Source organism: Glycine soja, chromosome 4, assembly GCF_004193775.1.
Source record: "Glycine soja cultivar W05 chromosome 4, ASM419377v2, whole genome shotgun sequence".
NCBI classification, from domain to species: Eukaryota; Viridiplantae; Streptophyta; class Magnoliopsida; order Fabales; family Fabaceae; genus Glycine; species Glycine soja.
The window spans coordinates 10,853,679-10,925,767 of NC_041005.1; the positions used below are offsets into that span (position 1 = coordinate 10,853,679).

Sequence of the window (72,089 nt, forward strand, 5' to 3'; positions counted from 1 at the left end):
CACAGTTACAAAGGCACAAGGAAAGGAAGTTTTCTTTGGAGGTTAGAGTTTATTTATAAACAAACTGCTTTTGGTATACATAAATTTTAACATCTGCGTTCCTTTTCTCCTATAATGCTACAGTATGTACTCTTTACCTTTAGGTACCTCTGGTACCATTTATTTTATAATATTTGATTGGCTAATTAAAAAAAAAAAAGAATATTCAAATTTGGATTTGATGGTATCATTAAAATTGTTTTTTTTTCTACCAAAAAAAGATGTAGAATTTTTTTTTACTATGATTTGAATATAATAATAAAAAAGTTAAATAGTCTTTTAAGTGTTACGGAAGGGCTCTCGGCCATGCCAAAAGACAAGGACAAACTTTTCTTACAAAAATCAATACTAAATGTAGAAAAAAGGGGAGGGGGGGGGGATTGGATCACACTTCCAACTTATTGATATTATTTATGTGGGTGTCTGTTTGCTTTATCTCATAATTGTCCCTTGGACAAAAACATAAGATTATCATACTTTTATTGTGTTATTAGGGTGAAAAAAATAACAATGGAATTATGATCGTTATACACTTGCATTGCAATGAATTTCTCTCTTTCTGTCTGCTCTTCTTCTTTTCACTTCATCATCATTACAAACATGAATCCTGACCAGTAAGACACTATAATAACCATGGTATGGCCCCTCTGTCAATGTTTAACACATATGTTCAGAAGCATATTGATCTGTTGCATGTTTCTTTGTTTCTACATTCAATTAATGCTTAGCTACTTAATTTACTAGCATTATCAAAGTTAATGTTGTTAACAATGTTATTACTATTTTATAAGAATATGAGGATATAACATAATGTGAGAATGTTATATATCATGGGAACTGATGGACCCTTATCCTCTCAAATAGAGGACCCATTTTAACTTTGTTGATGCTGAAGCAGTTCAATTGAAAGGAATGAAATGATTTTCACTTAAGGATTGAGGATCAACCCAAGAAAGATAAACCACAAGTTCAACATCACTCCCGCTCTTTGGTCGACTCCTACTTCCAATACCTTCATTTGTTCTACTTAAAAATGGGTTCAGCATATGACTTACAAGCTTGTCAAATAATGTTTGACACTATTTATCAAAAAGGATTGCCACTCAAACGCTCCCACAGCCTTACATCTTATATTTTTGCGTGGTGTCAAAGTTAACATCTAATTAGTTTATCTTTTGTTATTTATTGTATCGCTGCTGAGAACAATTTGAATTAGAATAGAATAATTCTATTTCCTCCACATATGTATTGTCTCTCTTCTCTCCTCTGTTTTTTATAATTTCCTCCTCAAAACCAACAATTGGTATCAAGAGCTTTATTCTTACGGGACCTGTACCATGGAAGGTGATGGAGAGAATTATGATCTTTGGGAAGTGAAAATGCAATCCTACATGGATTCTTTGGATTAATGGGATGCTGTAGAAGAGGATTATGAAATATATCCGCTGCCTGAAAATCCCACCATGGCCCAAATTAAAAATCACAAGGAAAGAAAGATGAAGAAGGCAAAGGCGAGGTCATGTTTGTTCACTGGTGTTTCACAAATGATATTCATCAGAATCATGACTTTTAAATCACCCAAAGCAATTTGGGATTATCTGAAAGAGGAATACGCTGGAGATGATAAAATACGAAGCATGCAAGTGCTGAATTTAAGGAGGGAATTTGAGCTTCAAAGGATGGAAGAGTCAGAGACAATCAAAGAATGCTCAAACAAATTGTTGGGTATTGCCAACAAGATAAAGTTGTTGGGAAGTGATTTTGCTGATTCGAGAATTGTAGAGAAAATTTTGGTAATAGTGCCAGAGAGGTATGAAGCATTTATAGCTTCATTGGAGAACACTAAGGATCTGTCGAAAATCACATTGGCAGAAGTGCTACATGCCCTACAAGCTCAAGAGCGGCGAAGGTTGATGAGGCAAGATCGTGTCTTCGAAGGTGCTTTGCCCACCAAACATCATGGATTTGATGAAAGCAAAAAGAAGTTTTTCAAGAAGAATCAGCCAGCAAGCAGTGAAAATAGTGCAAACAACCAAAACAAAGACAAGGATAAAAAGGAAAATTATCCACCTTGTCAGCATTGCGGAAAATTGGGTCACCCACCATACAAATGTTGGAAACGGCCAGACGCAAAGTGCAGCAAGTGCAATTAGCTTGGACATGAATCTATAATTTGTAAAAGCAAATTTCTGCAGCAAGAAGTTGATGCCCAAGTTGTTGAGCAGGAGGAAGATTATATTTTTGTTGCAACATGCTATTCGATGAGGAGTGGTTCTAAGTGTTGGTTGATTGATAGTGGTTGTACGAACCACATGACATATGATAAGATTCTATTCAAGGATTTGAAGCCAACTAATGTCTCAAAGGTCATAATTGGGAATAGTGGCTATATTCCAGTAAAAGGAAAAAGAACTGTTGCAATTTCAACGTGTTCAGGTATCAAATTAATATTAGATGTTCTTTATGTACCTAACATTGACCAAAACTTTCTAAGTGTAGGTCAGTTGATTAAAAAGGGATTTAAAGTGTCCTTTGAACATCAACATTGCTTTATCTATGACATTTTTGGCCAGGAAGTTCTAAGGGTTAAAATGAAAGGTAAAAGCTTTTCATTTGATCCAGCAGAGGAGGAGCATACAACCTATTTCACTCAAGTCACACCCACGGAATTCAAGCACAAGAGACTTGGTCATTGCCATCTTGAAAGAATGCTAAACATGAAAAAAGGAAATATGCAAAAGATAATTTGAAGAAGTTTCAAATGAAGGAATGCAAATCTGTTAGCACACCAATGAATCAAAAGGAGAAGTTCAACAAGGAAGAAGGTGTTGATAACATTGATGAAGGATATTATGGGAGCTTGATTGGATGTCTAATGCATCTCACTACAACAAGGCCAAATATTCTATTTGCTCAAAAGAATAAAACTGAAATTTTTGTTGACAATCAAGTAGCCATTGCTATTGCAAATAATTCCGTGTGTCATGGGAAGACTAAACATTTCAACATCAAAGTCTATTATTTGATAAAGATGCAACAAAGTGGAGAAGTGAACTTAATTTACTGCAAGTCTAAAGATCAATTGGCTGACATGTTTACAAAGTCACTACCTATCAACAAACTTGAACTCAAAGAATTGGAGTTTGCAGTTCCAAAAGCAAGGAGGAGTGTTGAAGATATACTTTTGTAACTGCATAGTATTTTATTTTTCAATTTTTAAAATAGGATTTAGTAAATAAGTTGGTTTCCTATATTTTAGGAGTAAGTCAGTTTTAATGGATTAGCCTAGTCAATAAGTGGTTCCTATCTTTAAGGAGCAAGTTAGTTTTAATATTCTATTTTGCTAATATCTTGTTATCTAATTATTTTATCTTTTGCTATTTATTGTATTGCTGCTGAGAACAATTTGAATTAGAATAGAATAATTCTATTTCCTCCACATACGTATTATCTCTCTTCTCTCCTCTGTTTTTTATAATTTCCTCCACAAAACCAACATGTATAACTAATCTTTGTGGACCTTTGGGATTACTCCTAAAGATATCCAGGTACAATGGGTCCTAGTAAAATTGGCAAGATGAAATTTCAGTCAAAAAGAGGCATAGTTACACCAATCAGATGGACGTCACTTGTGATGAAACTAGGGACATGTTATTTCTAGTGTTGGGGTTTTGTTGTGTTGTTGGTCAGAAATTTCAGAAAAGAAAGTTCGAGGCTGGTGGGGAGACTGTTGTGTTTTTGGTTAGAAATGTCAGAAAAGAAAGTTCCAGGCTGGTGGGGAGACCTACTGTGACTACTATCTGTTGTTTCTGAAGTTAAAGAACAGTGATGGACAAACTGTGTAGTTCAGGATGTGACTAATTGAGACTACACACAACCAGTGTGGCAATAGTCCCTTTAGGGAAACACTGAATTATGTGTTCAAACTATGTGTGTGTCAGTGGTGGAAGATATATTAGAGACAGAGTGAAATGCTCTGGTGATTACTATTAACAAATATGAGGTCCATTTCAAAATGGAACAACTAGAAGATGACAATTCACAACAGAATAATTCATCATGAAATAAATACGAGACCTATAACTTGTCGTATTGGCTAGGGCTTGAGAAAAAGCAACAATAGCTTTTAAACTCCACCATAAAGGTGAACAATTCCTTTTTCTAAGGGAATATTACTAAAAAGGGGGAAGAATTGGATATTAATTGTATTGTATGTACTTGTAGCTCATGTGATTAAGCAACTGGATTTTGAAATTTTGTATTTCTTTCTTTTGGTTTTCTCCCAATCAAATTGGGAAAAAAATATATCAGGAATTATATTATATATTTCAAATTTGACAAATTTCACTAACTGTTTCAGCGGGATTATATTATATATTTCTTTCTTTTGGTTTTGTCCCAGATATATTGTCATTAGGGCTAAGGCGATGAGCTTGGAATGATTTAATCATTTTCAACACTACTTTTTGAAGGTTTCAAATTTTGGGGGGCACAAGTTCTCACTTTAGTACTTGATTACTTTCCATCCATGTAGCCACATGCGCACTTTCTTTTTTTGATGAATTTTTTTGAATAATAATTGAAGTGCAAAAGCAAGGGAAGGGAAGCTTGTTGTGTGTCACTGCAGTTGCATTGTAGGTGTGCTAAACTATGACTACTTACTTTCTCTTTTATTAATAATTAGAACCAAGATGAGGTGGCTATAAAAGGGATGCGGAAGCAAAACAGTGCTTTCCATTTGCTAAATTTGATAAAAGTTGTTAACAAGCCCATAATATAGCAGTCTAACAAATATTCATTCATTTCACCTACTTCAGGTAGCGCTATTGTCAACACCAGTATACACCACAGAGTGTTCTTAATTTCATGCATGTACAAACTCATATACTTTTTTCACTTTTAAAGGACTCAAGAGGAACTAAGGAAGTACAATATTACAGTGTATTCCACTTCTACAAAATTCGGTAAAGTAGCAGGGTTGTAATATGTATGATTATAGTAGTCAAATACCTGTTGGAGGACAACAGAGATGTTGAGAAATTGATGATGTCTATCCCTTGGTGATTCAACTCGTAATAGAGATGGTAATTGTCTACACATGTGAAAAAGAGTGAAAGTCATGCTATAGAGATAAGTAAATCTTTGTTATCAGTGCCTACTTTTCACCCAAATTAAAAGAACAAAGTAAACAATAAACATATAACACAGAAAAAATTGGGTTATAAATATAATTGTACTCAGGATGACAGAATAGAATGAGACCTTGAACAATCATTGTTTAGGTTAAAGTGAAAAGATAAACAATAGTAATTCAGGTTAGTTTTAAATAGATACAAAGCAAACTTTGGATTTCATAGCTGGCAAACTCATGCCTGAGTCTTCAAATAAATATTGTTATCCATAAGATGCTATAAGGGAAGTGATAGAAATTATGCCATAAAATTCACATAAAAGGGAAGCAAGAGTTTGGCCAAAGATTTGAGAGTCAATTCGCTGAATCCATTTTGGAAGGCAATGCTCAGCTTGCTTATCAAAAACTTGCAACTGCTACTATGGAAAAATTGATGCCACGAATAGAAGGGAAGGGAGAGTTTGGCCAGCCTAGGTGGAGGCTACTGTATGCACCTAAAAAATAATAGTTTAGTTTCTATGGATCCTACAGCAGATCCTCTGAAGTCACTTCCCAGTGATATATGTTTTAGTTTCTTCTTGCTAACTTCATTTAATTTTTAAAAATTAAATGGATATAAATTGAATAATATAATTCAATAGCTTCATTTCTCAGTTTCAACTTACAAGTGGGACTCTTTTGTTTTTTTTAATATAATTACTGTTTTAATTTTTTGGGTCAACCATTGCATTAACAAATGTGTGGAAAATGATGACATGTGCCTGGTTTATGACTTCTTGGCTCTTGGCACAATGACAGAGCATCTTTACAAGGGCAACAACCTATGGATACTCTATCATGGAAGCAAAGGTTGGAGATTTGCATTGGAGCTGCAAAAGGGCTTCACTACCTTCACATTGGGGCTTAGTACATCAGCATTCATATAGATGTGAAAACAACAAACATTCTCTTCGATCAAAACTCGAATGGCAAGGTTTCAGATTTAGGCTTGTCTACAACGGGTGCAACCATGAACACTGTTCATGTTAGTACGGTGGTGAAGGGAAGTTTTGCCTACTTCAATCTTGAATACTTCAGGAGGCAACAGTTGACTGAAAAATCTCGTGTACTTTAGGAGGCAACAGTTGACTTCAGGAAGTTTTTGCCTACTTTTAAAACAGACAATGCCTTAATATATAAATATAATTGATGTGAGCCAAACAATTTATCTTTGTTACCTAGGTTGTACTTGTTCCATTGAATCTCTCATTCTATTTGTCAGTGTGCTTGGTCTTTGGATTCTCTAACATTACATCATTACTTACCTACATTTTTACCAATCATAAATTTTCCTACATCATTATTTACCTGCATATTCATTAATCAAGCACGACGTTGTAGCTTACAGAACCTAACATGATTTTGGGATACTTCCTTCTGGAATTTGAGTTTGTCCTTTGCGTGTTAACCACAATTATATACACAGAGAACAACAAAATAACAACATGGCATCTACTAAGTAGTTTAATAAGAAAAGAAATCCAATTTGAGGAGATTTTGGAAGTCAAGTCATCAATAAATATATTTTCTAGTTGCATTATTCTCAAAGTAGGTGTATATTTAAATTGTAATGGGTTATGACTTTGTGTGCATAATTCATGTTACTTATATGTGGCGTTTTCCCTACATTGTGAAAGATGCATAGTGTGCATAATTGCATATATTAGCCCTTATCATTAAACCAAGACATTAGCCATCTAGCTCTTGTTGACATTCCAATAACTTTGGTGCTATCATCATGGAGATCAATGCATCCCCCGACAACATTAATTCAGTCAAGTACAATGTACATGAAAAACAGCCTTACCAAACTTGGTATCACTTTCAGCCCCTGCAAAATTGGATGAATGGTATTATCCTTGCTCTTTAGCACTCTCTTATACTGTCCTTTCAATTATAGCACATACGCTTATGTTCATATGTTCTAAATCACTACCATCTATGTCTAATTATTTTCTCTGCCATTTGACATGCTTTGCTGATGAAAATTGAACATGGTTGCCTTCATCATGCAGATCCAAATGGTATGCTAGTGAACTTCTCTGACTTTCAGTTAAATTAGTATTTATCTCTGGCCCATGTCACCCCCCTCCGCCAAATCCCAATGAGAAATTATTTGGAGAAATAAACAATCACTCCTTGTTCATGTTAACCCCCCATTAGATTACTATATGATGTGTAACCATCATGTTTCTATTGTTCTGGCTAATCTTTATCTGAGACATGTAGTTGAATTTTTCAATTTACTATCAAAGAGTTTATAAAGTTTAGTTACATGTTACCCAAAGATTGATCCGGACCCATGATAATCCCGAACTTTACAAAGGCACCATTTTTTAGTTCATGACCATTAGGTATCATGACTTGGGAATGATGACGTTGATCCTGATTTTCATACAACGGGGGATGCCAATAAGAGAATATCGTTAACATAATGAAAATGTCATACTTGATAAATGGATATACCTGTCGGTTTTAAATTGTTCATACAACAAATTAATTAAAAAAAATCAAGTTACTCTATTAATAACTCTTTTTTAAAAGTTATTCCCTTAAAAAACTATATGTATATATTAAATTTTATCAATTCAATAGCTGAATATTTTAATATTAACTCAACAATCGTATACATTACATTTTAAATAAATTTAACATTTGCATTTATGTAGTTCTATAATCAACTTTTACTTTTATTTTTAAGAAATACATTATACATTAAATTTAATCATTTAACGGAGTAATTATAAACCTCATTTATTTAATAAAAACTTTTATTTCAGCTATTGGATTAATAAAATTAACACACGGAGAGATTGATAGATAGATAGTTATTGGAAAGAGTATTTTGACCCTCCTCAATTGAAAAAGACACTAATTATTATTAGTTGTCTACTTTTAATTTATTAAGTTTTTTGACATCTCTATAAAGTAAAACAAGAGATGATATCAATCAAATAAGAAAAAGATAAATTAATCAAATGTAATTATATTTTTCTAAACTTGTGGCTATTTAATAATTTTTTAATTTATATATAAAGCTTTAAATAGAATTTCTTTTAAAACAAGTAAACAAAGTGGAAATTTGAGGCCAAACATATATAGAAATACAGCAACAGCTTTCTACATCGGTTAAATGGGGTTTTCTATATCAATTTACGATTGTCGTCATAGACTACATCATAAAAAGGGGTAGCTATTCTATGATGGTCGCACAGATCGTCTTAGAATGTGTATATTTCTAAGATGGTCACGTCAGAAGGACTGATGTACAAAACATTTTATTCTACGACGATCACATGCAATGATCGATGTAGAATCCTTTTAATTATACGACAGTCACTTGTCAAGGATCGATGTCGAAAGTTTTTAATTCTACAACGGTCTTACCAGAACCGATGTAGAATGCATTTTTTTTTTTTTTTTTTTGTTGGATTTTTTTTTTTTTTTGCTATTCACAGACTTCAAACGTCAAAATTGAAGGAATAAACACACAATGTACATAAATAATCATAATTTTAAAATATAATTAAATGTTAATTTTTTATATTTTTTTATAGAAAATAATGATAATAAAATTTATACACAAATATTTATTTTGTACAATGCTAACTACTAACTTATTCTACAAAAAGAAGTACCAAAATTAATATATTTGCGTCTACAAATTTGTTCACGCGAGCTCATGGTATGAATACAAATGGATAAGATGATTGGAATGTATAAATTATATATATATATATATATATATATATATATATATATATATATATAAAAGACTTGAGATGCAGATATAATAATAAATATATAAATATGATTAAACAAGATTTGCAGAATTGAACAAAGCCGTAAATGATTAAATGATATCAGTGCAAATTTTGGGTCCCATTACTTGATGGAAAAGATTTGGCTTTCCTTTTGTGATCCTTGAGACTCACCATGCCCATTATGGACATGATAGTTGTTCAGACCAAAAACAGCCTCAACAAAACTATTGTATGCTAAAAGAGGAGACTTGACTGGTGAGGAAAACACAATAGTTAAAATCAAATGACAAACATTTTTCAATTTATATATAATGGCAAGTATAAATATCAAGATAATGCTTCAGACCTTTCAAAATATTTCCAAAGAGAAAATCCGCTAACTGCCTTATCTTTTCTGATTCATCACCAAGTGACAAAAGGAACAGAAGAAATAGCACTCCTTTCCATTTCACATAGTCCCTCTAGATAAAAGAAAATCATATTTTAGCAAACAATACAATTTTTCCCTCTTCACCTTTTAGAAGAGATAATGAAAACAAGCTGTGAAATAGAAGCAATTGATTCATAAAAAGTACCTGCAGCAATCTGGAAAGCAATATGAACGTTTGCCTTCTCACAAGTTCACAGGGATCTAAGAGACATCTTGTGATCTTTGTTATGTAACTGATAACTTCCATGAAAAAGAAGTTAGAATAGCAAGGCAAATATTTGCTTACATTCAATTTAAGCATTTTGCATAATGTAAATATTGGATTTCTGCCACAGCACAAAACATAAATTACTCCTATTTATATTATTATTATTATTATTATTATTATTATTATTATTATTATTATTATACAATCTGCTATGTGTTTATCAATATGTTCAAGAACACTACATGATTGTATATGCAATAGAGGAACTACATTGCTCATATCAGCAGATGGGCAAACAATAACTACAGACCCAACTGTATAAATCGCTATTACTGCTTTAGACAATGACTTGGACTTTGCTACTGATTTCCTGCCTTTGCTAGTCTCACTTCTAGGTGGAGTGAAGAAGCTACCTTCTGCATTTTGTTCTGAATTCTCTGAAATGAATTTTTCTATAATTCCAGAAGCCCTGGAGAGAACTTGGTGGACCCATTTCAAGACTAATGCTTCTGCCTCTTCGAGATTTGAAGCTTTCCTCTTGAATAATGTTTTTAGTGCTTTTAAAAGAGCATCAACCTATCAAGCAAAAGTAACAAGTCAACAAAGTGTACTATTTAACTCTATAATTATAATGTTCTCAGCCATTATCATTTTGTTCTACCTCTATACCTCTCAGTTTAACTTGTCCACCTTTCTGTATAGATTTATCAACTAAAATACCAGCTAACATTATTTCTATGAAAATAGTTGTTCCATTAACAATTAATAACAAATTTATTATCACAGCACTATTTAATATATAAGTCTAGATAGCTTGGCTAATTGCTTAAGAAACTAAGATGATCGTGGAACTAATATTTGTTTATTAAATGACGTTGTATAAAGAGTGTCCAGTTTTCTTCATTGTGTGAAGCAGTAGAGTAAACAAGATAAATGCTTAAGGTTCAGATGGAATGAAATTCCCATGACCTGGCATAAGACAAAAAATAGAACTGAGAGGAAGACATTTACACATCTTAAAACTTAAAAGACCATGCAGAAGTGTTAATTTCAAGGCAACCTTCAGTCCAGTCCACTCCACAAGATATTGGCATCATTAATAGACAGATTTGTTACCATATATTTTTAAGTGTTAAGAAATTATAATATATGATGCAACAAGATGATAATCAGGACAAATAAGCATCCCATGAAAAGCATTATGAAATTCTAAATCTGGTGGATAAATAAAGTCGTGTTTAACAATGGTAGAATATCACACATTCACACCATCCAGATAGACATTGAAGAATAATACAAGAAGCAAGTGTTAGAAGCCCCTAATGAATTCGATCAATAATACTACTTAATGATTACCTCTATTGAATGCATGTTGAATTGTTCAACCCATTTGAGCAAGTTATGATCCAAATCAGTTGCGGGTTCAGGGGCAGCTCCACATAAACATTAGAAATTGTTTGTAAGAGGAAAAATCGGTCAGTGGCCTAGGCAACATGATTGCATTCTATGCTTTCTTCCTCTGCAGATGCATATCTTTGTACAAATAGGCTTTTGAACTCACCTAAATACTATAAAATAGTCCAGAAGGAGCAATTAAAGCATTTTTTAACTTTTCTTGATTAATATGAACCCAAATCAACGCAACAAATCATGATAATATGAATAAATTACAAGGTCAAGAACATGAACGAGGGCCGTAATCCGAATTTCATCCAAGGAGTGAATGTTGTCCGGCCTCAACCCATTTTCCGAGGACCAAATCCAGTTCCAGGAACCCTCGTTGTTTGCTTCTATATAATAGCCTGTTGAGAAATTAGAACAAACTAAAGAACGTTAAAAAAAATAAAAAATTTTCCATAGAAATCAAAAAGGGTAAAGCTAAAAAAAAAAGGAAGAAGAAGAAAGAAAGAAACGAACTGGTTAAACAAATGTCTTTTGCTTTCTTCATTAGATAAATCGATTTCCAGGGCTTGATTTTGAGTGTGGGACAAGAAAGGGGTAAACCTGGAATAACAAAAAAAGAAAACCTTTGTTAAAAGGGAAAAAAGGTGAATGAAGAAGAAGTGAAGGTGTGACCGAAGGGCACCTTACCTGAGAGTGTGAAGGGGGTTTGTGGAAGCAATGTTGGTGGCTTTTTTTGGAATTGATCACTCTGAAAACGTTGATTGCAGCATTTCTGAAACTCGCCAATACCATTAGACAAGACTGTAGTGCACCGTTCGGGTTGCGGTTAACTAGGGAGTTTCATTATAAGTGAGGAACATAGCAAAACAAAAAGCACAATGCCCAGAGGCAGCTTAAACAAAAGATTTTGATTTTAGGTTATTGGTACTTACTGCACAATGCCCAGAGGCAGCTTGAAGCAATAGAGGGAATGTCCATGACAAGCTTACGACAAGTATTGAAGGTCACAACGGAGGTCATGGCAGATTGCGAAGGTCACGACAGGGTGAAGGGCGAGAGTGAGATGTGTGGAGGTCACGACAGGGTGAAGGGCGAGTGTTAACTCGTTGACAAGTGCACCAAATTTGTCACAAGTAGTAAAGTACTCGGAAGTCAGAGTGTCGAATCCACAGAAATTTTATTTGTACTTAGATTAATGCACGTCCAATTTACAAGCAAGAGATAAGAATAAAAGATAAAGAAAGATACGGGAGAAAAGATTAAATATTTAAAGATAAAAAATAGAAGATAAAAAAAGATAGGATAAGAAAAGTAAAAGATAAAAAAAAGATAACATCAATAAAAGATAAGTTAGCAGAATTTGATAATGTTTGGACCTAGTGTACCTTATCTACCTATGATGTATGATTTTATAATTTTTCTTTATCAATTCAGGTAATTTTATCTTACCCACATCTATTTGTTTACTTGCCCCTAATTCCTCATGATGACAAGTCTATTTTATTTATCTATCTCCCAAATGCCTTTGAAAAGATTCAACAAATAAAATACATGAAATCTGAATTTTAGATGTTTACAAGAATGAAGAGGAGGCATAAAATTATCATTCTATGTCTAGTGTGACAACCTCTACCCCTCACATATATATTAATAAAAGAATAAAAATTCGAATGGGTAAAAGGCTCACATTCACTTTCTTCTACATCATATTCAAACTTGTCCAAATAAATAATAAAGTCATCTCGGCTCAAAGAAGACCATCTAAGTTTCATAGATATTTTATTAAATCAGTGAAATAAAATAAAATAGACTAACATCATGCAATTAATATAAAAACTTATGTCCCACTGTCACATTCTATCAGAGCGTTGTGTCTCGATGTTCTTCAGCATAATGTTCCTTAAAGCAATTCACCTAGTCATCTGCTCCCCCAAACACAAAGTTCAAGATCATCACAGGATCCAAACACAAACAACACACGGGGAGTGAGTTATCACATTCCTAACTAATAGAGAAACAAGACAGCTAGATATACATATCATATAAACCAAATAAAACTTACTTACACGTAATTCACGTAATTCCATCACTTTGTCATTCAAAGTTCACTTTTCATCCATCAATCACACTTTTCAATCATCAATCACATTACACAAGAATCACATGCTCTGATCAAGACATAATAACACATCAATTTCATAATAAACAATTAGCAAGCGCATGAAATAGTTATGCTAAGACTCAAGCCTATATGCAATGTGGTACCATGTCAGTGAAAAACCTCGTCGGACGCCTAGGAGTGCATGACAAGACAAACTACACACTAGCAAGTCAAGTCACTCTCACTAGGTAATATCATAGGGAGACCAGTCAGGGTCACAGTGCTTTGCGAGAATGCTCCAACCATATGGGATCAACATAGGCTTAAAGGAGCACTCAAACCGTGTGACCCCCAAGGCCTACACTCCGAAGAGTCCGTCAAGGCCTCTCCTTCCTGATTCAGGTCCAACCCAGAAAATATTTTAGCACACAGGCTTTATCTATGAACTGTACAAAACACACGACTCCTCAACTGTTCTCAAAATAATTTTAACTCATCGCCCTTTAAGGGTCTTATCATTAACTCGTCGCCCTTAAAGGGACTTAACATTAACTAGTCGCCCAAAAAGGGACTTAGCATCAACTCGTCGCCCTAAAAGGGACTTAGCATCAACTCGTCGCCCTAAAAGAGACTTAGCATTAACTCGTCGCCCTTGAAGGGACTTATGATCGTGTGATTGCACAATTCATAGTTAACAACTCAATGCACATATATATCTCAATCATATACATACTCAATTTATCACATACACTTAATCCCAATCACAATGGTATAATCTCAATTTAACATGTTATCACACCTCATGAATCATATACACTTTACCTATGAACTATGCAATGCACACATTTACTCAATTATTTTCAAAATCATTTTAACTCGTCGGATTCTCACAGTGGATCCCATCACAATACTCGTCGCCCTTAAAGGGTGTTACAATTGTGTGATTGCACAGTTCATAGTTCACAACTCAATACACACATTTCATCTCAATACACATGTATTTCATCATCCGTCACATGTTCAATTTATCACATTCTCACAGTTTGAATCATCATTTCATAACCTAAACATAACAATTTATACATAAGATTTTATCACAACATGGGATGTAAAACCTCTGAAATAGTTTCTCACAATTGTATCAAAATCATGGGTCAAACACAAAGACATCAAGAGCACTCAAGTTTATCAATCAATTCTCATCAGGACATCAATTGATACATAGAACACAATAATATTGTATTTATAATCATAAAGAAAAATTATAATTCAATAAACATCCCAAAATAAACCCAAATTTAGTTCTCTAAGGATCCCTACACATGTTCTCACTAACCCCCAATTGTGAATAACTCATCCCTTACCTCTAAGCGGACTCACTTGTCTTCCGACAACGATAGCAACATCTCTAGCCGTTCCCTGAGATTCCTCCAGTTTTTCCTCCGACTGCTCCGATAGAATTCTCGAACGTCAGATAGACGGAGAAGAGATTGAAGCCTCCACTTGTATTGTATTCATGCAATTTCTTTTTCTCCCTCCACGAATATTATTTCGCAAATACCAACGGTGAAAGTGTGCACAATTTAATTTTGAACAACATATCCAAATTTCCTGAAAATCCAACGGTTAACCAAACCGGGATCGTAGTTTTACCGAGACAATTTTGGGTTTTTGCGGGAAAATAAAAGGCTACAATGCGAAGGGTTTTCCTCTAAGCTCAGACATGATTTTAAAATTTCCAACGGTGAGAATGTTCGTAATTGGATTGCGAACGAGATGCTAAAATTTCACAACGATCCAACGGTAAATGATTCCGAGATCGTTATTTTTCTGAGACAGGTTTGGTGGACTGTGGGAAAAAGAAAGGGTTTTGAGTGGAGAAAAGAGAAAAACGAAAATGAGGGGAAGAGGAGGCACGTGACTTAACATAGCTATTTATACCTAGGGTACTCAGCCTATTATTTGCTCTATATTTATTTATTTAATTTTTTTTTACTAAAAAGCTTTTTAAATTTATTTACGAAAAATTGGGATGTTACATCTAGCAATGACTTTCTTATGAAATCTTTTCTTTTTGTTCTATTAGAAGTTACCCTCTTCCGAACATCTAACTCTCAAAACTAATACATGCATATTTTCTTTATATCTTATTTTAAAGTTACCCTCTTCCGATCACCTAACCCCTAAAAGAATGAAAAGATGAATAATGCATGAAAAAATAAACAGAAAAGATAATAGGATTGGAAAAATCTGGTATTGCATTGATAAATAGTGAGTACATCATACATCGCTTGGCTCTTAGGCCTATCAAACCCTAACTAGGGGTTTAGCCACTCATGACTGTGAGGGCTTTACAATGAGAAAGGGTGGAAGAAAGAAAGGGAGAAAATGGTGAAGGGAAGGAAAGATTTCCCCTACTAGAGATACTCAGGCTTAAGATGTATTCATTGTAGAGCTCTGAGTCTCTGGGGTTGTGTGTTCTCCCTTGGTCTGACTCTCTATTTATAGCTGTTGAAGTGGGTTTTGGGCCTTTGTAGGCTCACTTAGCGTGACCTCCCTCGCTCAAAGCGTGTAGATCGTGCACTTAACGGGCTCCTCTCGCTTAGCGCGTTATGTTCTGTTGGATTGTGTGCTTAGCGCCTGTAGCCCGCTTAACGCGTACTATTTTTGTTTTGTCCGCTAAGCACCTGTTGCATGCTTAGCGCCTTTGTCTCCTGTCTCGTTTAGCGCAAGTTGTGCGCTTAGCAAGACACTGGGCTGGGCCTTTTCTGACTTCTTTTTTTTTTCTTCGTTATTTTCCATTTTTTGGTTTTTAGAACCTCCAGTTTTTATATCTGCAGCCAAGATTAAACAAAACATCAATTCTTAATAATTAAGCGCAAATAACTGTTAAATAATTATTTTTAAAGACAATTTTGCTTCAATTTAGCAGTTATCAGCGAGAGTGAGATAGTGAGATGGAAAGGCATGCGCGCATGAGTTCCAAAGACTGAAAAGCAAAAGTTAATAAAGTAATTATAAATATGAGACAAAGGCGGTTTTTAAGAAACCGTAGTAACAGGCTTACAAACAAAGGGAGTTTTTATAAAACCACCTTCGTAGCATTTATATCAAAGGCAGTTTTATAAGAACCGACATTAACACTTTATAAAAGTTTGGTATTAATTTCAAAAATGTCACTGCAAGCTTTAATACATCGGTTTTTTATAACCGACTTAGATTCAACGATGTTGAATCACACTTTTGTATTCGGATCCAGAGGAATTGCTTGTAGTCTCATGGCCTACTTGTTGATTCTGCATAGTATTGAATGGTTGGAGCATGCAACCTGAATAAATAATAAATAATTCATACATTTTTTGTTAATTAAGTAGTTAATCAAGTAATTACAATAAGAAGCATGAGAATAGAATGATACTGCGTGTGGCACTACTAAAAAAAAGACTTTTTACGATGCACCTTCGAGGTCGGTTGCATTTTTTGTTTTAGCAGATATAGGGTTTGTTGCTTGAATTTGTGTTTCTATTTTGATTTCGTTGATTTGTCTTTCCATTTTGATTTCATTGATTTGGGTTCGCGTTTTGATTTCATTGATTTGTTGATTGAAGTGTTTGATATCTATTTTTTTTTTCTTTTTACGTATCTAAGAATATGGAGTTAAATGCAATAAAGTTAGAAGCTAATATTAGATTCCCAAGTAGTCCAACTAAAGGTTTTACTGATTCGTAAAACCAACTTACAAAAATGAGTTCTCACATCAATAGCCACACTGACTAAGTGGTTGTTGTAGGTTGTATCCAAAATAGGAAAGGGCCATTGTTTTGTCTAGGACTTGTTTTTTTTCATTAGTAGCTTTTAAGACTAACTTTAAGTCTTCAATGTGGGCATCATAGCTTTTAGTTTCAGGTTCGATGTTTAGTACATTTTGTTAGGCTTCTCTGCCATTTTTTAAAGCAAATATTGATGGATCCCATGTCAGGGACGTAGACAGCATACATACCACTGAAAAAATGCTCACTGCAGCATTAAGTGGATCGACCTAGCTAGTGTTAGAACTTAGAAGAGTTGAACAAAATACCGATGCATTTGGAACATCAAACGAATAATGAATTTCACGATTCAAAAGAAATTACCCAAAGTCACTCTTTTGAAGACATTCCCTTTGAATGGTACACACTGAACACCATAAGGAGTTGTTCATATGCTACACTAAGCTGAACTGTGCATGAAATGACCATCACAAATGATAATTCTTACTTATCTGGGCTCAAGAGGAACAATTATTGTGTGATCACGATTTTTATAAACTCAATCAATCATAAGCCTTTGAATAATATAAATATAATATTAACAGATTTCAATACAGTTTTTATTATTATTAATTAGATATTAACTATTTTAACATGCTTCTGATTGAATATGCCTATAAACCCAATGTTCACGCAAAAATTACCTAGAGGTTTAGAGGCTATACATAGAAAACCTGACCAACATTTAATAGAGTGTCATGAGGAACATTGAAAATCACACTATTTTCCCTGCATATCTTCCTCAGAAATGCATATATATAATCAACAGCTATTTTCTTGTGGAATCTTGAATCCCTCCTTGCCCTCAGAACTGTGTTTCCAAGAATGAGAACCACCCCAGCATCCCTGCAGTTGTTTGCATCTTTTCCACTTGTTTGCACCAAATTAAAAATTCAACAAACTCAACAAGCATCCACTGCCGTCTTCATCCAGATTACAAATTTGTTGTTTCTAACTTGAGATGCTGCTTAAGTGGTTGAGATAATTAACAAGCATCTTAATTGTTTGCCTCAAATACTAAGCCTGGATTACTAGTAAACCACCAACATGTCAAGTTAACCACCAACAAAATTTGTAATCTGGATGAAGACAGCAGTGGATGAAGCAGCATGTCAAGTTAACCACCAACAATTCTATCATGCATCTTTTCCACTTGTTTGCACATTAGATGTTTGATATAATGATTTGTCTGTTACAATCATGAAAAGTCTGAGAGCCTGGGCTTCTTCCTTTGTTGCATTCCCATGAAAGTATTCTGTAACTTCTTTTACAAGGTACTAAACACATCTGAATCCATTCGGGCTGCTTTATATACATCACTAACATGTCTACTGAGCCCTGCCAGAACCTACAACCCTTGTAGATTGAGCTCCAACACCACATGTCTACTCAACAGCTTTCTCATGTATTATAAAAGGTCAGCATCAGCTTTGTTATGCCCTTCAAAACAGTAAGTTTATACTCAGTTGCATCAAATTCAGGTTAAAAGATATTTTGTTTGTGCAGGCTCCAATGCAAATGGTGGTTATAGGGCAATTGCATTTCATTAATTTCATAGGCTATGGACTCTCTAAGCAACCAGAAGACCATGCAAAATAAACCATGTTTGATCTTGTTCATGAAATAGTTGATGAAATTAATGTCAAGGCATTTGTCTTTGCAGACAATTTTTTCCATCATTGTTTTTCTCTTTTGACTTTTCAGCATAAATGGATCAATGGGTGTCTAAGTTATGATTCATTAGCTTTTTTTTTTTACTTGAAATGTAATCATTTTTTTAACCGTGACTTGCAATGAGTTATATCAGGTTCTGGTTACACACAAGTTTGGCCTACCAGAAATTGAAGAATTTGCGTATTGTGGAGCAAAGGAATTGACTCAGTGTGGTAAGTGCTTCATTTTTCTACCCTAAAGTTTGCAATGTTGATTGATATTCCCTATTTCCACTGATGGCAACTTGAACCGTTTATTTATGACGTAATCTTTTATCTACTAAGCATATTTAAATTCACAGCTGCTGCAATTGTAGGTACTTAGGCGTGTTGTGAATTGTTTCATAGATTACTATAGTGATTTGAGAATAAATTAATCTGTTATGGTGTATATATAGAGAGCTGAAAATAGAAGGAGATTACCTTGAACAAAATACGAATAGGAACATGAGAATGGGTTTGGATTGGTATAAATATTTAAAGTGCTTTTTTAGAACAGTGTAATATACTATTTTAGTTTAGATTTTGGAAGCTAATAATTGTCCAGTAGCTGGTGTTCTTGGTCCAATTTCATTAAGTGGTCTCAACGAAGGGAGAAGGGACTTGTCTTGGCAGAAATGGATTCATTCAGTGGAGTGGTCTTAAAGGTGAAATCTAATTGTGTGTTTTGTGTAGGTTGGTCTTAAAGGTGAAATCTTGAGTCTTCACTCTCTTAGTGGAAGTTCCTCAGTGGAGTGGATTCAGGGATCTTTAGTTTCTCAAAGACAGCCATTGACTTGGTACAAAGTGAGTAGGCTTTGCTTAATTTTATTTGTATTTACATGTTCTAATGATAGTACTCTTTCATTATTATTTTTATAAATAATATTATAATAATCATAGAGGAAGCAGAGAATGTTCCTTATGGAAAAAGGACACATTTCACTTTCTTTTAATTCCTCAACCCCACACTATCCTTTGTTTTTAGCATGGGTACTCCTAAAGTCATGTCATGCTCTTACTGGGTATATACCAATATCTGGTATGTGTTGGGTACTTGTGGGAACATACCAGATAAGTACCAAAATATGAATAGGAATACGAATAGGCAATGTTAAAGTGCGTAAAGGAAGCCCACTTGTCACTTGTCTCTTGGAAGGTTCCCGTGGCAGGTATGTCACGTACGTATGGAGTTTCTTCTTAATTTGACCTTCATAATAGATTGTTTCTACCTTACTTTGTTGTCATAGTGGTAAAACTGCACTTTCAGATACTGTGGTTATTGACAGCGACTGAGACATATGTCAAAATAATAAGTTCTGTTCTTATATTGTATATTACTCTACAAATGTGCATTTCTTTTGACATTATAATTATGGCTACATACAATTCATCTTGTGAATTTTGGTAGGTTTCAGCTAAATCAATGATTGGTCTACATGAGAGCACCAAATGTGCACAAATTATTAAGGTTTGTCATAACTAATATTTTTTTAGCCTTTCTTTTGAATGTATTGCGTATTTAGTGTATATAGTTTCCGAAGCCTTTGTTACTGACCTTACAAGTGAGGTTTTTTTTGTGGTTACAAGTGAGTTTTTACCAAGCCAAAATTCAAGTATTTTGACTTTCAATTATCTTTATTTCATTAGCAATTTGATATAATAATCTTTTCTGTATTTCTCTATCTAGTTGATTGTATAATGTAAATTGTATGGTCTGATGGTTTTCTGATAGGTTTTTAAGTATTCATATAAGTCACCATTGAGTGTCATCATTCTTGATGACATTGACAGCTAAGATTTGTCATTTTCATTTGATCATCCTTTTTAGTAATTCCTCCTTGACTTCCTATATATTAATTGTTTCCTTGTTCATGGATCCAGATTATTGGAGTATGTGCCCCTCGATTTTTAAACTTGATTTCTCAAACACTACATGTTTTGCTCAGACTGTTTCCTCCAAAGGTTTGTATTCATTCATATGATTTTTCACTGACTTGCTTCTGTAATGTATGCCCCTTATAATATATATAGGATTTGACTTGGGTGATTAGCTTATCAATTACTAAATGAATCTGTGCTTTCCTTCCCATATCACAAATGTATGTTTCAAGTGATTTGATTGAAAATGGTTTGCTTAGGTGATGCGCAGATGCTTTTGGTCTGGGAGGGATGCACCTTCTGTTGGTTAGGTATTCTGTGAGGATGTCAACACTTATCCTGGGATATTCAACTTTTGAGGATGTCAACACTTATCCTGGGACATTATGATTAAAGACTGAAGCCAATCACCTTTCCTGGAAAAGTGATTAGGAACACTCATCAAGCTTGACTTACATTTGGAGCAGAAAGTGGTATTTCAGACCTCTTGTGGTTCAGCCTCAGGTCACACTTTGTTTCACAATGATGCTAATATTAATATTAATTTTATAAATATGAGAAATACGCTTTAATATTAATATTAATATTAATTTTATCAATATTTTTCCAATGTTAAATATTTATTTTGTAAATATTTTTTAATATTAATATTAATTACAATGATGCTGATAACAATTATTTTTAATTATTAATATTTTTTCTGACGGGATGTCGTTTAAAAAAATATCAATAATTAAAAATAAATTAAATTTCAACAACGGTAGTTACGTAAGTATCGTCTTTGAAACTAAGCCTTCTAAGACAGTGCTGACATAATGATCGTTTTAGAATGCATGATTTCAAAGAGGGTGCTTAAGTAAACCCGTCTTAGAAACCAAACTTTTAAAGATTGTGCTTACGTAAGAACCGTCTTCGAAACCAACCTTTCTAAGACGGTCATGACGTATGCACCGTCTTTGAAGCTAACCCTTCTAAGGCGTTGATGACATCAGCACTGTCTTAGAAGTCTTACTTTCAAAGACAATGCTGATGTAAACACCGTACTTGAAAGTTGGCGGATTTCTAAAACGGTGTAGTTTGACCTATCGTTGAAAGGGTTCACTTTCGACAACGTCGGATTCTAAGACGATCAACAACCTTGGTTGTATGGGTTTGTGTGTATTGTGCACCATAGAAATCAGGAGCAAAGAATAGGTGGTTTTCAGGCCTAAAGATTAAAAATTCAAATTCAAATGAATTGTCATTATGAGTACATGAAACATCCAAAAATATTTAATTGTAAGTTTAAATAATTTATGAATTCTTGCTATAGAAGCCAACAATTTAGTACAGGTACTACTAAGATTCAAAATTGTGGGTCTCACACAGACAGAGAAAAGGGGGCCATTGTGGGACTAACAATTTTGTTATCCTTTGGGGTAATATTTTCAAAGGAGAGGAATACTTGGGTAAGTATTAAGTACCGGTAGTTGAAATAGTTAGATGTCACCTTGAATCCCATGCAAGTCTTTGAGGTGTTACTAGTTGTCCACTTCAAAATGTTGTTTCAATCCTTGGCCCCATTAGTACCTGCAAACAAGTCAAGATATGGACAACAAAAATGGTCACTAAGAGTACAAAAAGAAAACCCTATATAACCAATGCAATTAACCTTTTTTTCTTGCACATCAAAAAAAGTATTTAAATATTAATAGCAAGGCTTTGTCACAAGAAGTGCAAAGACCACACAAAGTATTACAAAGTATAGAACCTTGCATCTTGGTGACATTAAATGCACCTAAAAACTAATGATATTCCTTCGCATTGTACAATACAAGTACGAGGCATCTAACAACAACCCAACCCACACCACAACTTAACTAACAAATTTGCATAAGTCAACTAATATATGCAACATATATGCAGTGATAGCTTAAAGTCTTTCACATAGGCCTTGCACCAGCTCCAAGCTTGATATTTAATAGAATCTAACAACTCCCTAGCGTCTAGACTTGCTTCGTTGAAGATGATATGGTTCCGATGCTTCCTCAACGACCATATCACTGCAACTCACACAGTCCCCTCCACACATCTAGCCTTTGTCCCAGGTAAAATTCTGAAATGTTGAGAAAAATGTTCCTTACACTCCACATGTAGCACCCTTATTTTCCCTAACCATACATAGCATCTTTGCCAAATTTGATGACAAAAGCAGCATTCAAACAACAAGTACTTTGCAAATTCCATGCCTAGATTGCAGAAAACCCAATTAAGACTAGTTCCATCTTGTAGTATGATCATTCTCCTCAAGTTATCTTTAGTTTGAATCTTATGTCCCACCCTCCACAACAAGCCTTTAACCTTTGACGAAACAAGTAAATTCCATATTTGGTTAAAGAAGGAACAAACATCTCCAAACCTATATGTAATTAATGATGCATAAACCTCTTTAACAATGAAGATTTTTGCAGCATTATTTTTCCACACCCATCCATCTTTTTCACCCACATTTGGCTCCCAACCCTCCAAAGCCTCATCCATTTGTTGCACAATGAGGATTTCCCATTGCAACCACAATTGTCTCCATGAGAAATGCCATGACCACACTCCACGACACCAATCACCAGCCTCCCTAATGTTCTTGCTTTTTTTCTTCAGAGTTAAGAAAGATCATATTGAACTTATTACATAATCTCACGTCTCCTAACCACTTTGCTTCCCAAAAGCTCACATTATTTCCACCTCGCACTCCTCTCCCTAACCCGGATTGGAACCACCTATGCTCATTTTCAAAGATCTCACAAGAAGTCAAAGTATCGCACCACCATTGAGCTCCCTTCACCACGCCCCCACCCTTGATATGATAATCCAAGTTCTCAAGCTCATATTTTTGTATAAGGACCTCTCTCCAAAGACATATTCTCACTGAAAAGCCTCTATACCCATTTCCTCTCTAAGGCCCTATTAAAAATTTCTAAGTCTTTAATACCCAAACCCTCATACTCCTTAGTATACACAGAACTTCCCATTTTACCCTAGACACTATTTGTTTCTCACCTTTAGCCCCTCACAAAAAATTCCTTTGAATTGTATTTAAAATACTTACAACCTTTTTGGGAATTTTGAAAAAAGTTAAAAAAAAAAAAGTATTGGAACAAAGAAGATAAAGCCGATTTTACCAAGCAAATCCTCCCACCAAATGATAATTGCCTCCTCCTCCAAGATGTCAATTTACTTCTCATTTTGTCAATCACCGGTTGCCATGTGCTAAGCTTCCTTGCATTTGCTCCAATTGGAAGCCTCGAGTAATTGAAAGGAGTGGACATTGTTGCGGAATTCAATACTCTTGCAACTCTTGTAAGAACATTCTCTTGCACATTTATACCCCCAAGCTACTTTTTGAAGAAGTTCAATTTGAGACTGAAAGCCAATTCAAAACAAGGGAGAATGACCTTCAAGGTAATAGATTCTTGCATGGAATCCTTGAAGAAGAAAATGGTATTATCTGCAAATTGTAAGAGTGAGACCTTCAATGAACCTCTCCCAATATCCACCTTGGACAATTTTTTCCTCTGTCATTTCTAATCATGCCATTTAGCCCTTTAGCCCTTTTGCAATTTTTTCCTTTAGCAACTTTCAAGAAAAGGAAAGGTGTCAATGGATTCCCTTGCTAGAGCCCTCTTTTTGCTATGAATTCCTTTGTGGGACCACCATTCATAAGAACAAAAATAAAGGATGATTGAAGGAAACCCCACATCCATCCAATCCATTTGCTACAAAAACCCATCCTATAAAGCATGTAAGCTAGAAAACTCCATCTCACCGTGTCACAGGTCTTTTCAAAATCAGCCTTAAATATAAGATAAGCTCTCTTCTTAGTCTTCACCTCATGCACAACCTCATTTGCAACTAGTATTTCATCCAAAATATTCCTCTCCTCCAAAAACCCCAATTGTCTTCCCATCTACAATCTTACTCATGATCTTCCTCATCATCTTTGACAAGATCTTTGCTATAATCTTATATACAAGCACCCTATGAGGGATATTGGTCTAAAGTCCCCCCTTGAGAATTTTCTTTCTTAGGAATAAGAGTGAGAAAAAATGCATTTGTACCTCTTTCTCGACTATATTCAGTATCAATGGATTGCTTGGCATGGCTTTTGTTTGTCATAATGGTGAATACCTTGAAATCTACAACATAGGAATACAATATTTTAACTAGTTGTGATAAGATATAAAATACATAATTCATAAAATGACAGGAAAAACTTAGGCAACCATATCCTCATTTTCCATGTTGGGAAATTGGTTCAAGTAACCTATTTGGTTCAAATCATAGTCTTGAATAGACGAAACAACTCCTTCCAACATTAATCTCTCCTAATTAAACTATGTATTAAAGAATGTACAATTACTTGCCATCTCAAGAGACATATATATGTGTGAGAAACATCTTAAGATACACTATATAATGATTAAATATGTGTGTGTATTCGTTTTAGATTGCATATAAATTTATCAGGAATAATAAATTTACTTTGGATAAAAAAGGATGACTTTTTTCTCCTAGTAAACAATCTACAAATCATTTTACTCTCTAATTTTAATTTTCTTTTTTATCCTTTTCTTTTTTATTCCACTTTTTTTTTTACTTTCATTAATTCCTAAATCTGAGATATCCTAAATGACCATTCTAAAAAAATGCATATATAGTAATACTTATAAAATTAAATTATAAGGAAAGAGAATGAGTGACAAAGTTAGTGCTTAAGACAGGTGTAGGAACAACACTTATAGATCAGTTATTGTTTCCTGAACATTTTTGGTAGGAAGACCAGTTTGAAAGTTAAAAGTTTCCATTAAATTAAATTTGCCTCTTCAAAACCATTGTGGAGACTATCGAAAGGAAAAGTGTTGGTAGGTTATCTATGAAATCGTCGTGAATGTACACACCAAGGGCTTTCGGGCTTAGACTCCCCATCCATGTTGTTTAGTACATTATCCATTTGTTAATGACCAAAGAGAGGAAAGAGATTTAGTCAAATCATAAATTAATAAGAACAGAAACGCAAAAAATTTTCTCTTGTAAAATAGCATTTAGTGGATTGAAAGGAAAGGGCATTTACAAAAAAAGGTGGTGCGGTGACATTTTTATAATTATAATAAAAGAAATTATATTTTACGACGTACATTCTAAGACGGTTATTGAAAACCGCCTTAGAATGTTTTATGCAATAAAGTCTACCTCGGGTTTTATGTAAAGACTGTCGTAATTGGAAAAAAAAAAACAAGCGCGCTATTTTTTCCCAGAAATCACTCTCTTCTTCTGCACGCCTCTTCTTTTTCTCTCACTAACCCTAAAAGCCCATCCTCGTGAGTCATTGCCGCTTCTACTTCTAGGGTTTCTTTTTTTTTTTTTACGACGTTGCTGCAAAACCAGAGCACCCCATCCCCAAGGAACCCTCGCAAATCGCAGCGGCGCTCCGAGCTCGAGATTAGAGAAGAAAAAGATTCAACCTTTGTGGAAGAGGATGGAAAACCCAGAACGAGAAGACAAATCGCGCGAACTAAGAAAGAGAAACCTAACTCCGTTCCACCTTCAACCCCATCTCCAAGTACGCATTTTTACCATTTTCTCCCTAATCCGTTTGGCTTCTCTATGTTTGATAAAAAACAATTATTATTTCTGGGTGGTTTTGTTTTCAGAGAGTGAAGAAGAGAATGGTTGTAATCTGGACCATGTTGGACAGGTGGTGGGTGATTTGATCATGTGGAAGGATGCGTCAAAGTCAACCTTTTGGTTTGGTTTTTGTTCTCTTTGTCTCTTGTCTTCGTGCTTTACTCAAGGACTCAACTTTAGGTCAGTAAAAAAATCTAAGTTTTTTTATTTTAATTTTCAGTGTTTTGTCGACCTTGTCGCAATTGCGGATTCTCTTATCGGGTGTTTCGTTTTTCTCGAATTCGGTTTGTCAAAAGTACAATTTTTAGTTCGAGATTCATAGGTGGTGTTATGCTTCAAGCTCTTTCTTGCGTATTTTGTGACTTTGGTCTTTGTGTTTCAGAAATGAGGTTGAAGAAAAGAGGGAAATCAAGCTGACACAGGATGACATTTTGCATCTTAAACTTTCCTTGTCTTTATTTAAATTGTCCGTCAATTTGTGCTTGGGTTTTCTTATAATTTGGGGTTGAGTTGCTGTTTTGTCATTTACTTTTGAGTAGGTATGCAACTGCCAGTGCACGCTCTGATGGGCTTCTTCTACTTTGTGGAGGGAGGGACATCAATAGTGTTGTGAGTTATCTATTCAGAAATTTTCACCTATTCATTCGATTGATGTGATTTGCCTAGGAATTTCCTTGTACAAGTTTACCTTATTTTGTGATTGAAATTACTCTTCTTCCCCCTTTTGCCCTTGTGGGTTGCCTGTATGGTGGCCTATAAACATTCTAGAGTTATCTATGGTGATGAGTAAGAGTTAAATATCCCTTTTTCTTAAGCTACATCTGTAGCTTAATATTGTTTTCCAATTCATCATAAGAATTAGGTCTGTGTCTGCCTGGTTGCTATATAAGTCAATATTATGATAGAGAAGAGAAATAAACTAGGGGTGAAGAAGAGGTATGGTCGAGAGTTGAAAAAAAAAACAAAGATAATAGTAGTGTATTGGGTTACAGGACAGTCAATTTCTTGTGCAAATTGGATTGATCCAAAGAATGGTGGCTTCCTTTCAATTCTTTATAAATAAGTGATGCACTGTTTGTGGGCTTGTAGATTTTTTTTTTTATGCTCTAAACGGGATTTGTCATGGGCATACCTTACTAGTTCCTGGGCAAAATAGTATGAGTACCATTGATTCTTATACTGGAGGCTTTCCTTGCAAATAAGCAAATGAATTGCTATATTTATATAGTGATCTGAGAGTTTATGATTACAAACAGGAGAATAAATGGTTAATAGGTTTTTCTCCTTTCCCTCATGACTGGCTAGCATAATATTTTGTTTGGACTATTTTTAGTATTTTATTGCGAGTGAGTTAGGCATTTAATTTCCATTAATGCTAATTTTGGATGCATGACTCAGATACATTGACTATCTATTCCTCGGAGATTATGTTGATAGGGGCCAACACAGCCTGGAAACTATAAGTCTTCTGCTTGCTCTAAAGGTACTCTGGATGTATAGGTTGCCTTTTGTTTTGTTTGTCAAGTTTAATGGCATCAGGTTTATGCATGGTTATTTGGATTTTGCAGGTTGAAAATATTCAGCGTCCAATTACAATGGAAGCAGGATCAATTGTGCTTATGGATCTATTATGGTTGGTGCATTTGTATACTCAAACATGTTTGTGATAATTTATTTCATGTTCTTTTGGAAGAATGACAGCATGAAATGTTTCTCTAGGTCTGATCCTACGGAGAATGATGACAGTGTTGAAGGGCTGCGGCCAAATGCTAGGGGTCCAGGATTAGTCACTTTTGGGGTGAGTGATTTTTATTTGGTATTTTGTAAAATAGTCATTATTTTGTTTTTCTTCCAAGAGAATGATATAAATAGATTCAAGATTTGATATTTTTAAATTTGACAATAAATATATTAAGAGCTTAATTTTTGTATGCTGTCATTTTGAATTTCCTGGACAATTAAATCAAAATTTGCTCAATGTTAATTTTTATGTGAAGATGTAAACTGAAATTTTGACTATGACTATGATAATATAGTGCACACGAATTGTTGGCTAATTGCTGACCCTGTTCTTTGAAGTTTATTTATTTTTAGTAGTGAGATAGAAAATAAGGTGGTAAAGGAAAATTAAAGGCACATAAACACTTTTCACTATGAATTTGTGCTTATTTCTGTCTATTTATCTTTTTCTGGAAAAAAATGGAGCTTGCTGGAGATCAGACATATTGTTCCATTGGAAATTGAGGTCTATTTTTGGCACCAATTTCATTTAAGACTATAAGATGACATAAAAAGTTATATAGAGATAAATATTGAATTAATATATTAATGCAAAAATATTAAAGAAATTAATATATTATGATATATATTGAATATTTTTTCATAAATTAAAAATATATATAACTACATTAAGTACAAAGGTAATACTATATGAGAAAAAAATTAAATAGATAAAATAATTAATTTTAGATATTTAGACATAGGTACCTCAGCATTATCAACATTTCATTAATACTTATAATTTCTCTTTAATATATTTTGTAATATTCTAAGAACATTTTAATATTCTAAGAACATTTAATTTAGTTTTAATATATTTTGTAATGGCTTTTTAATATATTTCTTTTTTATGTGAAACATATTATTGGAATGTGTGTATACTACAGAATCAGAAATCTTACAGATTGAAGAGGCAATTGCAATTCAAGGAAATAGTTCTTTTGAGGAGAGAGCAATTATACTTTACAAGGTTAGTAGTATATATATATATATATATATATAAAGGTTATGTGGTTAGTTTGCTAGAATATTGCTGCTGCAAATGGGGCATGGACTTTTGATAGTTTATCTCACCGATTTATTTTTTTAACATACTAGTACAATTGTATTAGCCACGTTATAAGAGACGTTTTTTTTTTTTCACGTTATAAGAGATTGGCTTTCCTATTCAATATAGATATATAATATAATACATCAAAAGATATATGTGAGTGAGGGCTTTAAATTTAAATCATATATTTAATTAAATATAAATGATTAAAATTTAATGTTATGTAATTTTTTAAAAAAAATTATTTGACTTTTTAATATTAATATTAGATATTACTCATTTATGTATGTTTAGACGATTCAGATTTAAATCATTTTATTCTCATATTAAAAATATTACTTATAGTGTCATTACAAAAGATCATATTATTATTATTATCATAACAATTTTTTACACTCAGACCAATTATTTATTGAATTTAACTCTATGTATGTTTAATATGTTTTTTTAAATTAATTATGGTAAAAAAAGTCAATAAATTTATTATATATGATCATTTGTGATAGTTATTATTTTTTTTCTCATGCATGATCATTTTAGTTATGATATTTTATGTACTAATTATTAAAAATAATATGCTATGATATTTTATGTAATAAGGAATAAATAATTGAACGTGTTAATGAAATGGAAAGAAAGTAAAAGTCGAGCCGAACTTTTGAGTTAGATAGGAGGGCCTGTTTTACTGGAAGTGACCTTTGCGTGCTCCATTCCTTTATTAATTGTTTCATTATCTTAATTTTCTTTTATTGGTTTTAAGATTTGCCTGTTTGACTGGAAGTGACCTTTACTCTTTACTTGGGTTTTATGAACGCAGAGATTGACAGATTATATTGGATTGCCCTGTCCGCATAGCTCGAGGTTGCAAGTATTGTGTTGCAGATCATAGATCTTCTTGCCTAGTCAAAATTAAAGATGACAAACAGCTCTCAAGGGTGTTTCAGGTGTGTAGAAATTAAATTAAATGCAGAAATTAAATTATTTAACTATATGGTATTTCAGGAAGAAGTGAAAGAATAATCGCTGTGTAATTTAAAAATTGAGATGTTGTAGAGGTGTTTCTTTTCTACTGTATAACTCTTATCTCTTGATTGGATCAGGTAAAAGTAAAACACTTCATACTAATTATACACAATAAAGTTCTAAATCATTTGAGTGTTAAGGATTCATTTATATATAGAAAAGTTTCTTCAGTCATTGTATGTGGAGTCAAATATAGCTTACTGACATTATAATTTCTTTATACTAACAGTAGATCAAAATTAAGAAGTTTTGACTATACATTTATAACTTATACTTAATTTTAATTTATTGCTTGCTGTAGTTTTTTAATTTCTCTTTAGGACTCTAGATATACTATAGCTGTTTGCCATGTGTAGGAGTATCTCTAGATATACTCATGCTTTTTGAATTTTTCCGTTTACTGAGAAATTCTTCTTAACTAGATTGTATTTTTAGTTTAATTTTTATATATTATTAATTATTAATGGGAAGTTTTTTTCTCGATAATAATGGGAAGATTTTTATATTGGATCACTAAATAAATGAGAGTTATTTTGTATCTATGGTAGTTTTTAAATAATAGTGATTTATTATTGTTGTAAAAAAAAGTGGTTTATTTAAACAAACAATTAAAAAATCAATAAATTTAGCATAAAATAGATTCTTAGTTTGTGTACTAATTGATTGGTATTGTTATCATGTTATGGACATTTAAAAAACACTATTATTAGGTATTAGTGTTACCGTGATATAGTCTGGATGTTTATAGCAATTCTCTTTTTAAGGCATATGAGTTCTCTTTCATTTTCTTTACTTTTTTTTTTTTTGCAGGTGACACTAAGCAATTCGTTTAATTTAATGTTACCCACAATGAAATTTAAGGTATATTTTCTTTTCCTTCACTATTACTCCCATTTAGTATCTTTAACATTTGTGCCAGACTTGGAACTACGTGATGCTTAATCAGCTGGTCTTCAATAATTGTGTAAATTTTTACCATGTGACATTATATGAGCATATATTAAAAAAATTTTAATTCAGCAAAATTTAATATAATTTTTCAAATATTTTCATCAATTTTATATACTGACAAATTTTGTTAAATTTGGCTGTCTAAATTTGACAAATGTAACATTACTTGTATGCGTCTTAATTAGTTGGATTGAATAAAGATTGCCATAGAATCATTCGAATTGTATCATTATACACATTTTTATCGAGTCAATTTAGCTCTTCATCAAACAAAGACTTTAAGTATGGACTACGCAGGCTCAATGAAAACCTCTTTAATTTAAAGATTGGGACACCCGAATCAAACACTCCCGTGCTCGCTCGTTGATGCCATCCATGTGTGTGTTTTTTTAAACATAATTGGACTGTATTTAGCAAACACTTTTGTAGTAGGCAATTAGTTGTTCAATACTCTAATCGTACAAGCATAATTTTTCAGCTTCAAGTAAGGCAAGCTCGAAGGAATCAGAACAAATTGATAGTCTATTCTATTCATATGCCAATGGGTCTACCGGGTTGATTGAGTAAGTGTGCTTCATCCAAGACTGTTTGTTTTCTTTCCTCCATTCAATATGCATATATCGAATTGCATTATCTTGTTGTTGTTTTCTTAATTCAAGTTTCAAACCTTGGACATGGATCCAGTGGCAGATCTAGGACAATCTATTTAAAGAATAAAAATTAACAAGTATTACCATGAAAGGAGGGGAAAATAAAGGCAGGGGTTCAAATATGCAAAATTAGGAGGGACAAAATATTGGATTGAAAGTGAGGGGTGCATGTGCAGCCCCTCATTTAAGTGTGGATGCACCACTGCATGAATCTGTTAGGGATAAATAGCATTCAATCAACTATTACATACTATTATAAATGACCTGTTAAAGGTGCATATCTCATTTAATATAGCTAGGTGAATTTCACAAGTAGTTATGAGCAGGATTTTGGGGGGTATATGCACAGACAAAATGACAATAACACCCTAGTCCTATTATACTGAAATACTCAGACTATAAGGTTCGTTTTGTGTATAAATATGATAGTAACGTAATAGGGTAAGTATAAAAAATTTGATCAACTCTTGTATTATCAGGCATTTGGTGTGTGTAATGTAAGTGACTTAATTGTATATATATATGACTATCTGCTATGACTATACAACTGCCTGTTGCTTTTTTTCTTTGGTATCTCACCCAATTCCTCACAGAAACCTCCAAGCCTGAACCCAACTGACCCCTCACTTCCAGTTCAACAGTTTATTCTCTTCACTCTCTTCCTTCACCCTACCTCTCCTGCTATGATCAAACTATTGTGTAGGGTTATGGTGATTGACATGCTTCTCTTCAAGTATATCATGTTTCCCAATGTTGGCAATGGACACTCACCTAGATGCCATGAATCCCTTCACAGTGTGGCGTGGACTAGCTTCCAGCTTGTGATGTAAGTGTGGCAGTGGAAACCAGAAAACATATATACAAGCAAGGTAGTTTCTTGTACTTATTCATTAACTATTTTGATAGTTGAAAATTGACACGAGTTTATAAATTAAGTCTCATATGAGACATTACCTAGCTAGGACGCCACAAAAATTTCAGGAAAATAATAAATAAAAAAACAACATTCTACATCGGTTATGGAGGTACAAACGATGTAGAATGTCCACATTCTACATCGGTTATACCTGCAGAACCGATGTAGAATGTGGACATTTTACATCGTTTATACCTTCAGAACCGATGTAGAATGTCCACATTCTACATCGTTTGTATCTTCAAAACCGATGTAAAATGTCCACAATTTTAAAATGGCCATTAGAATCGATGTAGAAAGGGTCTACCACCACGCATCATAACCGATGTAAAATGACCATTAAAATCGATGTAGAAAGCCATTTTTTTAGTAGTAGGGTAGGGACATTTGGTTATCAATTTTCATTATGTCTTAAATTTGAATTGTCATTTATGTATGCCAAAAAGTATTATAAAAAGAATGGGACAATTACAATCTGTTAAGTACATTTATATTTTTTTATTTAATTATTACATCTATTTGTCCTACACATTCTTTATCTTATTAATTTACTATTACTATATTTCCTGCTTGAGCATGACCCCATGGACCCAACACTGTTACCGAGTTACATCCTCTCCTTTTCTTGCCCTTTTTTTTCTCATTGGTTGGTACAACCTATACCTATGTGTTCTTCTTTCTGTATATCAGCTTCTTGAACCATCATGCAATTCTTTTCAGTTTCTCCATTCTATTAATTATTGTCTTAAAAAGAATTCAATTTAAACCTTTAAAGTTACATAGATCAAATACTTTTCTTTTAAAAAAAAAAATAGGCACCCGATAAACATAGTACTCTCGTATCTGGGAGCTTAAGGTTTCAAAAAGACCAACTAAAATGGAGTTTGAAAATTTTCTTAAGGCATAAACTATAGACTTGTCTGTTTTACTTATGAAAAGAAATGAAGTTATAATGTTGGCTCAGTGGTAAAAAAAAGAAAGAAAACAGAAAAATGTTTTGAATTGGATTTTTCCATTAACAAAAATTAATAATTAACCATTAATATTTATGGATAAAAAAATTAATTTATGAAAAGAAAGTTACATGTTTTTTTAACATAAACAGTTATGGTTGGCACCCAGTTTTTCAAACAGAAATCCTGAAGACATTTAAGTCAACTCCCTTTTTGATTGGTCAATACTATAATTTATTAGTCAAAATCTCTTTTCATACAAATCTGTACTACTTTTTTTCTTAACAAATGGCCCTCCATCTTTTCAAAAGAAAAAGAATTTGCTTTTGTATTCTCCCTTACAGATACACAGGCTCTGTACCTGTTATTCAAAGATAATAGTAAGTATTTACTCATAAACATTTTATCTAACAAAATATCGTTGTTCATAATTTTTGTTAAAAATATAAAATTATTCAAAACATTCTAATATCTTAAAATTTTAAGAAAACTCATCTTTGACATTTATCAAAACTTGTAAACCAAATAGTAGCGAATTCAATCCTCGCCGTTCTCCTTGAATAAAGCTAATTAAAGTTCAACTTAATTTGTCAGAACAAAATTCTATTTTGTGATTTCACTTAACCATGCATGTAATCATATTAATCCGCAATAACTTCTAGTCGGAAATGAAAAACAAAATGCACGGTAACACCATATCTGCCCATAATTTGTTTGTATAGAAATTCATAACCATTGTTTCAAATAAGAATGTTCAAACTAAAGACATTCAATTTGTCCCACCATGTCTTTGTTGAGAATTCGGAAATTATTCAATTCAACTGCTCCACAGGATTCCAGGCGCTTAAGATTTCCAATTCGGATTTTCACGCCCTTCTTCAGCTGGTTTCTCTGCTGTGAAGAACAACATCATTCTTATCGATATATATCTAGTAGCTTTTTAATCTCAAAACATAAATCTGGCTTGTAATCTTATAAACTAATAAATAAAAGATTTCTATAATGAATAATGGTTCATGCGGTATAACTAATTAGAGCTAGAGCATCACTCTTAATATGTCGAATTGTTAAAAGAGAGCTAGTAATAATAATTACCTGAATTTGCGTTGAACAACCTGAGAATGGGATCAATTGGAACGCCAGCCCTCTCAAATGCCGGGTCATACATAGCATTCACTTGTTCCCTGAAATTAATTTAAAACCATGAAAGTATTCAATTTTGTTGTACTCAATAATAAAACTGAAGGAAAATGAAGGAGAGACCCTACAATGCTACCATGCAACCAGAGAAAGCTGGAGATAGAAGAAAGAAAATTGTAGATATAGTATGCAATATGATATATAGAATGAAAAATGTCAATGAGGTGAATATATACACTCTGAAGGTGTCCATGTATCATTATTCGTTACTCAAAAGTGAAATGTAAAATGGTAAAAGGCAGGTAATTAAAAACCTTGATGCAGTTGCATCAGAGGAGGGGTTTCTTGGGTTCTGATCTTCCCTGATCACCACACCATCAGAAGTGTTGTTTCCTCCGGATGAAGGTGTTTTCCCAGGGTTACCCCTCTGCAACAAATCAAAATAAACCAAGCAGAATAACCACAAAATTCCATTTTGTTTCCACAAAACAAAACAACAACGTCTTCATGCATGGCCAAGAAAAAAGGTCACCTTTCGGCGCTTATAAGGAGGAAGAGATGTCTGGTCTGGTTCAAAGTGTTTCCGGGGACGACCGCGACGTGGTGGTTCTCGCTGTCCCTGTTGTTCATGTGCAATTTACCATGTTTAGTTTAATTTTCACACAGCTTTTTGCAGCTTTCTTCTTCTTCAAATATGGTAACTATTGGAGGAAGTGAGAAATCGAAAGTGGGAACTAGTGTGTCTTGTAAATAAATAAAAATAAAGGCCAGTAAAAATACTCTAAGTGTACTAGACCCTATGTTGTTGTAGAGATAATAAGGTTTTCAATGGCAATATATGAACACCTCTGTATTACGAAACTGTATTGTTATGAGGAAAAGTATACAATACTCACAAAAAAACATCATCAAAGAGCTACAAAGAAAACTTATGAAAAAGATAAAAATAACAACTCAGATACTTTTCATTAATAATAATAGATAAAAATGAATATATTTATATAATCATGTGAGATATCAATGAATAGATAGTAATTATTCAAAGTGTTAACATCATATTATTTAACAAATAAAATAAATACTATATAATTCATAAATATCTAACTTAATTCTATATAATTATTAAACTACTTAATTATCCTTTTTTTTTATCACTTTGGGTCCATCCAATCAGTGTATTAACCCTCGTTATTTTTTTCTCTCATTATTCTTGTCTCTCTCTTCATAATTTAAAATGATTTTTGGACACCCAACATTTTCCTAAAGTTTGCAATCCAAGTATCCTACCAAGTATCCAGCTGGCTGAGGTGTGGACCCGCAGATATTTTAACCAAACTAAAACAGTCATTCTATATCATCATCGCTGTGATAAAAAGGCAAGAAGTGACTGTGAAATTGTTACCCTTGGATTTGGCAGTAGAGTAGAATAAGAACCATAGGAATCAAAAGTTGATCTGTCATTCTGATTCAGCATGCTTAGACCTGGCACTGAAGTTTGAGCCCTAGTACGATTCAACAATGGTAATAGTAATATTGTTAATATATATACTATATCCTAGTTAATAAAAAAAATGGCATGGCTAACATGGGCATATATAATATTGTTAGATATACTTCCTGTTAGAATTACTCCATAGTTAATGGAAAAATATGAAGAGCCCTACATATAGGAGAGTGTCCTTAATTAGGTCAGAAATAGTTTTTGCTAAAACTAAAGCCAACTGATTGAATGTGCGAGAATTTTATTACTAATCATACAATGTGACTTGTACATAAGATTAATACTACTGATTACCAACCAATTCTAATTATGTGTAACTAATTAATTCCAAACTAGGTATAGCATCTTGTAATTCTATCTCCAACATATGATACTCCTTTCAAATATTACTATGTAATTATCCAATTGTTCTAGGGTGTCAATTATGTCCTTGGAGTTTATAGCCAAATTTATATTACGAGACTATTTTTTAATGAAATAAACAAAGTTAGATTTTATAAAAATCTAGTACATGTTTTAATTTTCGAAAGGTTTAATTATATTTTTAGTTCTTCAAATTAAGGGATATGTTATTCTAACCTCAAATAAAAAAAATTATTTTGTAGTCTCCCAAATTTAAAAAATATTATTTTTAGTTCCTCCCTTCAAATACAAATTTATATTTTTTTAGTACCTCAAATTTTGGCAGAAGGACTAAAAATAGTTTGAAAATGAAGGATTAAAAGATAAATTTTTTATTTTGAAACTAAAAAAAGATCTTTAAATTGAGAGACTAAAAACATAATTAAACCTTTTTAAAATTAATAATTGACTTTACATAGCCTTTTTTTATTAGCCAATTAACCTTCTTAAAAATAGGTAAAAGCCTACATAAATATATAGAATGGAATAGACTATTAAAATAATAAGTCAAATCAAACTTTAAAAAAAGTCAAAGTTGGACTTAAAAGAAATTATGATAGATAATAAATCCAATTTGACTCAAGAATTTTTTAAATAGATCAAATTTATTTAACAAATTTTGGTAAGTCTACCCTATTTTCCATCTTTGAGAAACCAACTTAAAGAGGTTATATTGTTGCGTGTGTGTGAATTTCAAAGGGAATGTATGTAAGTAAAAGTATAATTTGTTAGAAATAATAATGGTAACTTGAAAATAAAAGATTGTGAGTTACTCTTAGAGGATGAATGGGAGTGAGTTAATAAGAATTAAGGGACAATATTTTTTGTTACCAATATGTATTGAAGGTGTTACAACATTATGCTCATTTTGTGTCTTAATTGAATAATTATGTTATGCTTATGGATTGCTCAACTATAAATAGAGCATCAAACCATGTAACCAAGTGTACAGAATAAAGAGGAAGAGGTAGAGAAAATTTTGGAAGAACAAATGAAAGGAGGTATGATAAATCTAACATGCCATAAGTATGGTCATTTTTCATGGGGATGCAAAGCCAATATTGAATGCTATAATTGCCATAAGTATGGTCATTTTTCTTGGAAGTGTAAATCCAATGTTGAAGAAAAATTCAATGGAGCAAGTAATAGTGACAAGAAAGATGATAAGAACTTATGGTATCTTGACAATGGAGCAAGTAATCACATGGGCGGTTACAAGGAGAAATTTGTGGAGCTTGAAGAAGAGGCCAAGGGAAATGTTTCAAGAAGCATGAGGTGGAGTGAAGCCAAGAGTTGATCATCTAAAAGTCTTCGGGAGTATTGCATATGCTCATGTGTTCAACTAATTAAGCACGTGTTCATTGGTTATAATGCAAGTTCAAAAGGTTACAAGTTATACAATCCTATCAATAGAAAGATTGTAGTAAGTAGATATGTAGAATTTGATGAAGAAGAGATGTGAAATTGGAAAAAAGAAGAAGATACCGATGATTTCTTTCCTTATTTTGGAGAAAATGATGAAGAAGTTACAACACCAAATGAGTTTTTTACTCCACCTTCTTCAAAAGTCATTCAATTCATGAAGATCATCTTCCGAAGGGAGTTCAAGTGAAAGACTAAGAAAAATGAGAAGCCTTCAAGACATACATGATGAAACTGAAGTCATGAATGATTTGTTTTGTCTTTTTATTGACAATGAGTTTTTCACCTTTGAAGAAGCTATGAAAGACAAAAGGTGGAGACAAGCCATGGAGGAAGAAATTAATATCATCAAGAAAAATGACACTTGGGAGTTATCAAAACTTCCTGAGTCATGAAACAATTGAAATCAAATGATGTTCAAGTTTAAGAAAAAGAATGCCAAAAATGAAAGAAGTGATGTTAGTTCATGTGAAGACAGAAAACCAACTTGTATATATTTTTACTAAGCCCCTTAAGCTTGAAGATATTAGAATTAGAAGATTGAGAGCAAGATTTGGAGTGTACAAAATTAATTGAGGATTTTCTAATTAAGGGGAGATGTTAGAAATAATAATAATAATAATTAGAAAATAAAGGATTGTGAGTTACCATTAGAAGATGAATATGAGTTAATAAGAATTAAGGGACATTATTTTTTGTTACCATTATGTATTGAAAGGGTCATGACATTATGTTCATTTAGTGTCTTAATTGAATAATTATGTAATACTTATGGATTGTTATACTGTAAAATAGAGCACCATGTAACCAAATAAAGAGAATCTTCTCTAAAATCTCTAGTGTCTTCTCTTTTTCTAACAAAATTTACCTGGGGGAATTCCACGCACTAGGAGGGTTGATGCCACGGTTGTTGAGAGCAAATACCGGGGAAGTTTGGTTAGTCATGAAATGTCCATTTGTTGTCCAACTCCATGTTCCTGCCTGCACCTGCTTATGAGTTATGATCAACAACAATAATAATGTTAACTTTGGTTTGCAAAACATGGTCCATGTAGAACATCCATAGTAATGGAACAAGTATATAAGGATGCTTACACTCACATGGTTTTGCTTAAAAAAGGGTGGATAAGAGGAAAACAGTGCATTGAATTCATTGAAATTTTGGTTTGCTAACATATTTGAAACCAACAGTTGATTGCTTGTGTTGTTCTCGTTGACCTGACCCAGTTTCGGCCTTCTACAAAATGGGAAAGTACACAAGAAAAACACATATCTAAAACTTGTTATAAAGGATGTAATAATGACTTCACAATTTGTGAAATATGGTAGGAAGACCTACAGAGGTAGATTATTGTTTTGCATGAGAGGATATTGATTGTTGCAGTTCATCGGGATGGTGATATCTTGGGCTTGAACCGATGAACCTACTCCTTCTGAGATCAATCCCACCTAATTAATCGAATCAAATGTTAAACAATTTAATTGTAGAGATTGCCCATTGTGGTAAAGTTATTTGCAAATGTAAGTGTCTTGTTAGCTTCAGGTATATATACATATATTAAGACACATAATCATCAGATATATGAGATACCTGTTGTTGAATGTACTACATTAATATAGAGTAGCCGGTTTTCAACTAATAATATGTATGATTTTAAATTGTGGTTCACAATCACAATTATGATGGTTAAATCAGCAACTGCATTGTGACTGCATTAATCCCATTGTTTTTCAATTTTTTACAATATCAATGATTGTGACCAAACTACAACCGCAGTTTAGAACCATGTGTATATGCCATATTAATATTGGACAAACGCCTACTTATATTTTAATGCTCGGTAAGCGTACAAGTAAAATGCATATCAATGAAGGCAAAGTATTATAAATTATGATGACATGCCACACTAATAGATGAATTGATCGTGCTGTTACCATGGATGGTATATAACAGTTGGACTCAGCATCCGGATCCAATAATGGAGCGGAAGTGTTTGGAGACAACAAGGGCAACTGATAAGAATCATTTACAGAAAGTTGTGGAGGGTTTCCTCCCATGCTGGAAGAGTTTACTTCCTCGGTATTGTGGGCTATGTTTGGTGTTGCAACCACAGTTCCCACCATGTCGTGAACCTGAACAATAATATATATATACATGATACATAAAATGGGAAAACAATCTCAATATGCACAAACAAAACAGTTCTTCTTTCTTCATTATGTGGTAGAGTGCCAAGTGCATATAATAGTTTGGTTGAATTAATTTACAATCTCTTACGTATTTGACAATATTTAATTCAATTCCTAACTTATATTTATTTTTTAAACTAAGTCCTTAAAGCTGGGATTAAAAAACAGATACAAGCATAAGGGATTTAATTTAAAAATAAATACAGATTCAAGAACTCAATTAAAACAAAAAATAATCAGAAATCTAATTAAAAATTGAATAATAGTTCAGGAATATTAATTTTGGTATTATATTTGCTGCATTCTTTTTTTATTCATATCTTATAAGAATGAATGTGTCATACAATCTCAAATATGAATAGTAAAAAATTTAATATTATGTGATAAAATATTACATAATTTTTTTATTTTAATAGTGGACATAAACCTTTAAATAATTACCATAATAAGATCTAATAATTAATATTTATTCTTCACTCTCTAATATAAGAAAAGTATTCTCACTATTGTTAGTACTAATTGCATAATTAATTCATAAAAAATGGAACAGGAAAGAATAAAGGTGATAGTTTTTACATTGGGTTCGTTCACTTGCTGCCAAACATTAGTGGGGAAGTCTGGCAATGTAGCTGAGACATTGCAAAGGATTTCCTCCATAGTCCAATCAAATCCCATATCTAGATCCTCCTTGTCCATCTCCAAGTTTATGAAAAAAATTAAAAAAGGAAAAATCAGTCAAAAGAATAAAGTAATAAAATATATCCATCCTTCAATTTTTTTTCTAAGAAAGGGAGGTGCATAACCTTATAATCATTTCATTGAGGTTGAGTTATAAAGAATTTATTTATTACATACAATTCATTTGATTAATCAATAACCAACGAATTTATTCTTATCTTAAATATATCGGACAATATTGCGAAAAAAATAAATGTCATAGCAATCATCCCTTAACTATCAACTTGAAGAGAAGGCAATATATACAAATGAAAAAAAAAACTTGAATTTTTATAAAACTTAATTGAAAATTAATTCAATTTTTATCCTATTCTTATCTCATATTAAAGCACTTTTTATCTGATATTAAACTGATCACAGGTAAACTTTTAGTACACATTTTTCTACTATCTATGTTTTTTTTATTTAAATATGATACATGCATGTCACTATTTCAATAACTATACATATTAAGAGCTCACCTTGAATACATTATACTAAAGTAATTCCCTAATATAAAACAAGTTATATTCGTGACCAAAATGGAGCTTATACACCTCGAAACCACCAGCAGCTCAGCCTGAATACATTGATTTTCCAGGGTCGTGTCTTTGGAAAGCAAAAAAAAAAAAAAATTATGATTATTGCTTAAATCCAAACCAGAGACACTCCATCGTTGAGATGAGAAAGTATCCTGTAAACTATAGTTCGCCCTAGGGACAGTGTACAATAGCCACTGCACCACAACATCTATTCATATAATAACTATACTTACTCACATAACAAATAGGACAAAAAGGCTGAACACTTCTGATTCCAATTTGTCTAAATTTCCATTAATTGATATACCTATACATTTCAGAGAAAGAATGGATGGCATGGTACAAGAAAAAAATGGTAAAATAAAAATATATTTTGTGAGTGGTTTCATACTGAAAAGTATTAGAACTAATATTTGTTTACTGTCAAATGTGATTTCAATTAAAATACAGATGTTGAGTTATTGTCAGAAAAATTGATTTTGGCTTTAAATCTCAATTTAACTAAAAGTGATAAAAAAAATTGTGTTAGGTTGCAAAAATTACACAAAGAGTGGATTTGATTTCATTGCGAGAGAATAATGAAAATTGATTTTGACTTCAGTCTAATTAACTTGATTTTTTTTAAAAAAAATAAAGATGTTTGGATGTTGTCTGGTAAAATTGATTATGCCTAAAATCCCCAATTTGATTAGAAGTATAAAAAAAGAGTAGCATTTGCTTTGGATTGAAAAATTTTACACCAAGTGTTATAGCAAAATTGTTTTAAAGATAAAAAATCCATTGCTTCACTTAAAAAATAATTTTACAAAATAAGTTTTATTTGAAATCGATTTTATATACATCAATCCAATCACACTTTATATTAAAAAAATGCATTTAGAATAAAATATCCAAAAATCTCAAAATCAATTTCATGGTTTGGTAATGAAAGCCATATATATATATATATATATATATATATATATATATATATATATATATATATATATAGAGAGAGAGAGAGAGAGAGAGAGAGAGAGAGAGAAACTAGTTGCCTTTAACACATTGTCACTTCAAACACATATATAATTCAAAATTAATTCTACAAACAATCTCCAAAACATATACCTAATTGAAAAACATACACTCAACTAGAGTGTAAAACCAAAAGACAATTAGATCCTTACTCATGTTTTTCAATGCAACAAGAATTTTTCTTTTGCTCAAATTATCATGAAATTAGGGTTGGTGTTCCTTTCATGTTAACCAAAGGGGAAAAGCATACCTCTGGTAAGAATTTCTGGCTTAGAAAATAGATGTGTCAATTTTAACCCTGCAAACTAGAATACTCATAAATAAGTTAACAAATATATGTGTGACTCAACAATAAAAACAAATACAAATGTGTCAATCAAAATTGATAAAATGATAACAAGATGACACAATCAAAAGAAAGTAAGAAGTGATCGAAAGAGCAAACAAATATAGCTTTAATCAAGAGATACAAAATGAGCTTATGAAAGAGATAGGGAAATTAAACTTAACTATGAGTGCTCAGAGCTCAAGTTGTGCAAATGTTATACAATGAGAGTTTGAGATATGAAATCCTTGAACCCTGTCCTATATTTAAAAGAAATTAATGCATAAAACTGCCACCAATATAAAAGCTTAATCCAACTCATATTTTGTTCATGTAATACTTTTTAGATGGCAAATTAGGAAAGATGTTTTGGAATAAAAGGAGTTACATAAAATTATGCTAGTTTAGTCACGGTTTTTTAAGGAAAATCAAAAAGAAAAGAGAGAGAGAGTAATCTTTTATACAAGTCCAACCAACACATGATGACATTTGGAGCTAAACCGTTTTTGTTTATAAATATATATAGAATATTCATCTCAATTTTGAAATGCAGGTTTACCATTTTCCTAATTTTATTTAGAGATAAGGATTTAAGTCCAGGTACATGGACAAGCGGATGACTTCACAAAACATTCCTTCATAGGATGAATTTATTTTAGGAAAAGTAACAAAGACTTAACAAATAAGAATTTGTGATAAATAATCTTATAATAGAAACTAGTCTGTAAATATATAATATTGTCCCTTTATAATTTTAATAAATAAGAAGGTTCAAAAAGGATAAAGGGGCTCTGAAAGCAATAACGGTAGTTTTCCTTCCTTTTTTTACTTTCATTTTTCATATTATGGTGGATTGAGAATCAAAGCAAGTTCTTGCTTGCTTGTACCTTGTTGGTGCACATGTGAAGCTTGGCGGGTTTACTGTGTATCAGATTCTCACATATAAGACTGTGTTGATTCGAAGTGAAGAGTGAAGACTAAACGTATTAGTGTGTTTATTTTTTCTTTTTGGTCATCAGTATTCAGTTATGGAAAGAACTTTAACCTATGTTTGATAGAGAGAAAACAAGACGAGGGAGAAAAAAATTTAAGAATTAAATTGGAGGTAAAATAGAAAGGAAAAGAATAAAAAATGAAATGATTGCAACATTATTTGGTAGGATAAAATTAAAAGAAAAAATAAATATGTATATAAAATAATATAAATATCTCTAAAATAGTATACTCCAATTTGTGTATCACGTATCGGCGCATTACTTTTTAAAGATATTTTATTACTTAAAACTTTTCTTTTGTGCAAATTCACACTTTTTTTATTTTTTTTTCTTTCACGTTGTTTGTGTCTAGCACCGCAATTCCTCTATATAAAACAATACTTTTCTTTGCTTTTCTTCTCATTTTAGAAGAAATATTAAACGTGTGAAAATCACTTACTTTATAATTCTTTCTCTCAAAATTAAGTAATCAAATAATTGTAACAAAAAAGTAACCAAACAATAGTCGTAATAAGAAAGTAACTAAAGAAACAAACAATGAAAGGAAGATGATTTTCATGTCCTTCCTTCTTTAATTTATGGTTTTTTGTTCTATTTTCAATGTAAAATGGACGTAATATAAATATTTTAAAGTATACTAAAATATGTATTATTTAATTATTTTCTTGTTATTATTTAATTTTGACAATATTTAATACATACAATATTCGTAATATATAAATATAATTCAATGGTTGAATCAATAAAAATCATATTTTATATGAAGTGACAAAAATGATGTAATAGTTATCTATAATTTGATCTCTCTATCTCGTGTATATGTGTATATATATATATATATATATATATATATATATATATATATATATATTTATATAAGCATCTCACCCTTTTTAACACTAAAAATTTGGGTTATGTATGTTGTATTGCATCAAGTTGATTCTCGAGCGAGGATTGTGAGGATCCATTCATATAAAATCCAATTAAGCTCTGACAGTTCAAATGTTGCATAAAGGAGTGATCCACCCACTAGCAAGGTGTTTTATTTTGATTCAACCCCATTTCATCTTGTGTTCTTCCCATCTTTAATTTGTTGCTTTCCTCCCAAACCCGTTAAATCATACATATTTTAAAAAATATTTCTTTTTAAAGTAAGATGGGATCTTGTATAAGACTCATTCTTACTCCATTGAGATCCCGCGACGACTTCTATTAGTAGATATTGGGAAAAATGATCTTGAGCTTAAGACTCTGGCTGAAGACTCAACGTTAAATATGCTGTTAACTTCTACTAATGCACAAATGGGATGGATCTTTAACATGTCTTCCACAAGGCCAATAGTCTGTAAATCCAATCATGAAAGTTTAAACTTAAACATTGACATGCATTTCTTCAACGCCGCTCTTGCTTGAATTCAACGTCTTCTTCTAACCATAACAAATGTTTGTGCAATATATACATTTTTATTTTTGGTTTTTAGTGTGTCGAGCTCTTGCCCTGTTGATATAAAAAGGAACAAACTAACTTGAATATTCTCTTTAATTTTTCAATTAATGAAAAGTTATTTTTATGATTACATACTAAACCAAATCAACTTGTTTGGTGAGTTTAGTTTAAATTTGAAAGAAAAAAAAATCAAACCAAATGAATCCATTTTTTTAATATCAAAACTGAATCAAATTGAGTTATGAAAAATTTAAGATATATTACATATTGGATTGTGTGTGTAAGTGATACATTAAAGCTAAAGGGGATGGAGTGGTGTCATAGTCTAAGGTAAGGACAATCTTACACAATTATATAGTTACATTTATTTCATTTGTAGAAGAGACGTGGGCATTAAACCTATAACCTATTAGATGTGAGACATTTTCTTGTTTCACTTGATCACATAATGGATTAGTTCACTTTCAAAAAATAATTATTGTTTATAATGAACTAACCAAAATACATATACATCAATTATAATTTAAAAGATAATTTGTACACAATTTAATAAAAAATTTCTCTTAGATTTAAATAATCTCCTAATGTGTTTAAATGAGTGTGTGTAGATTATTATAAATATTGGAATAAATAATATTACTTATTTAAAAATAATAATTAAAAAATAGAGTGTTCTTTAAATACTTTTCATCGTAACCAAAAAATTAACCTTAAATGTTTATGGTGCAAAACAATTGAGTGCAAATGCAATACATCCTTGAATATTTTACCCCCCTAAAACTTTATTATATCATTTAACCAAAAAGGACGGTCAGTTGAATAATTGAAGCCAGAAAAAATGTTTGGTTAACTTTTTTTTCATATTTCATTAAATATGTGCTATAATAATAATAATAATAATAATAATAATAATAATAATAATAATAATAAACACTACTACAAAAGAGTTATTTAATAACACATAAATTAGACTTTAAATAACACTTAGATGTGTTGCTTATATTGCATCTATTAAAGGAGGGAAAGGCTTTCACATAGCTTATTAAATGGTCTCATTAGATAGCACTTGGTTAGTACAAGCGTTGTTAAATGAGAATCTTAATCGACACTTAGATTAAATTAGACTTTAAATAACACTTAGATGTGTTGCTTATATTGCATCTATTAAAGGAGGGAAAGGCTTTCACATAGCTTATTAAATGGTCTCATTATATAGCACTTGGTTAGTACAAGTGTTATTAAATGAACATCTTAGACAATATTTGTTTAATACAAGTGCTATAAATGGACACCTTAGACAACACTTGTTTAGTACAAGTGTTGTCAAATGTAAATCTTAGATGAACAAATGTTGTCTAATTGGGATTTTAACTTGTACTACTTATACAAGCATTGTTGAATGTTTTTTATTTTTTAATTACATTTTTGTTGTTTTCACCTATATTAATATATAGTTTCATTTAATGTTCAAAATGTTTCAATAAACCACCAATAAGGCAATAACATTCCATTTCAAGAGTTAATAAAATTATTTTTTCTCTTTTGCATAGTTTAAAATAATAATTCATGCACACATCACCTTTTTCATAATCTAATACATACAACTTAATTAATAATCACTCAAGTTTTGAACAATGAAATTTATATTGTTCAACATTTAACACTAATGCCATATACCAAAACAAATTGTAATTTTTCTGTTCAACATTTAAGTATATAAAAAATACAAATCAAACTACACATAAATTTAAACAATTGAAACTATGCTAAATCATTTTGAATCATATAATGATACCAATCTTCCTTACTTCAACTAGTTGGTCATCATAGTAAGTAGCACACTTGTAGTCAAGGAAATACTACAAAAGAAAACATCTGAATAAATAATGGTTAGAATTAAATAACATTAAATGATTTGTAAAAATTAAAAATGAGATAAATATAAATTACAACTAAAATTACGTATTGTAAATGGGATGTATCAAAGACTTTATTAACACTTTTATTTCTCTTTTAAAATGCCACATTACTTGTATATTGATAATTATGTTTCTTCTTTCTCTTTCTCTAATGCTCTTATATGATAAAAATATAATTAATTATATTATTTATATAATATTATTTGTTTGATGTCTTTCAATTATATATTATGTTTATGTACTCTTCCTTTCCTCTCATTTTTACTAAATCTTTTTTTCTGAACTCTATTTTTCTTTCTATTAGAGCTATTTCTTGATAGGAAAGAGGTACCATACTTAGTCTTTCATCTTATTGGGAAAGATGATTATCAAGTGAAACAACTTCCATAACATTCTTTTGAGCATCCATTGCATCATTCAAAAATAATGTATACCTAGTATTAGATACAACATGCATGTTAATCGTAGACTTAACCCTATTACCTAAATCATATACATGTTAAGCTTTGGATTTGTAGACTTTATTAGATTGCACAACCACTAAGTCTTCTTTTTAGGTTTTTGTAAATCTTGCTAAGAGGTGGAAGTTGTATCTTGCTTTTGACATTTATTTTTGAAAACCAAAATTGATGTTGGACCTTCCTTCTTTGTTTTCATTGGGTCCACTATTTTGTGCATTGATTTAATTTGCATTTAAATTGGACATATCTTAACTACATGAAATTTATCTTTCTACCATAATTATTCATGATTGATATTTCTTTTTCATTATCTCCATCCTTGGCCTATTTGGACATGTTCCAATGTTTACATTTTACAATTAACCAATCTTTACAGGTTTAGTGGTATGTCCACAAGTGGTTGAGGTTTAGTGTTGTATAGCCTTCTCAAGTATGACAACACTACATGCAGCACATGGGTTTACTTAAGGGCATATGTAGCAAGTTTTGATTTATGTTCTGGTATTGCACTTGTTGGTGTTTGTGGCTGCAAACGAATAAAGTCGTGTTTCATGGGACTGAGCCCGACGTGATGTCTATGGTCTCACATATTAAGGACTTGATTTGGATTTGGTTTATGTATAAGGGGTCTATACACAGTGGTCTGATGTTTTCCAATTGGTGCAATAATCTATTGGAGTGTCTTAGGGAAGTAGTTTGATAGTAAGATTGTCATTGTTTGTTGTATTTTATTATCCGTTGCTGCAATATTTTGTATAATAATAGGTACCACTTCAATCCAAGGAATAAAATTCATACCCTAGTTTTATCAAACTTTGTTGTTAGAGAGAAAATTTGGAATCCAAACTTACACCATGAGATAATGATCAAAGATCATCCACAACCCATCATTTGTCACTTTGAGAATCAACTTCATTGTCAAATTTGACCATTAAATAATCAAAACTTTGTCTCGCAAGGTATGAAAACCAATATTCTTCCCAAGATGTTTAACAACAAGTGCATCTTGCCATGGAGTGCAAATGCCTTGAACAACTGAATCATTAATGTGCACCATTGGCTTTAGTGGATTACCATCCTCATTCAATTATGCAAACATTCTCTTTGAAGAGGTCATCCTTTGGTTTGCATAATGACATATTCCTATTTCCCATCATTGTATCTTAGAAGAAAATTCTAGTTTTGTTTCTACATGTCAAGTTGCTGCTATTACCACTATCTAGTGCTTTATTTCCTAAGTCATCATCTGTCATAAAATCAATTTCACCAGAAAAAAACATCTCTCAAAAAACCACAGAGAAAAACACGTTGTTAAAGTTTCATTTTGCCATATAGTCGAAACTATGTATGTGTCCTTAATAAGATTGTTAGTATCAATACATACAATCTCTAACTTAATGTAATAACACACTTTAGACTAGGTATATTTTACATAAAGGAGGTAATTGCATAATCCACTGGATCAACCTCTTTATTTGATAGCCTGTAGTCTTTTTCTTTATCAACAAATAACACATATTATTCATGAATTTTTTAAATAAACAATTTAATGAAATTCATATTATATATAATATGAATATGTTTCTTTTATGAATTATATATTCATTAAAATAAGAATATGTTACTTTTATTATTTAGAATTTATGTTTGAACTTCGTACAAAAATATTTTATAAATTTCAAACTAGTAAACATAATCAATGGCATTTTCAATTATCTCAATTTCTAAAAATAGAAACTAGGAAACTAAATAAACATGTTCTGTAAAACTTTAAAATATGACAGTAAATTTATTTTATATATATATATATATATATATATATATATATATATATATATATATACATCGAAATTATTCCTATTTTGACAAGGTAATGATAGTTTAGGGTTTTAAGGTTTTGCCCGCCAGATGTCCCAAAAACATTAACACCAGCCAATTATAAATATATCCAGTACTGCCTCGTAAAATTGGTATACACGAAAACAACATCGACATTAAGGCCCAGATAATATTATTTGCACTCTAAAATTTATTACATAACCTTTTATCTTCTAGTTTTGTCAAATTTTATGTGTGCAACTAATATTATTGGAAACTATAGTCTTTGTTTCTATTCCAATTTAAATGCTCTTGGGCAATTCAGGCACTTGACGCTTCGTTTGAGCATGCTAGGCACATTCGTTCTCTACATAAAGAAATTAACTATCTGCAATAACGACTTGCGGTGTAATTTTTCTGTAACGATGAAAACTCACAGTACCTTGCTAGAATATTTCTGAATAACAAGAAAACTAATTATTGGCAATATAGTATCAAATTTTTGCACATTAGCAACTGGTATTTAATAAAAATAAAGTGCGTGGTTTAGAGAATTGTAATTAGCTGAAGGTGGTGGTGGTGATGGTGGTTTGAATAATCCGAGATGGGGGTCAATGGGAATACCCGTCCTCTCAAATTTCGTGTCATAGACAAAGTTTGCAAAATGCCTTAAAATTAACTACACTGTCAGGAGGTTTTCCTCTTTTTGGGATGTAGGGTTTGTTCACTACTAAAATAATAATATTCTACAACGCGCATTCAACATCGGTGGTTCCAAAAACGATGTTATTTTAGAGACAATGGCATTTTAGTAAATAAGTGATTTATTTTAACAACGTTTTTGCAAGAAATGATGTTATTTGTGCGTTACAACATCGTTTTTGGAACACCGTTGTTGAACGGCAAGTAACATGAATTGTGAACAACATCGTTTTTTAACAAAAACGATGTAATTTATTCTATTCAACAACGTTTTTAAACAAACCCGTTGTGGTCTTGGGTTTTTTTTGCTTTTTATTCCTATCTGAACTTATTATCGCTTCTCTCTCTTTCGGGCAAAGAACTCCTCAATGAGGCCTGTAGGTCTTCTCCACATGTTTCTCTCTCCTTCACCCTCGATCCCTTCCTTTTTCCTCAAATTCCACGCCTCCTTCTCCTTGAAGACCCCGACCTCCACCTTTCGCGCCTTCTCCGATGCCGAGGAGGACGAAGAAGACGATGAAGAAGAAGACCAAGACTAAGACAACGTTTCTACCGACGAATACGACGACGTTTCGGGTGAAGCTTCCAACGAGGCTGACGTATTCCCTCAAATTCGACGTCGATGAGCTCGCTTCAGTCTACGACTTCCGCATCGACAAGTTTCAGGTTTGTTCACCGTTTGTTTTTGTTTCTCTTCGTTTTCGAGAAATTCGAAACTTGTGTGTTGAGGTCTTGATTTGTTTTTGTTGAGTTTCAGCGGCAAGCGATACTGGCTTTTTTGAGAGGCTTCTCGGTGGTGGTTTCCGCTCCGACGAGCAGCAGGAAGACGCTGATTGGGGAGGCCGCGGCAGAATGTGAGTACTTATTGACGACTGCTTTTCATGCAGTGTTGGTAATGTTTCTTCTAGAAGTGGACTTGTAAATGTTGATGTGATTGTTTTGGACGAAGTTGATTACCTTAGTGACATATCTCGTGGTACAGTCTAGGAGGAGATTGTAAGCATTATTTTTTGACTTTGCATGTTACATAGCTTGCTCAACTTCTCCTATTTGTTCATGCATATTAGGACAATTTCTGCAGGTTATTTATTGATAAACTTCATTCCCTAATCTAGGCCCCCTGCCCCTGCCTCATGGAATTTATAGTATTTCTGCAGTCTAGGATGTATGCTTTACTATAGATGTAAACGGCCTTCTATCTGTTTCTGTGGAAGAAACAACCACTGGTTATAGGAATGAGATTACCATAACTAATGACCAAAAAAGGCTTTCAGCTGAGGAGATTATAAGAATGATTCATGAAACTGAGAATTATCAGGTTGATGATAGGAAGTTCATGAAGAAGGCTAATACAATGAATGCTTTGGATGACTATGTTTACAAGATGAGGAATGCATTGAATAATAAGAATATCAGTTCAAAGCTTTGTTTACAAGAAAGGGAGAAAATCAAATTTGTAATTTCGAAGGTGACAGATTTGCTAGAGGGTGATAATCAGCCGTATGAAATAGAGGTGTTTGAGGATCATCTGAATGAGCTTGTGAACCTCTTTGATCGTGTCATTGGCAAGTTTGCTTAGATGTTTTTTAAGTTTTTATTTTTTGCAATGCTGAGATCTGTCATTTTGTTTGTATTGAATGCAAACTTTTCTAATTTATGATGTTGTAGTTTAATATATTTGTGCCTGACATGTTTTAAATTGTTATTATTGTTGACTTTGGCTTTTGTTATTGTTATTGAATTCATCTTTGGATCAGTTCACAAGAACAAGCTTTGCTATGCGTTGTTCATCTTTCTCTGAATGGATCTCAGTCAATATTGTTGTGGAAAGAAACATATGTTCAATATTGTTTCTTGTTTGTGCAATTATTTGTGGCTATATATATCAGGTACAAGTTTTTGCTGACATCATAATCATGTTGGAAAGTTATTCAGGAGTCATTAACTTGCAATTTTCTGTGCTTGGCCAATTGTTGTTGCAGTGTCCACCATTTCGGTTAAGCTACCAGGGGCTGGGAGAGCCCTTGTGCTTTGCAGCATTTGGGCCTTTTGCCACTTGTGCTTTTTATTTATTACATGGCAGTTCAAGGTTACCTCAGCTACCTAATTAGAATATCTTATAATATTTGATTTTTCATGGTTTTGATATGGAATGATTTGGACAGTGTGATGAACCATTTCCCCTTAAGTGGAACGGTTCTTTCAGCATCAATTCTTGTTGGCTTCACAACATCTCTTATCTTGTTTTGCAGTCATTTCCATTAGGTATATTCATTTTTTGAATTTTAATTTCCAATTTTTAGGAACTTTGATTAGGTGACATGTTTTTATTCACAACACAGGTGGAAGGAGACAGGGAGGTTGGGAAAATGTCACCTTTGGTAACTGCACTTTCTTTAAATTGAACTTTTTTCTAATCCATGTTAATGCTGTGAATCTACCTATGTTACTTATTTTCCATTTCTCTTTCAGGTTAGACTTGGCACTAAAAAAGGTGCAGAGGTAGTGAAAGGGGCAATCTTTATGCTCTATGCTATTTTGGTTGCTTTTGGTCTAATCAAGGCACTTCCTCTCACTTGTATAGTATGTACTTCTAAACTCAACCAATTTTTTGCATCTCATTCTTTATTTTTTTCCCTTCTTTAAAGGTGTAGCTGTTATTTTGGACCATGTGCTCATGATTTATTCTTTTGGTTATGAATATGATTGTGCTAGTTCCTTTGTGCATTGACCTTGCCGATGGGAAACCTAGTAGTTAGATTTGTCGAAGACAATTACAAGGCAAGTGAATTTTTCTTATAGACTTGTCTGTTGGTGTATTTCTTATAGTTTGCTATTAAACCTAAGTTGTATTCTCACATAACAAAAATAAGATTTTCATGGCTAAGTACTTCTGTGTGAGGCTTCATGCATTGTTTGGAGTTGCACTGGCTTTAGGACTAGTGCTGGCTCGAAAGAGTGTGGATGACCCTGGAAGACCCCCTGGCATTGTTCTTAGTGCTGCCACTTCTTTTTGGCTTCCTGTTCCTCCTAAACGAGTCTTTGACTTTCTTCGTGATGAAAACTCTAGGAATGAGGTATGTGCAAAAATTCCAAAAAGCTAAGTGTTTGTGCTAATTATTTTATTACGAAAACTTTTTTCCAACAAATGAAAAAAATAAATAACATTAGTAAACATAAATGTGTGTGTGAGAGATAATATGCAACATTGAAATATAATTGGGAAGAGAGATGCAAGCCTTTAGAAAAATTAAATATGGAATACAATCGTAGTATTCAAGTAAGGTACTGTCAAAATCCTACCTAAATTGAAAATCAAATAAAAATTTATAACTAATTAAAATCAAATAAACTTGGATCTTTTATAAGTTTGATATCATAAAAACTATTTCAATTAAATAATCTTTATTTGATTTTTTAAAGCCAACCTATCCAAATCAACTAATATTACATATGCAGTATGAATCTTTTATAAGATTTTAATGCATTTTAGATACGTGTTTAATGATTGTCCTTTTTTTTTGTTCCCTGCAGGTGCTTTGGTTTTACCCATTATACGTGTTTAGCATAGTTCTTAGCACAATTTGGTAATTAGCATATTTTGCTTTACACTACTAAAATAGAAGCCAATTGCGCAATCTTATTTCAAAGTTTCCTATTACTACTTCATTCTTAATTACATAAATGTACAGGTCTTTATTACTGTGTAAAAGAACATAAATGAACACGTCTCCATTTTTTTTGTTCCTTTACTAGTTTTTTCTTAATTACATAATTATTAATTTATTTTTAATTTGTTTCCATTAACACAACCTTTTTTTGGTTGGACAAAATTTTGAAAATTAATAAGATAATAATCTTTTTTATATTATTAATTAACCACATATGTAGAAGGTTATTAATATTGAAAATATAAAAAATGATCATTAATTAATCAATTTTTAATTGTAGGTTATTAAATATTTAACATCGTTTCTTAACTGAATATCGATGTCGAAAAGTGCTATTTTACATCGTTTCTTATGATAACACTGATGTAGAAGGTCTACCTTCTACATCGTTTCTTAACTAAACACCGATGTCGAAAAGCGTTATTTTACATCGTTTCTTATGATAACACTGATGTAGAACGTTTAACTTCTACATCGTTTCTTAACTGACCAACGATGTGAAAAAACGCTATTTTACATCGTTTTCTATTATAGCACCGATGTAGAAGGTTTAACTTCTACATCTCTTGGTATGTTAGGCCTGATGTAGAAAATGTTGACTTTCTACATCAGTGGTTGGAGGACCGATGTTGAAACTTTTAACTTTCAACAACATTCTATTCGACATCGGTTGACCACTGATGTTAAATGTCGATTTCCACTGATGTTGAAACTTCCTTTTCCAGTAGTGGTTGCAGCTTTTCCTCTTTTGGAAGAAACCTTCTGCAACTTCTCAAAAAATTAAACAAACCAATTAAAAGAATCTCATAATCTCATTCTTGGATTCATAAATTATTTATCACAATAAAGTGAGAAAAACAACATATTCACGCTTCAGAAGAAAATAATCTATATGTCAACAGCTTGATGATATGGGTTTTACCTCTCTTAGTGACAACAGCAGGTTTCCTAGATCATAATTATACGTACCCTATTAACAATAGTGTAGAGCTTAACATATTTTATAACTTACAATGGTGATTATACATTATCATCATCATCTTCTTAAATAAAAAGAAAAGAAATGTTTCAGATGTTTTTACCCTCCCACTTGGATTTTGCGGAGCAGAAAGAACATTGTGTGTAACTGTTCTTGTCGGATTCATGATGAGTACTCTTTGCATTGCTTCAGAAGGTTGTGTCCTATGCACACATTCAACAACGTAAATAAGAATGCCAAGTATACAAGGCCCTTAACTTGGGAAAAGAGTTTTATAAACTTCCAACATATATAATTATAGGAGTCTATACAAAACTCAGAATATATCAAATACTTCATCAATACTTTCACTTCTCATTATTTATCTATTTATAATGTCATATCTCGTATTATATTTATAGTTCTATTACTTTTCTTTTTCTTTCCCTAGTGCTCTTTTCTAATAAAAATTTAGCAAGTTATATTATTTATTTAATATTTTTCACAATATAATTCTTTTTTTTTTATCTCTTTTCATTATATTATACTTATGTACTCTCCTTTTCTAAGGATTAATAAGAATATATATTTAATTTTTCCCTCTTATTTTCACTGCATTTTTTCTTACTTTCTATCACATCACTTGTCACATTTTTCAATTTCTCAGTGTATTTTTTTCTTCTTTTTTCTTTCTTTCACTCCAATTAATAACAAATTAGGATGGAAATTCAGTATCTCCTTTGCTTACATCTCTCATGCTTGTAAATTTTGTTAACAATATTATTATATAAGAATAACTTCTCAAATATAAAGAGTGCTTTGCTTTTTACATTTTCTTCTTGGTCGATGCCGTATAAGAAAATCAACCGGAACACTTTCCAATATTCACTGATATGCTCATTTTACATGATGTAAGTGCAGGAGAAATCATAGATAACTTGCAGTAAATTACCTAGTCGATAAAGATCTAGAAAGTTCTCCTTTGTTGCCTTGAATATGGACTTCTTTTTTTACATTGTGGCTACTTATTGCACTCTATAAAAAAAAATCATTTTATCATTTAACTTTTTATTGAGAAAATAAAAATATAGATAACAATAAAGTGTGTTTTTTTAATTTATTATATTGTCTAAAAAACAATGTAAAAATAGTGTAAATAATTTGACGCGTGAATGAAATTATTACAGTAAAATCATATCATTGAGATGAAAATAATCTTTGTTGTTTCAGACGAGACGGAGGCAAAAAAAAATCTCAAATGAAAAATAAAAAATCTGATACGTTAAAATTGGTGTAATCTCAGGCACCCTTGAGTTATGTGTCTGTCATCTTGTGCTACTCTGCTATTGTAGATTAGGAGTGTTCATACTTTGATTTTATTTGTTAATCTGATTTGGTACTCCTTGGGACCTATTTATTGCAAAGTTAATTAATTATTAATTATCATATACAAATTAATGTACTGCTTATGCAGTTGGTAAAAAATATCATAGCATCCTTTTAGGCGAGAGTGTTAATGGTTATTGATAAAGGTTGATCACCACTATTGCACAAAGGCACCATTTTGTAGTCCATGACCATTAGGTATCATGACTTGGGAATGATGATGTTGATCCTGATTTTCATACAACGGGACGGGGGATGCCAATAAGAGATTATTGTTAACATAATGAAAATGTCATATTTGATAAATGGATATACTTATCGGTTTTAAATTGTTCATACAACAAATTAATTAAAAAAAAAAAAGAAATCAAGTTACTCTATGAGTAACTCTTTTTAAAGTTATTCCCTTCAACAGAAACTATATGTATATATTAAATTTTATTAGTTCAATAGCTGAATATTTTAATACTAACTCAACAATCGATATATTAAATTTTAAATAAATTTAATATTTGTATATATGTAGTTCTATAATCAACTTCTACTTATATTTTTAAGAAATACATTTTACATTAGATGAAATTTTTTAACGAAGTAATTATAAACCTCATTTATTTAATAAAAACTTTTAATTCAGCTATTTGATTAATAAAATTAACACACATAGAGATTGATAGATAGTTAGTTATTGGAAAGTGTATTTTGACCCTTCTCAATTGAAAAAGACACTAATTATTATTAGTTGTCCACTTTTAATTTATTTAGTTTTTTGACATCTCTATAAAGTAAAAGAAGAGATAATATCAATAAAATAAAAAGATAAATTAATCAAATGTAATTATATTTTTCTAAACTTGTGGCTATTTAATAAATTTTTAATTTGTATATAAAGCTTTAAATGACATTTTTTTTAAAACAAGTAAACAAAGTGGAAATTTGAGGACAAACATTTTCCCTCTTATTTTCACTGCATTTTTTCTTACTTGTTGATTCTGCATATTATTGAATGGTTGGAGCAACCTGAATAAATAATAAATAGTTCATACATTTTGTCGGTAATTAAGTAGTTAATCAAGTAATTGCAATAAGAAGCATAGGAATGGAATGATACTGCGTGTGGGTTTGGGTGTATGGGTTTGTGTGTATTGTGCACCATAGAAATCGGGAGCAAAGAATAGGTGGTTTTCAGGTCTAAAGATTAAAAATTCAAATTCAAACGATGTCATTATGAGTACAAGAAACATCTAAAAAATATTTAATTCTAAATTTAAATAATTAATGCGTGCTTAAAAAGAAAGTTTAAATAATTTATGAATTCTTGCTATAGAAGCCAACAATTTATTAGGTACCATTAAGATTTAAAATTGTGGGTCTCACACTTACAGAGAAATGAGGCCCATTGTGGGACTAACAATTTTCTTATCTTGTAGGGTAATATTTTCAAAGGATAGGAATACTTGGGTAAGTATTAAGTACCAGTAGTTGAAAAAGTTAGATGTCACCTTGAATCCCATGCATGCAAGTCTTTGAGGTGTTACAAGTTGTCCACTTGAAAATCCTGTTTCAATCCTTGGCCCCATTAATACCTGCAAATAAGTCAAAATATGGACAACAAAAATGGTCACTAAGAGTAACAAAAAGAAAACCCTATATAAGCAATGCAATTAACCTTTTTTTTTCTTGCACAACAAAAAAAGTATTTATATATTGATAGCAAGGCTTTGTCACAAGAAGTACAGAACCCCGCATCTAGGTGACATGCCCAAAATGCACCTGAAAATTAATGATAATCCTCTGCATTGTACAATACAAGTACGTACGTGGCATCTAACAACAACCCAACCCACACCACAACTTAACTAACGAATTTGCATAAATCAACTAATATATGCACCATATATACAATGATAGCTTAAACTCTTTCACGTAGGCCTTGCACCTGCTCCAAGCTTGATATTTAATAGAATCTAACACCTCCCTAGCTTCCAGACTTACTTCGTTGAAGATGATATGGTTCATATGCTTCCACAACGACCATATCATTGCAAATCACAGGCCCCGACACACATCTAGCCTTTGCCCCAGGTAAAACTCTGAAATGTTGAGAAAAATGTTCCTTACACTCCACATGTAGCACCCTTATTTTCCCTAACCATACATAGCATCTTTGTCAAATTTCATGAGAAAAGCAGCATTCAATTAACAAGTACTTTGCAAATTCCATGCCTAGATTGCAGAAAACACAATTAAGACTAGTTCCATCTTGTAATAGGTTCATTCTCCTCAAGTTATATTTAGTTTGAATCCTGTTATGTCCCACCCTCCACAACAAGCCTTTAAACTTTGATGGAACACGTAAATTCCATATTTGGTTAAAGAAGGAACAAACATCTCCCAACCTATCTTAATTAATGATGCATAAACCTCTTTAACAATGAAGGTTTTTGCAGCATTATTCTTCCACACCCATCCATCTTTTCCACCCACCTTTGGCTCCCAACCCTCCGAAGCCTCCTCCAATTGTTGCACAATGGGTATTTCCCATTGTAACCACAACCGTCTCTGTAACATTCTAATTTTTGTAATCTAGTTTAAAAAGAATTGTTATTTATAAATAAATAGAGTTTTAGAAAAATGATGAGATTTTATAAATAAATAAATAAGGAGATATAATTATTAATTAAAATAATGATTTGAGAGAAAAAAAATATTTCATTTATTTGTTTGATAGAAAATAAAATAGAATTTGTTTTTATAAAATAAATAAATAAATAAATATAGAGTAAATAATAGGCTGAATACCCTAGGTATAAATAGTTATCTTAAGTCAGGTGCCTCTTTTTGGTCTCATTTTCGTTTTTTCCTCTTCTCCTCTCAAAACCTTTTCTTTTTTCCGCAGCCCACCAAACATGTCTCAGAAAAACGATTATCTCGGACTCGTTCACCGTTGGATCGTCGTGAAATTTGAGTACCATGTTCGCCACCCAATTTCAAACATTCTCACCGTTGGGAATTTCAAAATCATATCTGAGCTTAGAGGAAAACCCTTCGCATTGTAGCATTTCAATTTCCCGCAGAAACCCAAAACTGTCTCGGTAAAACTACGATCCCGATTTCGTTAACCGTTGGATTTTTATGAAATTTGGATATGTTGTTTTAAATTCAGTTGCGCACACTTCCACCGTTGGGATTGTTGAGATAATATTAGTGGATGGAGAAAAAGGAATCTCATGAAGACAGTACAAGTGGAGGTTTCAATCTCTTCTCCGTCTCTCTGACATTTGGGAATTCTATCGGAGCAGCCGGAGGAATAACTGAAGGAATCTCAGGGAACCGCTATAGATGTTACTATCGTTAGCTGAAGACACGTGAGTCCGCTCAGAGGTAAGGGATGAGTTTATCGCAATTGGGGATTAGAATGAACATGTGTAGGGATCCTTAGAGAACTAAATTTGGGTTTATTTTGGGATGTTTATTGAATTATAATTTTCTCTTTATGATTATAAATATAATATTATTGTGTTCTATGTACCAATTGATGTCCTGATGAGAATTGATTGATAAACTTGAGTGCTCTTGATGTCTTTGTGTTTAACCCAAGAATTTGATTAATTGATTTTGATATAATTGTGAGAAACTATTTCAGGGATTTTACACCCCATGTTGTGATGAAATCTTTTGTATAAATTGTTATGTTGAGATTATGAAATGATGATTCAAACTGTGAGTATGTGATAAATTGAACATGTGACGGATGATGAAATACATGTGTATTGAGATGAGATGTGTGTATTGAGTTGTGAACTATGAATTGTACAATCACACAATTGTAAGACCCTTTAAGGGCGACGAGTATTGTGATGGGATCCACTGTGGGAATCCGACGAGTTAAAATGATTTTGAAAACAATTGAGTAGATGTGTGTATTGCATAGTTCATAGGTAAAGTGTACATGATTCATGAGGTGTGATAACATGTTAAATTGAGATTATACCATTGTGATTGGGATTAAGTGTATGTGATAAATTGAGTATGTATATGATTGAGATATATATGTGCATTGAGTTGTGAACTATGAATTGTACAATCACACGATCATAAGTCCCTTCAAGGGCGACGAGTTAATGCTAAGTCCCTTTTAGGGCGACGAGTTGATGTTAAGTCCCTTTTAGGGCGACAAGTTGATGCTAAGTCCTTTTTTGGGCGACGAGTTAATGTTAAGTCCCTTTAAGGGCGACGAGTTAATGATAAGACCCTTAAAGGGCGACGAGTTAAAATTATTTTGAGAACAATTGAGGAGTCGTGTGTTTTGTACAGTTCATAGATAGAATCTGTGTGCTAAAATAATTTTAGGGGTTGGACCTGAATCAGGAGGGAGAGGCCCTGACGGACTCTTCGGAGTGTAGGCCTTGGGGGTCACCGGGTTTGAGTGCTCCTTTAAACCTATGTTGATCCCATATGGTTGGAGCATTCTCGCAAAACATCGTGACCCTGACTGGTCTCCCTATGATCTTACTTAGTGAGAGTGACCTGACAAACCCATTGTGTGGTGTGTCTTGTTATGTACTCCTAAGCGCCCCAGGGTGGTTTTTCACTGATATGGTACCACATTGCATATAGGCTTGAGTCTTAGCATAATTGTCGCATACGCTTGCTAATTGTTTATTATGAAATTGATGTGTTATTATGTCTTGATCGGAGTGTGTGATTCCTGTGAATAATGATTGATGATTGAAAGGTGTGATTGATGGATGAAAAGTGTGATTGATGAATGACAAAGTGATGAAATAATGTGAGATATGCTAAGTAAATTGTATTTGGCTACTATATGTTGTGTTGTTTCTCTCTAGTAGTTAGCAATGTGATAACTCACTCCCGGTTTGTTGTTTGTGTTTGGATCCTGTGATGATCTTGAACTTTGTGTTCGGGGAAGCAGATGAATAGGTGGATGACTATGAAGAACCTCATGCTAGAGGACACGGGAACACCACGCTCTGATAGGATGTGACATTAGGATATAGGTTCTATATTAATTGTATGAGACTTATATGACTTTCTTTGAGTCGAGATGACTTTATTATTTATTTGGACAAGTTTGAATATGATGTAGAAGAAAGTGAATGTGAGCCTTTTACCCATTTGAAAAGCTTATATTTAAAAATGTTTTAAAAATACTTGTAATTAATATTTGAATTTTTATTCCTTTATTAATATATATATGAGGGGTAGAGGGTGTCACAGTCTCCATGAGAAATGCCATGACCACACTCCACCACACCAATCAGCAGCCTCCCACTGGATTTAAATCTCACACCAATCACCACACTCCACAACCGTCTCCTAACCACTCTACTTCCCAAAAGCTCACCTTATTTCCACCTCCCACTCCTCTACCTAACCCGGATTGCAACCACCTAAGCTCATTTTTCAAAGATCTCACAATAAGTCAAAGTATCGCACCACCATTGAGCTCCCTTCACCGCACCCCCACCCTTGATATGATAATCCAAGTTCCCAAGCTCATATTTTTGTATAAGGACCTCTCTCCAAAGACATATTTTCTCACTGAAAAACATCCATACCCATTTCCCCTCTAAGGCCCTATTAAAAATTTCAGTTTTTAATACCCAAACCCCCATACTCCCACGATTACACATGACTTCCCATTTTACCCAAGACACCTTTTGTTCCTCCTTTACCCCCCACCTCCCAAAAAAAAAACCTTTGAATTATATTTAAAATATTTTCAAGCTTTTTGGGAATTTTGAAAGAAAAAAAAAGTATATGGGTAAAGAAGATAAAACCGGTTTTATCAAGTAAATCCTCCCACCAAATGATAACTGCCTCCTCCTCCAAGATGGCAATTTACAAGGCCCAAGTAGTTGAAAGGAGTGGACATTGTTGCACAATTCAATACTCTTGCAACTCTTCTAAGAACATTCTTTTCCACATTTATACCCCAAGCTACTTTTGAAGAAGTTCAATTTGAGATCGGAAGCCAATTCAAAACAAAGAAGTATGACCTTCAAGGTAATAAATTCTAAGATAGAATCCTTGAAGAAGAAAATGGTAATATCTTGCAAATTGTAAAAGTGAAACCTTCAAGTCACCCCTCCCAGTATCCACCCTGAACAATTTTTTCCTAGCCCTTTTTGTGCTATGAATTCCTTTGTGGGACCACCATTCACAAGAACAAAAATAAAGGATGATTGAAGGCAACCCACACTCATCCAATCCATTTGCTACAAAAACCCATCCTATGAAGCATGTAAGCTAGGAAACTCCATCTCATCATGTCACAAGTCTTTTCAAAATCAAACTTAACTATAAGATAAGCTCTCTTCTTAGTCTTCACCTCATGTACAACCTCATTTGCAACTAGTATTTCATGCAAAAACATCACATTAACATTTTAACTAGTTGTGATAAGATATAAATTACATAATTCATAAAATGATAGGAAAAACTTACGCAAGCATATTCTCATTTTCCATGTTAGGAAATTGGTTCAAGTAACCTGTGTGATTCAAATCCTATCCTTGAATGGACGAAACAACTGTTAGAAAAATAAAATAAAAAATGAAAGAAATAAATAAGAAGAAGATCCACAGTCTTAAATTAAATAACAAAATAAAAGTAGCAAAATAATTTGATTGACATCACATAAATCAACAATGCAATATATATCATACAATAAGAACAATGAAAATAAATTAGGGGAAGAAAGATATAACCTGAGTTGAAGTGCGTAAACGTTATCCTTAGAGAGAAAACGCCCTATTGCATTGGTAGGAAAATTTAATTGCGCTCCTCTCCCAAAATACGACAGCCCGTTGGTTTCGTTCATGTGCAGCAAAAGGATCCTCGAACCTTATGAACCCCAATGTTCTTGCTCTCAAAAATAAGTTTTTTAAAGGAAGAGAAAGAGAAGATATTTGGGAGAAAGGAACGAAAGTTATCTGCTTGTGTTATCTTTAGAAAAAAGGAAAGAGATATATATAAACACAGACCACATATCACCTTGTGCAACAAACAAAATATGACCATTGAAAATATGACATTTGAAAACTAACCTACAATTGTCACAACAAACGTAACAAACTTGTTGACTCATTAAAATAAAATCTTAACAAAATCTAAAATAAATATTTTATTTTATAAAATAGAATTGATATAATTAATATATATTTATAAATTTTAAATTAAAACACAAATATTTACCAACAACAACTTCTTCCAACATCAATCTCTCCTAATTAAATTATGTATTAAAGAATGTATAATTACTTGCCATCTCAAGATAAAGATATATATATATATATATATATATATATATATATATATATATATATATATATATATATATATATATATATATATATATATATATATAAAAGAAACATCTTAAGATACACTATATAATAATTAAATATGTGTGTATTACGTTTTAGATTGGATATAAATTCATCACGAATAATAAATTTACTGTGATAAAAAAGGATGACTTTTTTCTCCTAGTAAACAATCTACAAATCATTTCACTCTCTAATTTCATTTTTCTTTTTTATCCTTTTCTTTTTTTCCACTTTTTTTTTTTTACTTTCATCCCTAAACCAGAGGTATCCTAAATGACCATTCTAAAAAAAAATGCATATATAGTAATACCTATAAAATTAAATTATAAGGAAAGAGAATGAGTGACAAAGTTAGTGCTTACGACAGGTGTAGGAACGACACTTATAGCTCGGTTATTGTTTCCTGAACATTTTTGGTAGGAAGATCAGTTTGAAAGTTAAGAGATTCCATTAAATTAAATTTGCCTCTTCAAAACCATTGTCGAGACTATCGAAAGGGAAAGTGTTAGTAGGTTATCTATGAAATCGTCGTGAATGTACACACCAAGGGCTTTCGGGCTTAGAGTACTCCCCATCCATGTTGTTCAGTACATCGTCCATTTGTTAATGACCAAAGAGAGGAAAGAGATTTAGTCAAATAATAAATTAATAAGAACAAAAACGCAACAAATTTTCTCTTGTAAAATAGCATTTAGTGGATTGAAAGGCAAGGGTAGGGACATTTTGGTAATCAATTTTCATTATGTCTTACATTTGAATTGTCATTTATGTATGCCAAAAAATATTATAAAAAGAATGGGGCAATTACAATCTGTTAAGTACATTTATATTTTTTTATTTAATTACTACATCTATTTGTCCTAGACATTCTTTATCTTATTAATTTACTATTACTACATGGACCCAACACTGTTGCCGAGTTACCTCCTCTCCTTTTCGTGCCCTTTTTTCCTCATTGGTTCGTACAACCTTTACGTATGTGTTCTTCTTTCTGTATATCAGCTTCTTGAACCATCATGCAATTCTTTTCAGTTTCTCCAATCTATTATTGTCTTAAAAGAAAACTTCAATTTAAACCTTTAAAGTTACATTGATGAAATACTTAAAAATAAATAAATTAGGCACCCAATAAAAATAGTACTCTCGTATCTGGGAGCTTGATTAAGGTTTCAAAAAGACCAACTAAAGTGGAGTTTGAAAATTTTCTATAGAATTGTCTGTTTTACTTATGAAAAGAAATGAAGTTATAATGTTGGCTCGGGTGGTAAAAAAAAGAAAGAAAAGAGAAAAATGTTGTGAATTGGATTTTTTCATCAACAAAATTAACAATTAATAATTAATATTTATGGATGATAAAATTAATTTATTAAAAGAAAGTTACATGTTTTATTAACATATTCAGTTATGGTTAGCACCCAGTTTTTCAAACAGAAATCCTGAAGACATTTAAGTGAACCCATTTTTTGATTGTTCAATATTATAATTTATTAGTCAAAATCTCTTTTCATACAAATCTTTACTACTTTTTTTCTTAACAAATGGCCCTCCATTTTTTCAAAAGAAAAAAAATTTGCTTTTGTATTCTTCCTTACAGATACAAACAGGCTCTGTGCTTGTTATTCAAAGACAATAGTAAGTATTTATCCATAAACATTTTATCTAACAAAATATCGTTGTTCATAATTTTTGTTAAAAATATAAAATTATTCAAAACATTCTAATATCTTAAAATTTTAAGAAAACTCATCTTTGACATTTATCAAAACTTGTAAACTAAATAGTAGCGAATTCAATCCTCGCCGTTCTCCTTGAATAAAGCTAATTAAAGTTCAACTTAATTTGTCAAAAAATAATTCTATTTTGTGATTTCACTTAACCATGCATGTAAATCATATTAATCCGCAATAACTTCTAGTCGGAAATGAAAAACAAAATGCACGGTAACACCATATCTGCCCATAATTTGTTTGTATAGAAATTCATAACCATTGTTTCAATTTAGAATGTTCAAACTAAAGACACTCAATTTGTCCCACCATGTCATTGTTGAGAATTCGGAAATTATTCAATTCAACTGCTCCACCGGATTCCTGGAGCTTAAGACTTTCAATTCGGATTTTCAGGCACTTCTTCGGCTGGTTTCTCTGCTGTGAAGAACAACATCATTCTTATATATCGATATATATCTAGTAGCTTTTTAATCTGAAAACGTAAATCTGGCTTGTAATCTTATAATGTAATAAATAAAAGATTTCTATAATGAATAATGATTCATGCGGTATAACTAATTAGAGGTAGAGCATCACTCTTAATTTGCCGAATTGTTACAAGAGAGCTAGTAATAGTAATTACCGGAATTTGCGTTGAACAACCTGAGAATGGGATCAATTGGAACGCCAGCCCTCTCAAATGCCGGGTCATACATAGCATTCAGTTGTTCCCTGAAATTAATTTAAAACCATGAAAGTATTCAATTTTGTTGTACTCAATAATAAAACTGAAGGAAAATGAAGGAGGGACCCTACGATGCTACCATGCAACCAGAGAAAGCAGGAGATAGAAGAAAGAAAATTGTAGATATAGTATGCAATATGAAATATAGAATGAAAAATGTCAATGAGCTGAATATATACACTCTGAAGGTGTCCATGTATCATTATTCGTTAGTCAGAGGAGGGGTTTCTTGGGTTCTGATCTTCCCTGATCACCACACCATCAGAAGTGTTGTTTCCTCCGGATAAAGGTGTTTTCCCAGGGTTACCCCTCTGCAACAAATCAAAATAAACCAAGCAGAATAACCACAAAATTCCATTTTGTTTCCACAAAACAAAACAACAACGTCTTCATGCATGGCCAAGAAAAAAGGTCACCTTTCGGCGCTTATAAGGAGGAAGAGATGTCTGGCCTGGTTCAAAGTGTTTCCGGGGACGACCGCGACGTGGTGGTTCTCGCTGTCCCTGTTGTTCATGTGCAATTTACCATGTTTAGTTTAATTTTCACACAGCTTTTTGCAGCTTTCTTCTTCTTCAAATATGGTAACTATTGGAGGAAGTGAGAAATCGAAAGTGGGAACTAGTGTGTCTTGTAAATAAATAAAAATAAAGGCCAGTAAAAATACTCTAAGTGTACTAGACCCTATGTTGTTGTAGAGATAATAAGGTTTTCAATAGCAATATATGAACACCTCTGTATTACGAAACTGTATTGTTATGAGGCAAAGTATACAATAATCACAAAAAAACATCATCAAAGAGCTACAAAGAAAACTTATGAAAAAGATAAAAATAACAACTCAGATACTTTTCATTAATAATAATAGATAAAAATGAATATATTTATATAATCATGTGAGATATCAATGAATAGATAGTAATTATTCAAAGTGTTAACATCATATTATTTAACAAATAAAATAAATACTATATAATTCATAAATATCTAACTTAATATTATAAAAATTTTAAACTACTTAATTATTCTTCTTTTGGACTTCTTTGGGTCCATCCTATCCGTGTATTAACTCTTGTTATTTTTTTTCTCTCTCTTCATATTTAAAAATGATTTTTGGACACCCAACATTAATCTTTCTCTTCTCTTTGTTCTATTTTGCACATCACTCATCATACTTATAAGTGTTAACTAGCATGGAGAGATACATGCAACATTTTCCTATGGTTTACAATCCAAGTATCCTGCTGGCTGAGGTGTGGACCCGCAGATATTTTAACCAAACTAAAACAGTCATTCTATATTATCATCGCTGTGATAAAAAGGCAAGTGACTAAGAAATTGTTACCCTTGGATTTTGCAGTAGAGTAGAATATGAACCATAGGAACCAAACGTTGATCTGTCATTCTGATTCAGCATGCTTAGACCTGGCACTGAAGTTTGAGCCCTAGTACGATTCAACAATGGTAATAGTAATATTGTTAACATATATACTATAGCCTAGTTAATAAAAAAATGGCATGGCTAACTTGGGCATATATAATATTGTTAGCATCACATAGAAGAAAAATAAAATGCCGAATTGAAAAATATGATACCTTAAAAGACTTGCAAATTGAGGCGGCCATGTTGTTATCTTTTTATACCTTAAAAGGCTTAAAAAATATGATACCTTAATTAGGTCAGAAATAGTTTTTGCCAAAACTAAAACCAACTGATTATCCACTAAAAGCCGCCATGTTGTTATCTTGTTGATATCTTGTTATTTATGGACTGCTCATTGTCTTCTATAAATGAAGAGCTTAGAGTAGTGAAGAGAAGTAAGAGAGAAGTTTCTTCAAGAGAAAAGGACAACCTCCTAAAGGGAGCGAGGGACAAGCCTCTCCAAAAATGAGAGAGAAATATTATAACACTCAACTTCCAACTTTCTTCTCATGATACATTTTAGGGGGCTTTTTCATACTATGTTGAAAAACATAGGATAGGCTAAAAGAGAAGAGAAATTCAGAGTTCAGATCAGTATAGATGGATTTGATTGAATGTGCGAGAATTCTATTACTAATCATACAATGTGACTTGTATATAAGATTAAATACAACTAATTACCAACCAATTCTAATCATGTGTAACTAATTAATTCCAAACTAGGTATAGCATTTTGTAATCCTATCTCCAACATATTATACTCCTTTCAAATATTACTATGTAATTATCAAATTGTTCTTGGGTGTCAATTATGTCCTAGGAATTTATAGCCTAATTTATACTACAGGACTATTTTTTTATATGAAATAAACTAAGTTAGATTTTATAAAAATCTATTTTAAAAAATTAAACCTATCAAGTCGACCAAAAAAATAAAAATTTGTTAGTATTTATTATTGTATTAAAATCATATATTTATTTACTTTGTAATATTAAGTATTCATCTATATAGAGTATGGAGTTTATGAACTTGTTGAAGGATATATTTACATCCTATTTAGAGACCCTATAACAAAAGAGACTTTTAAATAAGTTATCATGAAAGTTATATTAAATCTTAAAAATATATTTATATTATATTAACAAGATAGTTTTTTTTTTAAAAAACAAATGAACAAATTAAATAGTCTTGAATTTTATAAAGTTTAACCTAGTTATTTTCACCTGCTTTATGCCTTGAACAATACATGTTTTAATTTTCAAAATGTTTAATTATATTTTTAGTTCTACAAATTAGGAAATATGTTATTCTAACCTCAAATAAAAAAAATCATTTTGTACTACCTCAAGTATCTCAAATTTTTGAGGAGGGACTAAAAAAAGTTCAAATTTGAAGAATTAAAAGATACAAAATTTTATTTTGAAAGTAAAAAATAGACCTTTAAATTGAGGGACTAAAAGCATAATTAAAACTTTTTAAAATTAATAGTTGACGAGTGTTTTTTGTTAGCCAATTAACCTTCTTAAAAATAGGTAAAAACCTACATAAATCTATAGAATGGGACAGACTGTTAAAATAATAAGTCAAACAAAATTCAAAGTTGGACTTAAAAGAAATTATGATAGATGATAAATCCAATTTGACTCAAGAATTTTTTTAAATAGATAAAATTTATTTAACAAATTTTTGTAAGTCCAACCTATTCCCATCTTTGAGAAACCAATTTAAAGAGGTTATATTGTTGTGTGTGTGTGTGAATTTCAAAGGGAATGTATGTAAGTAAAAGTATAATTTGTTAGAAATAATAATAGAATTAGAAAATAAAAAATTGTGAGTTACTATTAGAAGACAAATGAGTGTGAGTTAATAAGTATTAAGGGATATTATTTTTTGTAACTACTATGTATTGAAAGATTTATGACATTATGCTCATTTAGTGTCTTAATTGAATAATTATGTCATGCTTATGGGTTGCTCAGCTATAAATAAAGCATCAAACCATGTAGCCAAACGTACCAAATAAAGAAAATCTTCTCTATAATATCTAGTCTCTTCTTTTTTTTCTAACAAAATGTCACTTAGTAACAAGCAATGGCAATAGCTTGAACTTGTTACAATTCCCTCGTCTTACAAACGAGAATTATTATGGTTGTTGTCGTCGGATGAAGGCTTTGCTAGGTTCCTTAAGTTCCTAAGATGCTTGGGAGGTTGTGAGAAAGGTCATACACAACATGAAAATGAGGGTTCTTTGTCACAAAACAAGAAAAAGACTTTGTTGAATATGAAGAAGAAGGATCAATAAGCCCTTACCTTCATCTATCAAAGTTTAGATGAGGGCATGTTTGAAATGGTGTCCAATGCGTCCACCTCCAAAAAAGCTTGGAGATTTTGAGGTCATCCCTTGAAACTGTTGATAAGGAGAAAAAGGTGGGTCCACAAACTCTTCATGGAGAGTTTAAATCCTCGCGTATGAAAGAGTCCAAGTCAATTTCGAATTTTGACAATAGAGTGGTAATGGTTGTGAAACAAATGAACTATTGTGAGGAGAATATGGAATTGAATAGTAAAAGGACATCGAGTCAATGACTACAGACCAATTATTGGATTCACTTCAAGTATATGAAGAAAGGTTCAAAAAAGAAATGATGAGTCTTTGGAGAAAGTTCTTAAAGCCAAAGCTTCTTTGAAAGAAAATGAAGGAGAAAAAAAGTCAAAAAGGACATGGTCTTGGAAGAGGACGTGAACATGGCCAAGGAAGAAGAGATCGTGACAATTGTGATAATAATGAAAGAAGTTATCAACCCACTAGAGGTTATGAAAGAGGAATAGGTAGAGATAATTTTGGAAGAAGAAATGAAAGGAGGTATGATAAATCTAACATTGTATGTTTCAATATTGCCAAAAGTATGGTCATTTTTCATGGGAGTGCATGTAAAGCCAATATTGAATGCTATAATTGCCATAAGTATATATGGTCATTTTTCTTGGAAGTGTAAATCTAATGTTGAAGAAAAAGTCAATTTTGTTGATAAGAAAGAGGTGAAGGGAAATGTTTCTTTTGGTGATTCTTCCAAGGTGCAAAAGGATCAAGGATGTTTATTATATTTCTAAACTAAAAAGTAATCTTTTGAGTTTGGGCAACTTGTTGAAAATGAGTATGTAGCCCTCGTGAAAGGAATTATTTGTGGCTTAAAGATCAAAACTCTAATTTGATTGTCAAGGTTTTATGTTAAGAAATTGAATGGTTCACTTTGAGGATTAAGACCAATGAAGCAAAATGCTTAAAGGATAGCATAAAAGATGAAGCATGGTGTTAGCATATAAGATTTGACCACTTGAATTTTGGAGCACTCTAGACCTTGGGAGATAAGAATATAGTGAAGGGGATGCCTCACATCAACCATCCTAACCAATTGTGCGAAGCATGTCTCATTGGCAAACATGCAAGTGTTCGACCAAGGAAGATCCAAGCTTGATGATATGAGTGTGAAGCATGTGTTCATTGGTTATAATGCAAGTTCAAAAGGCTACAAGTTGTACAATCCAATCAATGGGAAGAATGTTGTATGCAGATAATGTAGAATTTGATGAAAAAGAGACGTGAAATTGGGAGAAAGAAAAAGACACCTATGATTTCTTTCCTTATTTTGGAAAAAATGATGAAGAAGTTGCAGCACCAAATGAGTTTTTGTACTCCACCTCCTTCACCAACTCATTCAATTCGTGAAACATCATCTTTCAAAGGGAGTTCAAGTGAAAGACCAAAAGACCAAGAAAAATGAGAAGCCTTCAAGACATACATGATGAAACTGAAATTATAAATGATTTATTTTTCCTTTTTGTTGACAATGAGTTTTTCACTTTTGAAGAAGCTATGGAAGACAAAAGGTGGAGACAAGCCATGGAGGAAGAAATTAATATAATCAAGAAAAATGACACTTGGGAGTTATCAAAACTTCCTAAGAATCATGAAGCAATATGAGTCAAATGAATGTTCAAGTTTAAGAAAAAGATTGCCAAAAAAGAAAGAAGTGGAGTTATTTCATGTAAGACAAAAAATCAAGTGGTATATATTTATACTAGGCCCCTCAAGTTCAAAGATATTAGAAGATTGAGAGCAAGACTTGAAGTGCAGAAAATTAATTGAGGATTTTCTAATTAAGGGGGATGTTAGAAATAATAATAGTTATTGGAAAATAAAGGATTGTGAGTTACTATTAGAAGATGAATGGGTGTGAGTTAATAAGAATTAAGGGACATTATTTTTTGTTATCACTATATTGAAAGGGTCATGACATTATGTCCATTTAGTGCCTTAATTGAATAATTATGTAATGCTTATGGATTACTGTACTATAAATAGAGCACCAAATCACGTAACTAAGTATACCAAATAAAGAGAATCTTCTCTAAAATTTCTAGTCTCTTCTCTTTTTCTAACAAAATGTACATTTTATAGCAGAAAAAATATAATAAACAAAGAAGAAGAGATACAATACATATGTGAAGAAAATAGAATGATTTTATTCTGAATCAAATTATTCTGAGCAGTAATACAATAAATAGCAAAACAGAAACTAATCAAATAACAAGATTTCAGCAAAACAGAACATTAAAACTGACTTGCTCCTAAAGTATAGGAACCACTTATTGACTAGGCTAATCCATAACTAAAACAAAGAAAAACAAACAAAATATGCAGTTACAAAAGTAATTTAAAAAAATTTAAACACTCTTCCTTGCTTTAGGAATTGCATACTCTAATTCT

At 32.1% G+C, this 72,089-nt stretch overlaps 3 protein-coding genes across 3 annotated transcripts; all 3 read left to right on the forward strand.

Moving 5' to 3' along the window:
• Positions 1-25,789: 25,789 nt before the first annotated feature.
• Positions 25,790-33,174, forward strand: LOC114409318 (serine/threonine-protein phosphatase BSL2-like). The gene is made up of 10 exons (XM_028372729.1): positions 25,790-26,093; positions 26,185-26,338; positions 26,541-26,767; positions 27,557-27,641; positions 27,727-27,791; positions 27,878-27,956; positions 28,825-28,907; positions 29,806-29,932; positions 30,822-30,872; positions 31,441-33,174. Exons 3-8 carry the CDS (start codon positions 26,700-26,702, stop codon positions 29,810-29,812), a joined length of 387 nt encoding a protein of 128 aa, XP_028228530.1. The 5' UTR covers positions 25,790-26,093; positions 26,185-26,338; positions 26,541-26,699; the 3' UTR covers positions 29,813-29,932; positions 30,822-30,872; positions 31,441-33,174.
• A 17,249-nt stretch (positions 33,175-50,423) lies between these two features.
• LOC114410546 lies at positions 50,424-52,358 on the forward strand. The gene is made up of 4 exons (XM_028374532.1): positions 50,424-50,742; positions 50,834-50,930; positions 52,059-52,165; positions 52,242-52,358. Exons 1-4 carry the CDS (start codon positions 50,569-50,571, stop codon positions 52,356-52,358), a joined length of 495 nt encoding a protein of 164 aa, XP_028230333.1. The 5' UTR covers positions 50,424-50,568.
• Positions 52,355-53,119, forward strand: LOC114408109 (2-carboxy-1,4-naphthoquinone phytyltransferase, chloroplastic-like). The gene is made up of 3 exons (XM_028371220.1): positions 52,355-52,457; positions 52,549-52,659; positions 52,792-53,119. Exons 1-3 carry the CDS (start codon positions 52,398-52,400, stop codon positions 52,876-52,878), a joined length of 258 nt encoding a protein of 85 aa, XP_028227021.1. The 5' UTR covers positions 52,355-52,397; the 3' UTR covers positions 52,879-53,119.
• Positions 53,120-72,089: the final 18,970 nt, after the last annotated feature.

Coding starts and splice junctions, on each gene's coding strand:
- LOC114410546 (XM_028374532.1), top strand. CDS start 50,569: ATGCCGAGGAGGACGAAGAAGACGATGAAGAAGAAGACCAAGACTAAG. Junction 50,931..52,058: donor TGGGGAGGCCGCGGCAGAAT/GTGAGTACTTAT, acceptor TTGTTGTTGCAG/TGTCCACCATTTCGGTTAAG. Junction 52,166..52,241: donor TTATTACATGGCAGTTCAAG/GTTACCTCAGCT, acceptor TGATTTGGACAG/TGTGATGAACCATTTCCCCT.
- LOC114408109 (XM_028371220.1), top strand. CDS start 52,398: ATGTTTTTATTCACAACACAGGTGGAAGGAGACAGGGAGGTTGGGAAA. Junction 52,458..52,548: donor TTGGGAAAATGTCACCTTTG/GTAACTGCACTT, acceptor TTTCTCTTTCAG/GTTAGACTTGGCACTAAAAA. Junction 52,660..52,791: donor CACTTCCTCTCACTTGTATA/GTATGTACTTCT, acceptor TGATTGTGCTAG/TTCCTTTGTGCATTGACCTT.
- LOC114409318 (XM_028372729.1), top strand. CDS start 26,700: ATGCAACTGCCAGTGCACGCTCTGATGGGCTTCTTCTACTTTGTGGAG. Junction 26,768..27,556: donor GGAGGGACATCAATAGTGTT/GTGAGTTATCTA, acceptor TGCATGACTCAG/ATACATTGACTATCTATTCC. Junction 27,642..27,726: donor GTCTTCTGCTTGCTCTAAAG/GTACTCTGGATG, acceptor TGGATTTTGCAG/GTTGAAAATATTCAGCGTCC.